At 37.1% G+C, this 69,010-nt stretch overlaps 7 protein-coding genes, 1 long non-coding RNA gene and 1 pseudogene across 21 annotated transcripts; 5 read left to right on the plus strand and 4 right to left on the minus strand.

Moving 5' to 3' along the window:
- The first annotated feature begins 1,146 nt into the window (after window positions 1-1,146).
- LOC137738300 (INCREASED PETAL GROWTH ANISOTROPY 1-like protein 2) lies at window positions 1,147-8,247 on the plus strand. Of its 2 annotated transcripts, XM_088683162.1 has the most exons (8): window positions 1,147-1,309; window positions 4,115-4,998; window positions 5,306-5,749; window positions 5,836-5,967; window positions 6,306-6,487; window positions 6,588-6,699; window positions 6,966-7,109; window positions 7,677-8,247. In XM_088683162.1, exons 2-8 carry the CDS (start codon window positions 4,462-4,464, stop codon window positions 7,788-7,790), a joined length of 1,665 nt encoding a protein of 554 aa, XP_088539288.1. In that variant the 5' UTR covers window positions 1,147-1,309; window positions 4,115-4,461; the 3' UTR covers window positions 7,791-8,247. The 2 variants fall into 2 exon arrangements, with proteins under 2 accessions (XP_088539288.1, XP_068334039.2); XM_068477938.2 differs by lacking the exon at window positions 1,147-1,309 and having other exon boundaries at window positions 3,982-4,998.
- Window positions 8,248-14,271: 6,024 nt separating this feature from the next.
- On the plus strand, window positions 14,272-16,140 carry LOC137736971 (diacylglycerol O-acyltransferase 3). The gene is made up of 2 exons (XM_068476300.2): window positions 14,272-14,838; window positions 15,164-16,140. Exons 1-2 carry the CDS (start codon window positions 14,464-14,466, stop codon window positions 15,929-15,931), a joined length of 1,143 nt encoding a protein of 380 aa, XP_068332401.2. The 5' UTR covers window positions 14,272-14,463; the 3' UTR covers window positions 15,932-16,140.
- Window positions 16,141-17,005: 865 nt separating this feature from the next.
- On the plus strand, window positions 17,006-22,329 carry LOC137736612 (proline--tRNA ligase, cytoplasmic). 2 transcript variants are annotated; one of them, XM_068475851.2, is made up of 13 exons: window positions 17,006-17,205; window positions 17,546-17,602; window positions 17,700-17,785; window positions 17,863-17,955; window positions 18,410-18,526; window positions 18,917-19,104; window positions 19,363-19,429; window positions 19,591-19,713; window positions 19,814-19,966; window positions 20,415-20,699; window positions 21,193-21,411; window positions 21,708-21,801; window positions 21,920-22,329. In XM_068475851.2, exons 2-13 carry the CDS (start codon window positions 17,563-17,565, stop codon window positions 21,982-21,984), a joined length of 1,530 nt encoding a protein of 509 aa, XP_068331952.1. In that variant the 5' UTR covers window positions 17,006-17,205; window positions 17,546-17,562; the 3' UTR covers window positions 21,985-22,329. The 2 variants fall into 2 exon arrangements, with proteins under 2 accessions (XP_068331952.1, XP_068331953.1); XM_068475852.2 differs by having other exon boundaries at window positions 17,006-17,200.
- A 33-nt stretch (window positions 22,330-22,362) lies between these two features.
- On the minus strand, window positions 22,363-30,224 carry LOC137736611 (uncharacterized). Of its 8 annotated transcripts, none has more exons than XM_088682421.1 (25): window positions 29,707-30,068; window positions 29,451-29,514; window positions 29,210-29,287; window positions 28,992-29,083; window positions 28,852-28,907; window positions 28,632-28,707; window positions 28,400-28,466; window positions 27,977-28,043; window positions 27,777-27,843; window positions 27,051-27,134; window positions 26,933-26,974; window positions 26,641-26,796; window positions 25,802-25,879; window positions 25,145-25,213; window positions 24,986-25,051; window positions 24,778-24,906; window positions 24,632-24,688; window positions 24,272-24,361; window positions 24,047-24,112; window positions 23,843-23,911; window positions 23,673-23,777; window positions 23,378-23,503; window positions 23,138-23,196; window positions 23,028-23,064; window positions 22,363-22,858 (listed from the first exon to the last, which is right to left on the minus strand). In XM_088682421.1, the coding sequence occupies exons 1-25, from the start codon at window positions 29,947-29,949 to the stop codon at window positions 22,664-22,666; spliced, it is 2,238 nt and encodes a 745-aa protein (XP_088538547.1). In that variant the 5' UTR covers window positions 29,950-30,068; the 3' UTR covers window positions 22,363-22,663. The 8 variants fall into 8 exon arrangements, with proteins under 8 accessions (XP_088538547.1, XP_088538548.1, XP_088538546.1 ...); XM_088682422.1 differs by having other exon boundaries at window positions 22,462-22,858; window positions 28,992-29,080; window positions 29,707-30,196; XM_088682420.1 differs by having other exon boundaries at window positions 22,462-22,858; window positions 24,047-24,172; window positions 28,992-29,080; window positions 29,707-30,106.
- A 1,327-nt stretch (window positions 30,225-31,551) lies between these two features.
- Window positions 31,552-35,429, plus strand: LOC137737684 (cyprosin). Its single transcript, XM_068477227.2, has 14 exons — window positions 31,552-31,834; window positions 32,428-32,772; window positions 32,859-32,919; window positions 32,998-33,092; window positions 33,198-33,310; window positions 33,464-33,632; window positions 33,727-33,766; window positions 33,885-33,949; window positions 34,057-34,170; window positions 34,275-34,339; window positions 34,430-34,586; window positions 34,707-34,826; window positions 34,911-34,999; window positions 35,158-35,429. Exons 2-14 carry the CDS (start codon window positions 32,446-32,448, stop codon window positions 35,240-35,242), a joined length of 1,500 nt encoding a protein of 499 aa, XP_068333328.2. The 5' UTR covers window positions 31,552-31,834; window positions 32,428-32,445; the 3' UTR covers window positions 35,243-35,429.
- An 88-nt stretch (window positions 35,430-35,517) lies between these two features.
- Window positions 35,518-36,686, minus strand: LOC137738042 (guanosine deaminase-like; annotated as a pseudogene). Its single transcript, XR_015955262.1, has 4 exons — window positions 36,671-36,686; window positions 36,192-36,445; window positions 35,923-36,027; window positions 35,518-35,834 (listed from the first exon to the last, which is right to left on the minus strand). The product of XR_015955262.1 is annotated as a guanosine deaminase-like (transcript).
- Window positions 36,687-39,080: 2,394 nt separating this feature from the next.
- On the plus strand, window positions 39,081-40,096 carry LOC148691962 (uncharacterized). The gene is made up of 3 exons (XR_015954607.1): window positions 39,081-39,483; window positions 39,559-39,647; window positions 39,963-40,096. It is a non-coding gene; the product is annotated as an uncharacterized LOC148691962 (long non-coding RNA).
- A 693-nt stretch (window positions 40,097-40,789) lies between these two features.
- Window positions 40,790-42,035, minus strand: LOC137738041 (1,4-dihydroxy-2-naphthoyl-CoA thioesterase 1-like). The gene is made up of 3 exons (XM_068477646.2): window positions 41,707-42,035; window positions 41,381-41,572; window positions 40,790-41,064 (listed from the first exon to the last, which is right to left on the minus strand). Exons 1-3 carry the CDS (start codon window positions 41,866-41,868, stop codon window positions 40,912-40,914), a joined length of 507 nt encoding a protein of 168 aa, XP_068333747.2. The 5' UTR covers window positions 41,869-42,035; the 3' UTR covers window positions 40,790-40,911.
- An 8,222-nt stretch (window positions 42,036-50,257) lies between these two features.
- Window positions 50,258-51,950, minus strand: LOC137738156 (1,4-dihydroxy-2-naphthoyl-CoA thioesterase 1). Of its 4 annotated transcripts, XM_088682297.1 has the most exons (4): window positions 51,598-51,946; window positions 51,276-51,467; window positions 50,830-50,966; window positions 50,258-50,429 (listed from the first exon to the last, which is right to left on the minus strand). In XM_088682297.1, the coding sequence occupies exons 1-4, from the start codon at window positions 51,757-51,759 to the stop codon at window positions 50,381-50,383; spliced, it is 540 nt and encodes a 179-aa protein (XP_088538423.1). In that variant the 5' UTR covers window positions 51,760-51,946; the 3' UTR covers window positions 50,258-50,380. The 4 variants fall into 4 exon arrangements, with proteins under 4 accessions (XP_088538423.1, XP_088538424.1, XP_068333886.1 ...); XM_088682298.1 differs by lacking the exon at window positions 50,830-50,966 and having other exon boundaries at window positions 51,598-51,950; XM_068477785.2 differs by having other exon boundaries at window positions 50,258-50,966; window positions 51,598-51,943.
- Between the last annotated feature and the right edge of the window lie 17,060 nt (window positions 51,951-69,010).

Consider the following 69,010-nt stretch of genomic DNA (forward strand, 5'->3'; position numbering starts at 1 on the left):
CATCCCGGCCCGGGGGGCACCACTTCCTAGGCCCGCTCCACCACCGTAGCACGATATTGTCCGCTTTGGGCCCCAACCACGCCCTCACGGTTTTGTTTCTGGGAACTCACACGAGAACTTCCCGATGGGTCACCCATCCTGGGAATGCTCTCGCACGCTACTCGCTTAACTTCGGAGTTCCCATGGAACTCGAAGCCAGTGAGCTCCCAAAAGGCCTCGTGCTAGGGAGGGATGGGAATATACATTTTTAAGGATCACCCCTTGGGCGATGTGGGATGTCATAGGTCGGGCCGAAGAACTGGGCCTAAGAGTCGGGCCTAAATGATCCCATGGGTTGGCATATGGCCTAAAATGCAAGGCCCAGGCCCTACCTATTTAAATTCGGCGGGATGAAATCCGAACCTAAGACCAAACCCAACCCATCCAATCCATGCTAAATATGTGGGCTAAAAGCTAAAAGTCAAACAAAAGCCAAATCCCCCCCCCCCTCTCAGGATTTAGCCCAGAAAATAGTATGGACACCACCAGCGGGACCCCACCCACATGGGCATATCTCCCAGGACTTAATGAATCCAACGGTTGAGATCGAATAAAATCAAATCTAACGGTAAAAAAAGATCTAATGGCCCAAATTTAAATTCAACGACTAAAATAATTTAAAAAAAATTATTTAACTCAAAATTCACCCAAATTTAGTGATTTTTTAATATTTATTAGAATTTAAATATTTTTTAAGTAAAAATGTTCATAAAATTAAATTATGATAGTGTGCATAATTTTTTTTTTAAATTACTTTAAAAGAAGAAATTAGCTTAAATTTATTCTTTAATAATCTCAGGCTAAAAAATTTAAGCCAAAAGGACTGAAACAGAAAAGCTGTTTCTGGGTTAAAAATTTTAAATTTTAACCCAAAAATCCCAAAAATCGGAGATAATTTAAGATTAAGTGGGGCCATCCCACAATCCAAAAAATGGATCGGGGCTCGGGCCGGCCCATTGAGCCTCGGTCCTTTTTACAGGCATATTATCATCACATGGATTCACATTGGAACTTGAAACTACTTTTTGTCATATATGCATACACATGAATCGCGGTGATTCTTGGTGATTCAGAAGAATCATATGATGAACATATCATGCATGCCCCAAACTGAAAGTGCTTTTCATTTCATTCAGCTACAGGGCCGGCATAAACAGATCGTTTCATAATTCACATGCAGATGCAGGCCACTTTTCGTTTATGCATGATGGAAAAGCACAAAGAGAAAGAGTAGAAGTTTGATTTGCATTTGATTTGAGGGTTAATTAAGGTATGGTGCTTATGACTTTTAAATCCTGCAATCAACATGTGCTTATGCTTTAATTTTGGAAAATTTTAACGAAAAGCTCCCGGTACTGTTCACTTTAACGAAAAACCAAATTTGTACACTAAAAAATCAATCATAGTATCATTCACTTTACCATATATTTTGTCTTTATCGTTAAAACTCAAAGTTTTCAAGTCCTTTTAATTAGTTTTCCTTTAATTTTGTGTATTTTCATGTACTATATGTTTTCTAATTAGTCCATAGCTTCATCTTAGCCTATAGGCTACAGCTATATATGGTGGGATTTAGTTGGAAGTTGGAACCATGCTCTTTGGATTTGCATGTTGCTTTGAGAATAATTAACAATAATCTTAGATGTTCCTAGCTTAATTTTTGGGTTTGGATTTGCATGTTGCTTTGAGAATAATTAATAATAATCCTAGATGTTCCTAGCTTAATTTTTGGTCTGGAATATTTACCCTAGCCCAGTTTTTAATTATTCAGAAATTACCTAGGGATTAATTTTGGAAGTTGAATGCTCTCCAAATTATACATTCTCCTACCATATTGTGTTTTAAAAAACTTCGTCAAGTTGTATTTACATGCACTTTTCTTCCTATGCTAAAGTATGAATAATGATAAAGAGTGCTGAAAGTAGTGGTGACTCCCATTTTACGCTCAACATTATAATAAAAAATCAAGATTCGATGCAAGTAACTTATAATTGGTGCCTCAAACTTATTTGATAAATAATCCTTTGATCAAATCATAATGCTCGTGTAGTTTTGCCAATACTACAATATCTAATTTACAATTTTAAGTTTCGTTTCCACTCAAATCCCAGCCACAAATAATCTAAATCCCACTCATCTTTTCTTATCTTTCGTTTTTGTGAACTATTTTTTCTCATCTTTTTATCCTCGATAGTACTGCAGGTTTTAGCTAGTCTATGTCCAAAAGTCGAAGGTGTCGTTTGGAAATGTTTTTAAAATGCTTATAAGTGTTTTTAGAAGAAAAAAAATGTTTTTGGATTCTAAAGTACTTCCTGCAAGAATGTGCTTCTTTCATGAAGCACTTAAGTGTTTTGTCAAGGTTCACTTGCATTTTTGCTAAGAATTGGTATCAAAAACATTTTCATCGAAAAACACTTTCAGCTATTTTAAAAGCATTTTCAAACGAACCCCAAACATTTCATCTAGTAAATATATTCTTTGATTTCCTTGGGAGATAAGACAGAGCATGTACTAATTTAAGCCGTCCCCAATATTGATTTGGACATTGAGGAATAAAAGGAATATGGACCCCAATAAAAATTACATTTTCTTCTACATTTCCTTTTCTTGCACAAACAAATGGAAATATGACTATATAAAGACAATACTGGTCTCTGTTCAACTCCCTTGAGAGGCCAAACACATCTTAAATGGTATACTCTAACCATTACTACAAAGAGGACTTACCCAACTCATTTGAAAAGCTATATGCATGAAGGCCAACGTAAAGAAAAATAGTGTGTAATTTGCAGACAATTCACAGTTTGACATTTTGCATAAAAGATTTCTGTTGTGTTTCCAGTAAGTCACTTTAGCCAAAAAAAAAATGTCCGTCCACAATTTGCAACTATGTGTTTATATCATGGGGGAAGATTTTTTATAAGCTACACACTAGGTTAGTCATAATAAATTGGTATTGAAACTCGTGATCAACGGGAAACAAACTTAAAACCTTCTACTTACAAGGTGAATAGAAATGTCAATAAATCATAATATTAAATAGCTCTAAAATCAAATTTAGAAAGGCAAACATGCACCAAACCCTAATATTATAACTTTCTTAATCCAATGGGATTAATTTGTGTGTGAAGACAATCCAATATATGGCCCATAATTGTGACTTTGCAACCAACAAACAATATCTAGAGGGGAGCAGTTTGAGCTTAGAAGATAACTCGAATGATGAATCAAAATCTTCCATTTTGTAGTGCACTATGATTGGTCCTTAAGCATAAAAAATTCACCGTTAGATTCCTCTACGTTACTATTATCCTCCACTGATCCTCATCAATCCAATCATTTTCTCACGACGACCTGCACCATGATGGGCACATCATGATTTCCAAAGGTAACGATGGAAATATTATAAGATGCTAATTCACGTTTCTGCATATAGAAATTAAATGCAGAGAAAATTGCAACAAAAAAAAAAAAAAAAAAAAAAAAGAAGAGGCCGGGGCACTTTCAAAGTTTCTTTTCTTTGGCCGAATCTTCTGTTGTACTTGAGAGGAAATAAGTTGCATTCCCTTTACCCTTACTTGAGTTTGTAGCATTTTTCGGTGAGAATTTATAGTTTTTATTGATATTGTTTAGTATAAGCGAAAAGTTTAATATTAATTTTCTCTTTCTGTAATTCTCTGTTAAACGATTTAGTAATTTTAACGTTAATATAAATTAAGAAAAAAAAATAAGACACTGAATTGATAAAAACAAGAGTTATACTACGTACAACGGACAAAAATCTGCATGCATTAATTGATAAAAGGAAAATATCACTAACTTGTAGCTATTAAAAATTTAAAAGAGAGTATTTATAGGGTGGTGGAAATGACTATATTCCTATCAAATTAATTTTATGAATAATTAAATCCCTCCTAATACCCAAAACTACGTTTCTTCCTCACAAATTCAAGAGTCTAAAATTTTATTTAATTCGTGAATAAATGTGTTAGGTGAGGAGTCTAGAATTTAGATAATTTTATGACCAAGAATTAAAATATGACGATTCTAACTGAACATTTATTTATATGCACAGAAACTGAGAAAACACAGTACCACCAAAGCAAGCACAAATGGAATGTTTGAGTTCTCAGCATCTCAGAATTCTCCATACCCTCCACTCAAACTCGAAGGTTGCCTGCAGATTTGCTTGAGACTCAGAATTTGAGTGGTAGCCAAGAAAATGTGGTTTCCATGTGCCGCTGATCAATTGAGATTCAGCCATGCGTACCTTCGATTCATAATTTGATTACGAGTGCCATTGAGGAAAAGAAAAGGATGGGTTTTTAGTAGTTAAAAAGTCAAACTGCCCCATAAGTATCCATGCACCAACATTGCAGTACAAAAAATTCCAACTTGTTGCAGTCGCAGGTTGCTTGAAACATGTCTCACCAGACGACGCCGTCTTATCTCAGAGCTTCGGCTGCTTCCAGAGCAAAGGAGTCGCCGACTGCTGCAAGACCGGCAAGAGCAATGTCGGTGTCCCCAGATGTGAATTCAGAGAGTTTGAGGAGTACCATGAAGGCTCTCCTGCTCACCAGCAAGCCGGAATCTGGGGAGTTTGTGTTGGCATCTCAGAAAAGCAAGGAACTTGAGGAGAATAAGGTTGTGGGTCGGATTGGAAACCGCCAGGCCGCCGAGCAGTCCTCGAGGCCGCGGCGGCTGAGGGCGGTGGAACCCAATTCCAAGAGAAATGATTCGAATGAAGACGACCCACATGGGAAAAACAGAGAATTGCAGGAAAAGCTTGAGATGAGTGAGAGTTTGATCGCCCGTTTGCGGGCTGAGGTGGCGGCGCTGAAGGCGGAGCTGGATAAGACTCAGGGTTTTAACGCGGAGCTGCAGTCGCAGAACAAAAACCTCTCTCGGAATCTCGCCGCCGCTGAAGCAAAAATTGCAGCTTTTGCCACTCCTGAACAGGTAAAGCCTCTAACTTTCATGAATCTAAACTATTATAAATTACCGGAGTTGAATGGTCAACTCTCGGTGCACAGAGAGTGCTTCTGCTCTGGCCAATGTAGTAGATTCACATCTGCTCATACGTCTGTAATTATTTTCCATGAAAAAAGTCTTGATTGTGTTCTTCCATCATGTTAATATTTGAATGTGGATTTTTTTTTTCTTTTAAAACTAATATTGATTGTGTTATTTGACAAAAAATTCGATTTCGTTGTTGGAAATTGTGTCCTTAGTATCTGTAATTTAAATTTCGTCTTCTTGTTTGTAGAGGGAGAAAAATGGAGAGCACCAGAGCCCAAAATTCAAAGACCTCCAGAAACTGATTGCCAACAAATTAAAACGGTCAGTAGTCAAGAAAGAGGCAGTCAATGAAACAAGTCCTCCTATTAAAGCACCACCTACTCCACCACCAAAATGGGCAGTTCTTAGAGTCTCCGCCATCCAATCCGGGCCACCACCACCACCTCCGCTACCACCATCACTTCGGTCCCCACACCCACCCCCGCCCCCACCCCCGCCCCAGTCCTCAGTGAAAACAACTGCCAGTACCACTCAGAAGGCTCCAGCACTTGTAGAATTATTTCACTCATTGAGGAAGCAAGAGGTGAAGAGGGATTCACTGGAGTCTCGAAACCATCATAAACCGGTGGCTACTAGTGCACATAATAGCATTGTCGGAGAAATTCAAAACCGTTCAGCACATCTCTTAGCTGTAAGATTTTGATGTCTAATTTCTTATTTTGTTCCTCGGCTCAAAGTTTGAATCGTTATCCAATGACAAATTATTTCTTTTTCCAGATAAAAGCAGATGTTCAAACAAAAGGAGAGTTCATCAATGACCTTATCCAGAAAGTGCTGGCTGCAGTATATACGGATGTAGAAGATGTCCTAAAATTTGTCGATTGGCTTGATGTTGAACTCTCATCTTTGGTAAGTTCTAATGCCGACAAAAACCTTATTTACCGCACCATCCATGAGCAGAAGTTGAAAACTTCTCGAATCAGTTGAAAACTTCTCGAATCAGTTGCAACTTATGTTTAAGATGGGAGACTGGTAGGCTTTTATCGTGATTCAGCTCATCTGGCATTATTTTTTCTTTTTAAGAGGGGTTAACATGCGATAATCTTGCATCACCTTGACTTCGGAAGATTTTGAAACTGCGTACCCCTACTAGGTTGTTTACTTGTTTCGGCGGATGCTTAATTTGTTCAGTGATTAAGATACATAAATGGGTGGATAAACCTAACATTCTCGTGCCTTCTATACAGGCTGATGAACGGGCTGTCTTAAAGCATTTCAAATGGCCTGAGAGGAAAGCTGATGCCATGCGAGAAGCTGCAATTGAATATCGTGAACTTAAACTGCTGGAAAGTGAGATCTATTGTTATAAGGATGACACTGACATTCCATGTGCAGCTGCCTTGAAGAAGATGGCTGCCTTATTGGACAAGTAAGAACTATGTAATGTGTTTATTAAAAGCAAACCGCTTTGTAGGCGCAGAATGTTAACATTACTCTCTCTCTCTCTCTCTCTCATCTCATTGTCTAAGGTCGGAGCGAAGCATACAAAGGTTAATTAAGTTAAGAAGTTCTGTTATGCGTTCTTATCAGGAATTGAAAATCCCAACTGATTGGATGCTCGATTCTGGGATTGTCAGTAAGGTATGCTCCTTGTTTGTGCATTTTATCATATCATTGGGGTTATAAAGAAATCCTGTAGTTTAATTTGAGAAGTAGAAATATCAGCATAGCATAAACCTTTTAAGTGTCTTTGTTTTTTCGATAAATCAAATTTACTGCAGAGCCATATCAGCATATATCTCTGCTGTTCCTAGTGACTAACTATGCTGTTCTTAGTCATTGATTACGGAATATGCTTTTATTTACGTTGTATTTGAGGTGAATTGATGTCATCCCAAATTGTGCAGATAAAGCGGGCTTCCATGAATCTGGCTAATATTTACATGAAGAGAGTGACGTTGGAGCTTGAATCCATTCGAAATTCAGATAGACAATCAAGTCAAGAATCTCTTCTGCTTCAGGGCATGCATTTCGCATATAGGGCTCACCAGGTAATTCTTGAGCAGTTTCTATGTTGTAAGTAGATACTGTGTGGGAAATTTGGACCCCATATGGACAGGAGCTACTATATAATCACCTAACAAGGAACCTAATGTATTCACTGGATCAAAAGTAACGGTAAACAGGTCGGATTGCATTGAATGTGCATCTGTTTCAATTTGGGAGTAGTAGATGTATAGCTCAATACTTTCAACCCCTTTATCATGAGAAATAGTACCTCGAGTATGATGAAATCCCAAAATTCCTGTATTTTGATAAAGATCTCTATTTATTAACATATGATGCATTTCGGGGACTATTATCATCACGTGTGGCATTTCTCTAGGTGGTTTGAAACTTTGGATGAAATTGTTTGGTTCCCGCCCAATGGTGTTCCTGTTTGACTAGTTAGCTAATGCTATGTCTTGGGGCCCCTTTTATAACCACTTCATTTATGTTTTTTGGTTTTCTGTTCAAGGCCCGAGGTCTTAAGAGAAGCTGATCATGTCAACTTTGTTCTTGATCTTTTCTGAGATGTCTCTTTTTCTCATCATGTTTCCATGTATGAATGTCTGCAGTTTGCTGGAGGTCTCGACTCCGAAACATTATGTGCTTTCGAAGAAATAAGGCAGCGAGTACCCGGACACTTAGGAGGTTCCCGAGAGCTATTGGCAGGCATAGCATCTTCCTAACAAGCTACAACGAAAGATTTCTTGCTGCCACTTACAGGTTCTTAAGAAAGTTAAGGATTAAGTATTCTATCCTTCTGTCCCCATGGATTCTTTTGAAGTTTGCAAGAACCTCATCTCCCAGCTGCAAACAGAAACCGAATAATCCGACTTGACAAGGTTTACAATCAAATTTTGTGAAGCGTTGACAAGTGAACGAAATCTCCGCCAAGAACATTGAATGACTCGGGATGCCCCTAAAACCAGCTTTTACTACTATCGACGATTGTGATAACAGATACCTTAAAAGCTGTATACTAATTATATATTTTCAGTCTGCTTTTTGTGTATAAACATCAAACAATCTTGACATATTTAATCTGTCTTTTTTTCGTAATAAGACATCAATCGATTGTGATGAGTTTAATCTGAAGAGATATATAAATGCAGCACACGTATGAGGTGTGTTTGAACTTTGAAACATGGTTGTACTCGTACATTGCCGAAGCTGAATCATTGTTGCTGATGAGAATGTTGGTTGGTTGCAGATTGGCATTGCCCCACGTATTTTGTCTTGTTATCACCCTTTAACTACTGTACGAGTGTACCGCGTACGTTTACTAGCATACGAATAACCTTAAAATAAGTTATGTCATACCTAAACAACGAGTATCATTCTCGTTAGGATTTGGATCCTTGCCGGATCCCCTCCCTGGGGATCCTAGAGATCAACAAACATGGATCGTTAATCAAAAATCGTGCGGCCATAATTTTTTCCTTTTTATATTTTTCATTTAAAACGATGGTGCTTTACTTTTAAAAATATAAAAAGCATTTAATTGGGACCGCACGATTTGTTATCAATGGTCCATGTTCATTGATCCCTAGGATCCCCAGGGAGGGGATCCAGCGAGGATCCAAATCCTTCTCGTTATACGAAGTGTTCATGTTACATAGCCAAAAAAAAGTTGTTTAGCATATACCTATTACAAAAGGGAATGACAATCGACTCTTTTTTTTTAAGTACTCTCGTTTAACCATATTTGTTGTTTTTATTTTATATATCTATCTATTATATATAAAGCCAATGGAAAAGTAAATAGTGATTTTGGTGTCACCAAGCTTTAACAAAAATATTTGGACAGAAATGACCCCAAGACAAAAAACTTGAAAGGCTGCCAAAATAATGAATCAAATAAGGCAAGGGCATTTTTGTCATTTTAACAGTGTTTTTTTTCAAAATTAACTTTTTGGTACAATTTTTTTTCTTTTTTATAATTAGTACCTCACAATATGACATACCCCGACCTAAATCGAGGCATGTTAGACGTCACGTGATGGTGATGTAGCCATGTGCGCAATACGGAAGTGATAGTAATATGAAGATGTGAGAAATCAAAAACCAATTAACTAATGCACACAAGACAAGTAAATAAGTGTGGGAAGAAGTGTTAGAGTGTAGATACACATAATCAGAGCGTAGGTGCCAAGGTATAGTCCAGCAGGCTAAATACTAATTATATAGGTATGAAAGAAAACCCTACATTGATGGATGTCTGTCAGAACCGCCATAGAGTCCTTGTGAGCCACCCCCACCAACACGCACTTTTATCTAGAACCTGTAGGGGTGTAAAACAGAAAACGTGAGTGGGCAAAAACAAAGCTTTTTAAAACCATTTCTCTTTCCAAAAGTAATAACCCCTTACCGTAAAACCCGTATAGTTTCCCAGAAAATAAAATACATATGTATATAAAAATCACGCTCGAGAGTAGTGAAAATCAAAAATATGTCATGTCAAGTGTCCCAGTATGGAAATAAGTAGCTAGATGAAATAAATCAATGTAAAATAATATGTTAGCTGAAGTCACCTAACGTGACCTGTACGGCTGAACCTATAACTCATCAAATATGCATGCACACGAGTTAGAACTACCTATTATAGTCTGTACGACAAGGCTGGGTGCAAATAAGTACGCTCAAGTGCTATGATCATGTGAAGGCTGTACGAATAATCGCGGGTCACCTATGAGTCGGAACCACCTAATGTGGTTTGTACGACAGGGCTATGCACCAAACTTGGATCCAAGGTGAGTGTGCGGTGCGGGAGGTGAACATCACGTGAAGGACTGTGCCCTAGCTACGTGCGGGAGCACTAGCATCGGGGTGCAGGATAATGAGCTTTAAATGCATCTACATATAACCACAAACAATGCATCCACTATCAACAATATATACTTACCTGAAGCTTACCTGGGCGTCCGCATCAAGCAACAATATGCATATCTATACTAATGCCTACTCTAAAGCATAATGCAATTGACATGTCATTTAAAATCGTGACTCCATTTAAAACAAATTTATGGGAAAACATGAAGTATATATACGTATATATAGAAAACCAAAAGCCTACTCACTGGTATGTAGCTGGATTGTAACCCACGAGTCTCACCTGACTGCGCTCGTCCTCCGAAAACGTCTCACCTATATGTGACACCATTATTTTAACGTTAATTTTAAGTACATAACCAAAACAGTGTAATAACTTCTCATACGTTGCTCAATTGGGGTGTTTGAATATACCATCGTGGTTTACTCAACACCACGAGTGTCCCCATATTTTTAGAACAATTTTCCGATGTCCCATGCACCCTCACAAGCCTGCCACGCACAGGCACGTGCCTGGCACTCAGACAGAATTTTTAACGTCGTTAGGGAATATTCCGCTAAATAATAGAATATTCCGTTAACTTTACCTGAAGCCGTTAGTATATTCTGTCAAAGTTGACGGAAAATTCCCCTTCCTTCTCCAGCGGTTCATCGGATTTCGGCGCCGATCGCCGCTGCATCGTCGGAAACTAGAAAATTTTCAAATTTAAATATCTCACTCAAATCTCAACCAAATTTCACAAACTTTACATGGATTTGAAGCCCTGAACAAGTAGAACATGTTCTTACCACTTTGAAGTCCTAAAACAGATGGGAAATAGTCGGAAAATCCTTCGATATTCCGGTCAAAATTGCAACTCGAGGAACTGACCTATCTTGACGTCCAAAACTTCTCTATGATCTATGTGAAGTTGTTTTAAGACTCCCTTAAGCCTTGAAACGTCCATGATCACGATGGAGTAACAGAGCACCTCGCTGGAGCTCGCGAGTTTCTGGGTTTCCGAGGTCCTTTCACAAAACTAAGGGTATGATTAGGTTCCTGACCTTGCAAGGAACTCGAAAGTGACCTCCACTAGTTCGATCATGTGCAAGATGAAGATGGTTGGGTGTGTGTGTGTACGGACTATACGGACGAATGAAAGATCGAGAGAAAGGGTGAGGGTATGTACGTGTGTGTGAGTGTGTGCGTGTGGTCCGGATTAGGCATAGTTAAAAAGGATCTTAAGCCCTAATTGGGCTGCATGTTTAGGGCTAACAATTGACCCCAAAACAAACCTAAAATTCTAATTGGACCCAAGAAAGTAGGGGGTGTGGTGATTGGTCTATTTTCTTAGCCCAATTACACAATCGTTTATTCGTAACATTTTCGTTACGAACCCAACTCGGCCCTAAATCGGGTCAACACCCTCATGACATCAAGTATGATTTAATTGCATCAATGGGAAACTAATTTAAAACCATATACATACATTCACGTCACTACGACTCGAGGGTATAATCGTCATTTTCACACATTCGAGGATAAAATATATATTAATTCGAGATGGGTCGTCACACAATAGACTAGCAATAAAGTGATTCAATTTCTCTATTTTTAAGCACGTTCAAAACATCTTAAAAGGTGTGTAATACCAGTTATAAGAAAGGTCTTTTGCACGCAGATAATAATATGATTAAATAAGTTGTCAATGTTGTAGGCCTATTTGATTGAACGATCTAGGATTTAGAAAGAGAGGGCCAGCTATGGTTAGAGAGATGAGAGAGTGATTTTATTATGAGGTGTGTTTGATTCACCCTATTGTGCCTTTATTTATAGTAGTAGAATAGGTAAAAACCTTTCCCTTTAGGATTACAATATTTAATAGGTAATCTACTCCTAATAGGAATATAAGATACATTCTCATATCTAATAGGATTTACACAATCACATTTCTATTCTAAATATGACAGCAACTGTCATATCCCGACCCGAGGCCCACCACATCCCGGGCCCACTCCACCATCGTCGCACAATATTATCCGCTTTGGACCCTGACTACGCACTCACAGTTTTGTTTATGGGAACTCACACGAGAACTTCCCGGTGGGTCACCCATCATGGGAGTGCTCTTGCACACTACTCGCTTAACTTCGAAGTTCCCATAGAACCCGAAACCAGTGAGCTCTCAAAATGTCTCGTGTTAGGTAGGGATGAGAATATACATATAAGGATCACTTCCATGGGCGATGTGGGATCTAACAATCCACCCCCTTTAGGAGCCTGACGTCTTCATCGGTACACCACGGCCAAGTTTAGGCTCTGATACCAAATTGTCACATCCTGACTCGGGGTTCACCATATCCCGGGCCTACTCCACCACCGTAGCACGATATTGTCCGCTTTGGGCCCTGACTACGCCCTCACGGTTTTGTTTCTAGGAACTTACACGAGAACTTCCCAGTGGATCACCCATCATAGGAATGCTCTCGCACTCTACTCGCTTGCTTAACTTCGGAGTTCCTACGGAATCCGAAGCCAGTGAGCTCCCAAAAGGTCTCATGCTAGGTAAGGATGAGAATATACATATAAGGATCACTCCCCTGGGCGGTGTGGGATCTAACAGCAACATTTTCCCTTGTGTGTGTAAATATTCAACAAACCATCGCATCAGATCTTCAGCAAATAAGGTAGAATAGTTGATGAAGTCATCGACATAATGGATGATCACGAGTCTCAAATTTATTTGAAGTATGCATTTGTAGTAAAACTCACAAAATCTTGCTATGGTAAAACACAAGGCATTTGGAAAACTCATAGACTAAAGAGAAAAGTGAGAAGTATGCATAATGTCTAACACAAATGTCAAATTGGACAAAGGTAATGAATTCAAAGGAGTATGATCATCCCAGGATGGGTGCCTCATTTTAACAAACGATATTATCTACACTAAGGGGGAGGGGTGGGCTTGGCCTGACAATGTGTTAGTAACAATGTGATTCAACTAGTTGTTTATTAAATATTATTTTCTCTATTTTTAAACACGTTCAAAACATCTTAAGAAGCGTGTAATGCCGGTTATAAAAAAGATTTTTCGCACATGGATAATAATGTGATTAAATTAATTATCAAATGACTTTGTTTTTTTTTTTTAAACAAACGATATTATCTATACTAAGGGGGAGGAGGTGGACTTAGCCTCACAATGGGCTAGCAATAATGTAATTCAATCAATAGTATATTAAATATTATTTTTTTCTATTCTAAATGTAAATTCTATAGAGACCGATTTTATTATGTGAATTCAGCTGCTTTAATTGGTTTATGAGGAGTTTCTTCTAGCATGATCTAACATTACTCATTTACTTCAAATATTTAACTTTCATTTTGTCAATTTACTCATATAAATACATTTAAAACATGTAAGTTATACGTTGCACGCTGTGATTTAAAAAATATCCTCTGTACGCGTGTAAGCACGTGGATAAAGGCTAGTTCATATTAACGTGTTGTTTTATATCCAATTCAACGGTGAAAAGTCAAAGATATGTACAATAAAAAATTGTATACTGTTATCATTTTAAAATCTAAAGAAAAAAAAAAAAACGTGCTTAGCTATCCCTTTTTGAAAAATCTATAATAAAAATAGTGCGCAAAATTTGACACAGTAGTCAAAGCATGCTAAACCTTCTAAATTCTAGAAAGAACGATAATAGTATTTTGGATTATTATGTCAAAAGGTAATGTTAGTGAGATTTTTGAGTGTACAAAAAACATATTTACTATACTAAATATTATAATATAAGTGGCTGGATAGTTAAAGAAATACTTCAACTACTTATATTTTGACATTTGATACACCAGACCGTGTTCCTAGCACCTTGAAAAATTATATAATGTTAAGAAAACTAACTATTTAGATCAAATTTTATAAATCATATGTCATGATTATTGAGGATTAGATTATTATTTATATTTTGATTAACGTGGTGACACATCTTATTGTAAATTTGATCCAAGAATTTGGGTTTACATAATATTACTCGGTATTAAATGTGGGCTTGTATAATTAAATTGAGTTAAAAAAGGTATTTGTTTTTTAAAAAGTGGTATTTTCTATTTTATAGCGCAAAAGTTGAGAAAGGCAGAAATGCTTACTTGGCAGCACATGTAGCACCGGTTGGCTTCATCTCCACCCTCGGATCCATCGAAAGGTGAAGACTTAAACCTATTCGTGTGGACAACCGAAAACGGCCACAAGCTTCCAGATGCCCAGCACCCGCCAATCCACGTCATCACCCGCCAATTAAAAACATCCACGTGGCCCTAACAGTTAAAACCAAAGCCTTCTACGTCACCTCGTCTCTCTCTTCCTCCGTCCTTCCGTCCCTCCCTCTCGAGGAAGCTACGCAGACGCAAGCTCTGATCTTTACGATTTAAAACGACGATCTCTTAATCGATTTCACCTGCAACGCTGCAACTGTTAATTCTGTTATACGGTTCGTTTTGTGGGTCAACGGTTTCCAAATTTTCAGCATCTTGTTTAAAGAGCCATGGAGGTCTCCGGCGTCGTTTCCCGCCAAGTTCAGTGCTTTTCCGCCGCTAAAATCGACACCACCTCCCGTTCTTGTACAGCGTCGTTTAACTGCGAGCTTCGCGTTCTGGGTCGTCGAGATTTTGGAGTTTCACTGAGAACCAGAAGGCCTCGCCGGCATTTGAATTCCGGGTTTAGCGACGACGGACATTTACAGTATTATCAGGCGGGTCCCATGTGCGGTGGTATGAAGGAGAAGGAGAAGGAGATCAAGAAGAAGGTGAAGTTGCTCAAAGGGTTGTCGAAGGACTTGGCGGCGTATTCTCAGATGGGTTTTGGACTGTTGGGTTCTCAAGAGGGTTTGGTCGCTCAACTTCAGGGGAAGCTGATCTCGGTATGTTTCTGTTCATTTGAATTTTATCTCTGTAATTTTATTTGCATTGGGATTTTCGTTTTTTTTCTTTCTTCGGATTTTCATGGTAAAAATTCAATCTTTCTGCTGTGAATTATGCAATTTTACATTTTAAAGGTAGTTTTTTGTTTTTTGTTTTTTAAATTTTATTTAGTTAACATAGCCTTGATCGCATTTAAATCTATAAGAGTTTGAATCTTTGTGGGAAGAATGAATCAGACGTGTTTTAAATTTTGCGAAATCGGGTTTTGTTACTAATGATTTATTGAGCTGGAGTGATTAAATGTGTAAATTTCCATAAATGCAGGAAGGTGCTGAGGAATTATTGCTAAAACAATTGGAACAGTTAAGAGCAGAGGAGAAGGAATTGAAGAAGAAGAGGAAAGAAGAGAAGGCAAGGCTTAAAGCCGAGCGGATGAAAACCATGGTTGACACTGAATCAACATCGTCTTCATCGTCTGAATCAAGTGACAGTGAGCGCGGGGAGGTGGTAGACATGAAGCGCCTGCAAAGTGAAGTCCCGACGCAACCAATTGTAGATAATTTGCAGCCATTTGCTCATCAAGAAGGGGGATTGTTGACCATACTAAGCTCGCTAGCTACTCATCAAGGGAACACAACTGTGGAAAATGGCATTGATTTTGGAAGTTCACAGATAGATCAGAAAGCAGAATGCTGTAATGGAACTATTACTAGTTGTGGCAGTAGCGGTAGTATTGGCATTAATGAGTCTTTAAGTAGCGCAGTTGTCGGAGTTTCAGCGAAGAAGATTGAGGTGTGCATGGGAAACAAGTGCAAGAAATCAGGAGGCGGAGCATTGTTGGAAGAATTCGAGAGGCAGATGGGCGGTGAAGGAGCTGTTGTAGGGTGCAAGTGTATGGGAAAATGCAAAAACGGACCTAATGTGAGGGTTTCAACCGCTGTTGGCGGGATTCAATCCGAAGGAATGGATGACTCCGTCAGAAGTCCGATGAATCCTTTGTACATTGGAGTTGGCCTGGAAGATGTGAGTCTCATTGTGGCTAATTTAATTGGGGAGGAAAACAAGGATCTGGACCTTGTTTCTGCCGCTTAAATTTAGCTATTTACTATCTGCATAGAAGGGATTTGGCAATAGAATTGGTTTGTTTTTGGTGTATAATTTATGTCTTATGACTAGTAAGTTTGCATTTTTACTGTCATGTCCACAGGTACTGGTTTTTTTATAACTTTTTATCTTTCTACAAGTGTAAATGTAAATAGATAGATGGTGCATCCGCAGTCACTACTTACAAGTTGATCACACACCTTTCTTTTTTTGCTGTATTCTACCATCAAATTGAATAAATCGAACGAAAATAACAAACGAGACCATATTGAATGAATAAAACGAAAATAACAAACGAGACCAAGCTCGAGCAAGCAAGGGGAGCAAAATGGTGTGCGGTGGTTACAAGTCCCATGTGGTTTTCAACTATTGCTCTGGAAACAAGTAATGGATGGATCGTATTTTACTAATTCCCTTATCCGTTTGGTAGTGTTGAACAAGTAATGATACTTGCTAGACACCAACCAAGAAGTACGTGGGATTAGGTCTCGCTTTAACACGGATATTAGTTGTTTTGACTATAGAAAATTTGGCTCCATTTGTCCGGCTTATATCTTTCTTTTTTTATACTCAAGAATTTGAACTCGGGACCTAACATTGAGATCAACTTTAAAAATAAAAAAAAATAAAAAAAAAAGATTCAAACCTTTTGGTCCTTGAGACTAGAAAATAATATTTAGTCTTTGTCCAAAAAATAAGATAATGATTTCCATGGACTAAACTATAAAACTAAGCATATGCTTTTTGTACATACCTAAACCTTGGTTAATTGAGTTTCTTGGGTCTCAAGCTTCTCCATAAAAAAAGGAATCTAAACCAAAAAAAAAAAAGACCTAAAGCCTTAATGCCTAAATATAAAGTCCTATCCAAGAGTTGTAACTCCATCATTACTAATCAAACTAGAAAGAAGATTTCGCAAGGTACACATTATATTTCGTGTTTTCTTATTCTAAAGGCCTAATTTAATTATAATTTAATTATTTATGATATTTTTAATTTAATTTGACGCTTACCAATCTTTCTAAACTCAATATGATAGCTTTGGGGCCAAGCTTATTGCTTGTTTGGGCCGAAGCCCAAAAGCATCTCTCAGACAAAAGGAATTTCTAAGAGGCGAATTAGGGCAACGGTACAGTGATAGCACAATTTCTTCGATTCTGCTGTCTTCTCTCTTTCTTTATTATCAGAAGAGGAAGTAGGGGAAGGAGCGAGAAGAGCAGCAAAGCTCCGAGCCGCAAACGCAACCAACCAGATTCAGTTGGGTACTAAAAGCTCAGCTTTCCCAGATTTTTTTTCTCTCGTCTTTTGGGGGTCAATTTTGTTTCTCCTTCCGTTTTTCTACTATTTTTTTTTCTGCATTTTTCTTCGTTTCATCCTCGAGTTGTTCAAAAATGGAATCTGGGTTTTTCCTGTACGCTTTTGTTCTCTTCTGGGTCTGCTTTAGTTTTACATTTTGTGGTATTGTTTAGCAAAAAGAACTGAGCTTTGAGCTTAATTGTGCTATCCAGATATGTGAAATGGTTAAAGTTTGTAGATTTATGGTTTTCTAGCACTGCCCATTGTTGTAATAATCTTGTATGTGGTGCGTGTGGTCTGATATAGGTTAGAGATATCGAAGCATGGCGGACCAGGGTGCTAAGAAGCCCAATGCCAAGGGTGGTGAGCTTCGCTTTTCTGCTTCTCAATTATTGGGTTGTTCTTTGATTTCTGTGTTTCTGTTGGCTTAGCTTTGGTATTAATATTTCCTGATTTTTAGGAGGGAAAAAGAAGGAGGTGAAGAAAGAAACCGGTCTTGGTCTTTCCAAGAAGAAGGAAGAGAATTTCGGAGAGTGGTATTCTGAGGTATCTGTCTTAATCTTGTCTGGGGTTATTCAACAATTAAGTAAGTAATGAATTGACCCATGTTTTGTTGCGTGTAGGTCGTTGTTAATAGTGAGATGATCGAATACTACGATATCTCTGGTTGTTATATTTTGAGGCCATGGACGATTGCAATATGGGAGACTATGCAAGTAAGCACATTTTTCGTATTGAATCCATTTCATTTTGTAAATGATTTTTTTGCTTTTAGAACCAGTAACAATCACCCGGTCACAGCATTTGATAATACATTCCTTGTATAGTTCTGAAGGACTCAATTTAAATTTGATATCGTATCATGGTATTGGTATCAATTGATGTCATCTCACCCCATCAGTTGATAACTATTTTGCCTGAATTCTTTTCGACAATTTCAACCTGATGCTACCATTTCATTTTCCCTTGTTGTCTGAGTTTACTTTAGATAATCCCATTTTGCACTTATGTGATTAAGTATCGGTGGCTATCTTGTGATATATACATCCCTAATGTCAAAGTTATGAACTTTATCTACCAGTTTTTTTACGTTTGTAGATTTCTAGTCCTTTAGAAAATTTCTATGTAACTCCATCTCAATTATTCACTTCAAACGCTGTTACTTTGCAGGCATTCTTTGATGCAGAAATAAAGAAAATGAAGATAAAGAATTGCTATTTCCCTTTATTTGTCTCCCCTGGTGTTCTGGAACGAGAGAAGGATCATATAGAGGGTTTTGCTCCAGAGGTGAGATATGTCATTTGTGTGACATAGTTTACTGTGTTAAATGTAAACAAGCACATACACATGCTCAGTTGGTTGTTGATTATAATTTCTTATTCTAGTTTTCTTTCCCTGTTTCTCTCCTTTGCATGTCCCCTATTTTAGTGTTTAGCATGCAACCTTCCCTTTTATGTGTTTGCCTTGGTTTTTTTTTTTTTTTTTTTAAATCAGATTGTTGTATAATGATAAATTTGTAATTTGCTTGTCACTTTGCGAAAATTTAAGCCTGTCTTGTTATTCCCCAATCACCACCACTGTGTTACTGTTTGTGTTTGTTTATTTATTTATTTTTTTTGAGAAGATCTTATTTGTTTAATACTACCTCTCTTTTCATGCTTTAATTTTGATAAATAGGTTGCGTGGGTTACAAAGTCTGGAAAGTCTGACTTGGAAGTGCCAATAGCAATTCGTCCAACAAGTGAGACTGTTATGTATCCTTATTTTGCTAAGTGGATCAGAGGACACCGTGATTTGCCATTGAAGCTAAATCAGTGGTGCAATGTTGTCCGGTGGGAGTTCAGCAATCCTACACCATTTATCAGGTATTACAATGTGTCATGGTTTTGGTGTGCTTATAATACTGTCTGTAGTGTTTTTGTGGTATTGACAATAGTGCGATGAGTCAAAACCTTTTTGTTCGTTCCGTTTTGTTCTCATATATTTCAAATTCAGTTCTTGCTTAGTGTTTGCTTGCATATTAAGTCAGGGTTTTTAATTATCCTCTATGTCAGAGGATCATTTTCTTTGAACTCTCTCTTTTGTAAGTTTGTTCAATTTGGTTTTTCGTCATATGATCTCAGGAGTCGGGAGTTTCTTTGGCAAGAAGGCCATACAGCTTTTGCAACAAAGGCAGAGGCAGCTGAAGAGGTAAGGAGTCACTTAAATTGCTGTTTCCCCTTTCTGTGCCTATTATGTTGCTAATCACACTTATAGGATAAGAGTTGCATTTTTACTGTGCTGAGTTTGATTCTCAACCATTCTCACCTTTCCTTGGAAGATTATTTTTTTATTATATATCCTGATTTTAGGTCCTTGAGATATTGGAACTCTACCGGAGGATATACGAGGAGTATTTGGCAGTTCCAGTTGTGAAGGGAAAAAAGAGTGAGAATGAGAAATTTGCTGGTGGTCTTTATACTACTAGTGTGGAGGTACTTGATATGTTCTTTATGTATATGTATATGCATAATTTGATCTTACTTCTTATGCCTCTTCTATGGTGAGCTTGAGGATATTAATTCATGCATGCAGGCTTTTATTCCAAATACCGGCCGTGGTGTACAAGGTGCCACCTCACATTGTTTGGGTCAAAATTTTGCCAAAATGTTTGAGATTAATTTTGAAAATGAAAACAGAGAAAAGGGCATGGTTTGGCAGAACTCTTGGGCATATAGCACTCGAACGGTAGCTTTGCTTTCTTCTCTCTTCTGTGTTAAAGTTTGATTCAAAGTCCATTCTATACAAGAACGATTTTTCTTTTTTCTTGAAATCAATTATGCATACCATGCATCAAGAACGTTTTTGGTCATACTATATCAATATCTATATTTTATGCGATTTATTTTTATGTTGAAGCAAGTCTGAGACTATTGAACATTCCATATAGGTAGGTGCATTGTCCATGTTATATTGTTCAGTACCTTAGGCTGTGTTTCTCTTTCTAGTGCATAGGGTAATATGTTTTTACTGGTGCATACGGTTTAACTTAGGGACAATGCAAAATGTTTACTACTTCCACCACAAAATGCCAATTTTTTTTTTCCTATGATGTCACCCCATTGTTGCTTTTGCCATCCACATAATCTTTTTTGTTTTTTACTAGTGTTCTTATCATTATTGGTATTTTGTTTAGATTGGAGTGATGGTGATGGTCCACGGAGATGACAAGGGCTTGGTATTACCACCTAAAGTAGCAGCTATTCAGGCTATTGTGGTTCCAGTGCCTTACAAGAATACTCCTATGGAAGAGATATATGATGCCTGCTCGAAAACTGTGGATACCTTGACTAAAGCTGGTATTCGTGCTGAGGCAGATATAAGTGACAACCAAACTCCTGGTTGGAAGTATTCACATTGGGAAATGAAAGGTGTTCCTCTAAGGATTGAAATCGGACCAAAGGATCTGGAAAAAAATCAAGTGAGGCTGTTCTTCCATTTAATTCGATTTTCTATCTAGTTGCTCATATTTGCTTCTGGTCTTTTTGTCCTGTTGAGTAAGCTTGTCATTAGGCCCAGGGACCTGTTTAGCACAGATCTCATGGTTTTATTTCTGGCCCTCATTATGAAATGTAAGCTGCTAAAAGGCAGGTTGGGTAAAATACTTGGCATATCAGGTCTTGGGCAAGTCTTGTATATTCAAGTATGACATGTTAAGTAAAGATGCATCTTTTCCTGGTAATATTAGGGCCTGGACCTGTCTTGTGTGTGGACAAGCAAACATTAGTTAGCCTGTTCCTTACCTTCAAGGATTAAAATGGGAGCCAATGTATGAAATGTTAGCCTGTTCCTTACCTTTATTAATTGGCAATTATTAAGATGCTTGTGTTAAAACTGTCGTTTGTAATCCTGTTTTCCTGTCAAAATCATTGGTGATTCTCTTGAAGGATTGAATAATGTTTGCTTGGTTTTAGGTACGCGTTGTCCGCCGTGACAATTCAGCAAAAGAGGACATTCCTGTGAGCAACTTGGTTGAGCAAGTACAAGACATCTTGGTGAAAATTCACGAAAATCTGTTCAATGTTGCAAAGGAAAAACGAGATGCTTCTATCAAGGTTGCAAAGACATGGGAAGAATTTATGGAAGCTCTAAACCAAAAGAAAATGATCTTGGCTCCTTGGTGTGATGAACAGGTACTGTAATCGCTGTCACTTGTAGTATGATCTAGCATCAGGCACTTAATCACTGTCACTTAATCACTGTCACTTAATCACCGTCACTTACGATTTTGTGTTTTTATTACATGACGGGTATCAATCTCTCATATTAAGTTCTTGCCTGGTTGGGTTCTTAGATCAGCACTAAGTTTTGTTGTATGTTAAATAATTATGTTGTGATTGTGTTTGGTACTATTTATGTTTCTTTTTTACAAAACTTTTAGTTTTTCTGTGATTGTCTTTCCTTTCACCGTTTCCTTCATACTTACCAGGCAGTAGAAGAGGATGTGAAAAAACGAACAAAGGGTGAAATCGGAGCAGCCAAGTCGCTGTGCACCCCATTTGAGCAGCCCGAACTTCCTGAAGGTACATTTTTAATTTGCATATGAAACTTCACAGCATGTTTAATTTATGGCCGGCAGGTGCATTCGTTACAAAGTAGTGCCTCAAGTGTTTGGAATTTGAAAATGCAACTTCTGTGCAGGGACACTTTGTTTTGCCTCTGGAAAACCAGCGAAGAAGTGGACCTACTGGGGCAGGAGTTACTAGACAACCTTTTTTTTTTTCAAATTATGCTGTTTAATTACCCCCACAGTGTTGGGCTAATACTTTTACATTCCTATTTGCCTTGAGGAATGAATTTTAAATTACTCAAAAATTGTTTTGTTCGACGGCGTACCGTCTCCACCTGTAGTTAATACGATACTTGCAGTATACAGTTAGAATGTGGGCATGAGTTTCTTCTCGTTCTTTTTCGAACAATGGTGCCTTTTAGGCGTCTCAGATGTAGCCATTGCCAAACTGAATAACCTTCCACTGAATGCTTCTTCTTTCCTGAAAAAAGCCACCCTTACCTAGGGTGATGTGACTTACGAGCACTTTCCCTTGGGTGCACATGCTTGAATTTTACTTTAAGAGGACCCGATCTCCGAAAATTCTAGTATGTTACAGTATATGGCATGCACCGAATGAATGGAGAGTACACTGGCGTATTCTATAAAAACGCTCCTATTTTTAAGAAGAGTATTTGAGGGGGGCGATCCGATGGACCTCGATAGATTGCATGCGTGTCGAAACAATCTTGTATGCAACTCCGGCAACATCTACATAACTATACGGTTACATTAACCTCACACGGTAAGATCACCATTCACATCACTAGTTTAGCTTCAATATTGTGCTCTAAACGCATTTCAAACTGGCAAAATTACCATTTGGTAGTCTTCATTCAGTGCCCTTGGGTTTTTGAACTTGGGTTGATTTCGGGGTCTTCCCTGCTGTTACAACGCTTCATGTAAGAGTCGAGTGTTTTCTGCTTTGAAGGGCTGCTTCCCGGCTGGCTGAATGCAAGTTTTTGCTTTGCAGGGCTACTTCGTGGCTGGCTGGCTGCAACTTCCATGGTATTCTCATGGCCATCGAGCATCTGATTGTCCAAAAACCAGAGTTCAGTTTACTATAATAAAAAACAAAGTTTCTTTTCCTTTTTGCCCCCAAGAAGGAATACAGAAGATGAATTAGAGCTCAGTAATGTGTGCATGTATGTGCAACGAATACTATATTTAAGACGCTCCCCAAGAAGTGATCGAAATTACCTGTCCGAGATTTTCCAACTTGCTCTGAACAACATCCCTGAAGATAAAGTGTTAAGAGATACAAAAATCATCAAACTATTTGGAAGGTAGACAATTGCGAAAAATCTTACCATATAATGTCATCAACTGTGTCGTTTGCTAGAAGGTAATATATATTGACCGAAGACACCTAAAAACATGAACAAAACACATCAAGGAAATGCATCAACGTTTGCTGTTTGTGTATTAACAAATTAAGAATAACAATAGGCTTAAGGTCAGCCCAACACCAATAAGCGTTGGAAACATGAACTGTCGAAGAGAACATTTTTAAATTATTGCAAAGAGTTATTCAGAATCACGAACTTTACCTGGCCAATTCTATGAGCACGATCTTCAGCTTGAATTAGGTCGCCAGGAGTCCATGACAGTTCTGCGAAAATAACAGTGCTTGCAGCTGTCAAAGTTAACCCAACGCCTCCAGCTTTGATAGAGAGCTGCACAATGATATTTAATGACAAACATTAGACGCAAATCACAGAACAACCTGAGTTGTAGCACTCCAAAAATTTCAGTATTTTGTTTTTTAACAATTTTCGAACTACAACAGAACTCAGTAAGGCTACACAGTAAAACAAAGTAAATAAATGAAGCAAACTGCCATACCACTGCTGCCTTGATAGAATCTTTTTCTTGAAATTCTGTAACATAAGCTTGCCTCGCCACAGTAGGGATACTTCCATCAATTCGAATGCAACCCACTTTCTTTTTCTGGAAAATTGGAAGTTCTTATAAGAAATTGGTCAATCCTAGAGGAAAAATTCATGTGGCCTTACCAGAAGAAACTGATATATCGAATCAATCATGGACTGATGGTGTGCAAATACAAGAAACTTGCAGCCTGCCTGCAAGAACCATTATAGAACGTTTAAAACTCTGAAAAGGAAAACATGCAGACTAAACTAACGATAAGGAAACACAAGCACCTTAGAGAAATAAAACTAAAGAAAGAGAGAAGAATATAACATAGGGTGAAGTACCTCAACAACAGTTCCCAGGTAATCCAAAACAGCTGGGATCTTAGCCTCAGCAGAATCAGTATATACCTGGAGCACAAATGAGGTAGTTAAAGGGTTCAAAGTGGCTATCCAATTGTAAAAGAAAAACTACAATAAGAAATGGGGTGACCATTCAGCATTTTCGGTATAAGAAAGGAACTATTTTGGCCCCATTTGCCCTGTACTGCGAGCGTAATGCATGAATACCTTATTAATAAGATTCTTCTCAGTAAACTTAAGTGAATCAACCTCTTCTTTGGATTGGCAGGCCTTAATTTTCCCTTTTACCACTTCCAACTACAAAAAAGGAGATAAACAGCAGCTAAGCTCTATTATGATTTTCCTTATATCAATTAAACTTTATAAGACATAAATAATGTGAATAAACACGGTGCCACAGCAAAGAAATCATAGAACTAATAAAAGATGGGGAAAAAGGAAATTAAAAGGCTTCATATAACATAACAGCACAATTGAACATGAATAAACTTCAGCTAGTTGGAACTCCAAGAGGACAATAGCTACTTATTCTCAACTTATCAACTTCATTGAAGAGAGTTAGATTACCTCCCGGAATAAAGCATTGATTTGTTTCATGTCCTTTTCAGCCAAATCCAAAAAGACCTGAGATCAGCAAGGGCGGGGAAGGAAAGATAAAGATCACTAATTGTAACAGGACTACTAAGGCCCTCCCACAAGTCACAGACACTGACCTGTTGCCTACGCTTCACAGGAAGCTCAGAAAGAACATCATTTTTTAGTCTGCGAATCATCACTGTTGCCTTCATCAAATTATGCAATTCTTCATGGTTACATGCACCTTGATACAATCCAAATGTTCCCTGAAATTGCAAACGAGTAAGGAATAAAATCTCTTATGACCTGACAGAACATCTTCAGGATAAAGAAATAGTGACTTACACCCTTGCAATATCGATTACCATATTCATGAACACTTTTGTATACATCAGGATACAAGGCTTCAAGCTGTTAAATTTGAAGAAATTAATAAACAAATGAATACATTCTAGATAAAAATACTTACATATATGCAGTTTCTTAACTAGAGTTTTGAAATACCTGCTTAAATAGTTCAATCGGTCGGGACAAAGCAGGAGTTCCACTCAGCAATATTGCGTACTGAGCCCTCTGAAATTGTTGAAAACGAGAGAGAGAGAGAGAGAGATTGAGATCAATACTTTCAATAACCCTATTGCATTATTGACCAAAATGGGCATAAATTCAAAGAGAAAAAAGTCAATGCTTTCAATAAGTAGTTTTTTGAGCTTTTACTCCTTTCTATATATCTACCAGAAAAGGCCTTAAAAATCAGACTTTAGTTGATGACTTGATGCAAATTTAAATTGATAAATGTTGAAATTGTTTCCAGTATTTTCATCAACTTCAATCACTGAACCCGCCTATGAGGTTCTCACAATTGATAATACTGGAAACAATTTTTTCCAGTATTTCCAGTATTATCAACTTCATTTCTTCTTAACCATGCAATTGATAATAAAAGTAGTGAACCTGAGACAATTGTGCATGGTTAAGAAGAAATGACAATGGTACATCAGTGTTACTGGTCAAGGTAGGAGGCACCAGAAAAATATCTTACTAACGTACACCTCAAAATACTTATATACAAACGGTCACTCAGAGGCAGGTTCTAGAAGAATGGAATGAGAAAAGGTTAGCAGTTGCAAAGCTAGTCATCAGTTCACAATAGAGAAAGACCTTTATGACAGGAAGGGAGGCACTTGTCCTCTTTGCTTGAGCATTTTTCAAAAAGTGTGACTCATCTGCAATCACAACCTGAACAAAAAATTAAGAACATATCAAAGGAAGCAGCATCTGAAAGAAGCGGGAAACAGAAAGAAAAAAAAAAAAAAAAAGAGAGAAGACCAGCAGGACACTATTTATCAATTTAAAAGAGGCTCAAACTGTTTCTAAAGAAAATTTTATGTAAGTGTTAAAGTCCAACATGAAAACTAGAGTGTATACCTTGATCCTAATTCCTAACATAAATATCTAAATTCCTTATAAAAAGTATCCAAGGAAAACGCCAAACTCTTCTATCATTAGGTCTGTTAGAAATGTGAAGGACAAAGAACCATTGGAGAGAAAAAGGAAATAGTTTAAGATTTTCATTCACATCCTACCTTTACAAGTGTAGCACATGGTTCCATGTAATCAAGTGTACCGCAAAGACTTGTGTTTTAGCTAACCTAGAGTTGAACGGTAAATAACAAACATCTCTAAAAACTAATCAATCTATAATTATGAACTCTTTGAAAAATATCTAAAGAAATGAAAGACGTATCAAAGTGTAGTAGTGCACTCATTCTTTCACATGTTCTCCAGCTTTAGAGCTTTTCACACCAAACCATTTTTGGCCTAATAGGCATCATCATTTATAATACTTAAATGCTTTAAAACCATCCAAAAAACAGAGGTGGAGGATGTGTAGGGCAACATACTCTGTGTTCTGACACAGCTGATGATCAAAGATATAAGATTGTGTTATTGAATACAGAAAGTAAAATGAACATTACACTGATTGTTTTAGTCCTCACCTTAAACTCAGATGCCATCAGTAGATTCTGAATTTTAGGGACTACATCATAGGAGATGATGTTAAATAGGCCATCAAGATGAATGGTCCCTTTGGCGTTTGAGGATACAATTGTAAACCCGCTTTTGTTTGAACCACTGCATTGAGACAAAACAACCTAATGGAAAAAGAATTCAAATACAAAGTTTATAATAACTAACAAGGCATAAGACCACAGACAAATCTGTTCAATATTCAAGCTGCATAAACAAAAAGTGACCAGAATATTTAGACAAGAATAGCAAACAACATACAAGTATATCTGATGAAGGGATGTTCATCCATTGTTGAATCATCTGCAAGAAAGAAAAAGGGTACATTACATTTGGCAAGATCAACCTTCTTACTAACAGAATTCAATACCGCACTTACAGAGGCCCATTGTAAACGCAAGGAAGATGGTGTGATTATAAGAACAGGCCAAGAGTCACGAACACAAGATGCAACAGCAATAGCCTGAAAACAAAATGTATAAGGTATCAATCTGAGGCTGAAATTGGGAATGGTTTTGCAAAGAATTTCCAATCCTATGGAAGCATAACAAATCACCCTACAACTGAACTCCACCATATTGGCACCATATTATACTAACAATTCTGGAATTGGATTTAATGAATGAATTCAACCCAAAGTTCTTCTAGTTACTCAAAAATCTGGCATCTGCAACTCACCATGAGACAGCACGTAATTTGCGATGCCCTCCAAAGATCCCACTGATATTTCTATCTAAACTTTCTCCCCTAGCTTCTACTCACCTTTTTTCTTCTATATCTCTCTGTTTCCTTGAACCTATAGCAAGATTAAATATTCTTCATTTGTCCTCCAAACTTCTGATTACCAAAGTGTCTGACATTTACAGGTTCTAACCCATATAGTCATAGGAACTTAGGAAGCGCCCACCTATGTTATCCTATTTTAGCATTCTAAATACATAAAGTTCTACAAAGTTAAAATCCATAAGATTAAGAGCTGCTTGTCAAAGGAAAACGACCAGGAAAACTTGTAATAAGTGCAAAGAACTTTCAAATGCAGGATTGGTTGTATGGGACTGTTTTATCATTGAAGGTACAGAAAGAGTAAGCATGAAGAATTTATTGCCTGTAAAGTCTTTCCCAATCCCATTTCATCTGCAAGGAGAGCACGCCCCCCATGCTGCAAGATAAACCTGGAAAAAACAATACTGATAAAGTTTAAAATGATAACTAAGAAAACGACAATATTTTATGGGAACAAAACTATTATACATATCCACAACATTATCAGAAAACATATGGTGAATCTTCAGATTTACAATATACCTAACACCTTCTCGCTGAAATTGCAAGAGCCTTGATTCAATACAACTAGGTATCCTATCATATTGGTCTGGACAGGGAAGAGACCAAAAAAAAAAAAACAATTAAAAATATGAGGCAAATGTTATAAAGAAAAAAAATGAAAGATGTATAGAACCTGTCACTCTAAAACAAAGCGAGACATAGAATACCACAATTTAGACCAGTATTTACTCTTACAAGGAGCTTACCCTCAAACATATAGGAAACATATTTGTCAACTAGCTTTTTTTTTTCCTTCTAATTTACATGTTACAGATCTTATTCAATCAACCAGAGAATTAAGTAAAAGCAGAAAACTGTCTGGAAAAGAAAAAGACAACTCGTACCAACATATCAATTATGCACAAACTGAACTTCGCTAATATGAGCATAATCACCCTTTACCTCGAAGGTCTGGAACAACAGAGGTAGCAGCAATAGCGCGGTGAACTAAGGGATCTAAGTTCTCTACCTGAAACAAGTTGCAACAAAGTATCAAAAAATGAAATGAAAAAACAATCCAGATTTGGTGAACTTCAAACACAAATGGTAACAATGTATACATCAAAATGTTCCAATTTAAGCTGAACCATCATGTAACACCTAAGTAAAACTGGAAAAGGGCAAAAGTTATCACCTCAATGTTAACACCAGATGTCTCATGAAGAACTTTCTCAGCAGAAGACAAAGAAGGTATAGGGAACATCCATAACCTGCAGATTCAAAACTATTACATCTGGCTGGGGCTCCATCCCATAACATGCCCATGTTTTTAAAAAATCCATACAAGATATGAAGAACAAGCATAAAGCATTTTGCAAGTGGCTTTGGGTAGGAAGGAAAGTTGGGTTGGATACCTTTCTTTACCGTACCATGTGGCTTTGGGGATCTTGCGAACAGCACCTACTACTGCCTGGTGTAACATGGAATCTAATTGATAAGAAAACAAAGAATTTGACAAGTGTTGTGAAGGAACATACTTTACCTAAAGGAATACCTGGTCATAAGGAAATTTTGCGGCAATGTTTCCACTAGCATGAAGAAAAAATTTAACAGTGATCTTAGGTAGCTCCTTTAGACGTTCACCTTCTTGCAAAAAGGCAACGAGATAGAGGTACGTGCCCAGAGTTAGACAGAATATAACAATGCAACCAGCGAGTAATATAATCAGTTGAGTGCAAAAGGTTCAAACTGGTATGGAATTGGAAGACTAACCATTGGCCATTGTCAAGATGGGACATTTAATTCCTGATTCGTTTTCGACATTCAAAGTGATAACTCCTTTTAAGACCACTATTCATGCTCGATAGAAGTAGCATATGTGACGAAGAAGTCAAAATAAGGTTTCATGCTACTTTTTCTTGGAAATAGTTGATTTTTAACACTTCAGTAAAAGAGAAGAGTTCAAAACTTCAAAGTACTTGTCTAATAGAAATGGGTAAGGAGGGAAAATTACCAAGGTTTACTTTACATGGGACTGATGTAGGTAATACTCTAGTCCCGGCAGACAAAGGTGCTACCTGCATTGTTGCAAAACAAACATGTAAACAGATAAAGGTGTTAAATTTCTAATTTTTACTAAAAAAAATCCAAGAAAAACATGGTAATAATTCAAAATTCAGAAATAAAGAAAGAACACTTCTAATTAATTAGGCATCCGAAACCCTGGAAAATAAAAGAAGGAACCATTGACGGGAAAAAACGAATTTCACCTTGTTCGGAAGAGAATTCGAAATGGGTTTCGCAAGGGAACTCTGGAAACTACATTTGCTGTTGTAATTGTTGGGAAAAGATTGGGGCACCTGGAGGAGATCATATGAAGGATACGAAGAGGAAGAAGAAGAACACGTGGAAGCGGAGTTGACGCGTTGCTGAGCGAGTTTCTGGAACGCGTCTCTTTCCAGAGAGTCGAATTCTTCGGCGCTCAAATCCCAGTCGTTGTCGTCCAACGCCATTGTTGGACAGAAAACTGAGAGAGTTGCAGAGTGCCGAGAGAGTATTTGAATTTTTGGGGTTTCGGATTTTTTTTTTTATTTTTTATTTTTTTTTATAGTTGTCGTGCTTTTTGCGACATGAACGTCTCTCAAGCGCCAAAATGAAGAAAGTAACGATGAAAAACGTGCCGCCGTTACACGCCTGATTTGGGCGCTAACCTCTTTCCGTTTGACCCCTAAACTATTATCCTAATTTAATTTGATCTCTGAACTATTTTTTTGATAAAGTTAACCTTGAACCATCTAAACTCAGCTACTTATCTCTTTACTATCATATTCGATGAAATTTCATCCGTATTGTCATCAACTACTTGACGAATTTATCCTTAGTGAATCACGTGTTAAATTATGTGCTAATATTTGACAACAAAATGAATGAAATTTTATCGAGTCTGATGAAGTTCTAATTAGTTAGTTTCAAATAGTTCACATAATTAATTTACCTATAAAATGTCAACTTCAACTAAGATAATAGTTCAAGAATCGAACAGCAATTACCCCTTACTTTATGATATGTAAGTAACCCAACCCAACCATCAACCTTTGGGCTCTCTATTTGGGCCCATCACGAGGATGGCTCACTAGGCCCAAACTTCTTCTTTTTGATAATATTTTGTTGGGTAAAGTTTGGATGAGCGTTTTAGAAAACCCAAATGATGTTAAGTTATGAAAAATGGATCATAAACGTAACATTGATGAAATTAGAGAAACCCTTCACACATGCTTTCGTAATGCTCAATCGCTCATGGAGGGTTTCTCTAATCTTATCCATGTTATATTTTATGGTCCATTTTTTTCGTAATTTAACATCAATCTCTTGAGTCTCCTAAAACCCTCATCCAAACATACCTTTCGGGATTTTCTTTTAATCGAGATTTTCAATTTGATTTAAGGAGAAAGAATACCACCACAATCAAGGTGCATACCAATTCTCAAGTGGAACATGAATGATCAAGTCAGGTAGGGCTTTAGGTAGTTGAGATGATACGAAGAGAATCACTCTCAAAATCACCCGTTCTTGAGCAACTAAGGCCTGAACGAGTTAGGGAAGAATACATTTTTAAACCGTCAAAAGTAAACCTACAACAAATCACCCAAAACTTAAGAAAACAAATAGCAAAGTGTCATAAATCATTTATTAAATAGGTGGGAAGAATTTACTTATCACATTGTTGATGTCATCTTAAAGCCCCGGTTCTACATAGTTAGGATCCATGTAAGTCAACTGAGGTATCAATAATGTGATCAAAATATTACAAAACATAACCGATTACAAACTTTAATTAAAAAAATAATAATAATAAAAATAAAAATAAAACTCGAAGACCGCTGAATTAATACAAATGCGGGTATATAAACACGTTCTAGAATCCTCTATTATTTTTTACTTTACATTTGTTCCAATTTTTAGTAAAAGTTTGTAACCAGCACACTTCTTATCACTTATCAGTATGTCAGTATGTGCCAACTAGCACTTGCAATTGTGGGCATTCAATAATTCATGAAGAAATTTCCCAACTCAACTCCAACATTATATTAGCAAATCCTTAGCAGTTAGCAGCTGAGCAATCTCTGCAAGTAAGATATCAGCTGAGCAATCTCTGCAAGCAAGATATGTGTCACTCTCCCAATATTCTTCGGTCAATTCCTAACCCCTACGGATCTGGAAACTGCCTTGCGGTTTCCCAAACTCTCCATCTCTCTCTCCCTATAAATCGTGGACGAAAAAAGTGCTGCCCAGTAAAGCTACTTTTACACTAAGAAGCATAAAAACGGCAACTGGTGCCACTCTCACAATTCTCCACGTAAAGCCATGCCACTCATTCCCACCTGAAACTGCTTCCAGGTATGAAGTATGAACACTATCAAGTTTCTAAATTCTTATTACCACTCATCATTAATATATCATTACTAACTCAATATTCCACATCTTCATACTTGTTAATTGTTATCATGTGAATTAAACATACGGGATAACTTTATCTTGTCGAGCATATACTTATGTTGTCAGACTCTGAATATGAACATGATTTGGTAAGAAGATAGAGCTTAATCATGGAATATTCCACTCATATGATGTAGTCATCTAAGGCTGAGGCTTAATTGCAAATTTTCATTCATACCCGATAACTTCTTAGGCAAGTTCAAATCTTTGCAATATGATGATTTTATATGAAGTTTTTCAAGTTGTATATCAAGGCGGTGTAACTAGGTTGATTAGGGTAGTGTTGTGTCTTTTGTGCGCTTAAGTTCGAATTTTTTCCGTAGTTTAAACTTGTATAAAAAAAAAAATAAAAAAAAAAAAGTTCTAAAGTTTGGTGGTGAAAATTTGTCGTATACACATTAATGAAATTGAATGGATGATTAGTTCTGAGGTTGGGGTCTAGGGATGTGAAATTCAGTCTGCTAAAATTGTATTTTAATATTATTCCATGGCAGCCTGATAAACTCTGAAAAATGGGGTTTAAGGTACTTCTGGTTGCAATTTGCCTGTGGGTTTGGTCAGGCTCTTTGTCTAGTGCTACAAAATCCAGTGATGGGCTGCTGAGAATTGGTCTAAAGAAGCAGCCCTTGGACCTCACCAGATTAAATGATGCAAGACTCACCAGGTCACAAGCTCTTCAACCCAATGATCTTAAATCCAACATTGTGTATCTGAAAAATTATCTGGACACCCAGTTTTATGGAGAGATTGCTATTGGCACCCCACCACAGTACTTGGGTGTTGTCTTTGACACTGGCAGCTCCAATCTGTGGGTCCCATCTTCAAGATGCATCTTTTCTGTAAGTGTAATTTGCAGTGAATTTTTTCAAGTGTTTTGTTGTTCCTGGAGTCTTTGAGCAGTTTGTAAAGTAATGGATGTCTGCAGATTTCTTGCTATTTTCATTCTAAATACAGGGCAAGCCTTTCAAGCACTTACTCCAAAATTGGTAAATTTTTTTAACCCTTACGTTTGATCAATTCTTGATAGAATTAAACTGAAAATTGATGTGTGTGTTGTTATTTAGGAATACCCTGCAAAATTCCTTATGGGTCTGGTTCGATTTCCGGCTACTTCAGCAGAGATAATTCGAAAATTGGGAATGTTATCATCAAAGATCAAGTGGGTTGCTCTCTTTTTCCATTTTGGTTTATCTGAAGTTTTTGTTTAAATGTGTTCCTTTTCCAAGTTGTTGATGGTATTGCAATATCTGTTCCCATCCTATAGGAATTTGTTGAGATTACAAGGGAAGGATTCCTAACATTCTTAACGGCGAAGTTTGATGGAGTCCTTGGACTTGGATTTCAGGATATCTCTGTTGGTGAAGCCACACCAGTGTGGTATGGTTCTGGCATAAACTGTTTAACACTGATATATCATTAACTGGCTTTTAGTTTAGCGGTATTTCATTTCTCTTCTTGTTGGAATTTGATGCTTTTAGAAATAAGAAGAGTTTTTATGGTTAAAAGCTTGCATTAGTTATCCGGGTACAGGTTTAACATGGTGCAACAAGGTCATATGAGCCAGGAAATTTTCTCCATTTGGCTAAATCATGATTCAACATCGAAGTTGGGAGGTGAGATCGTCTTTGGTGGATTTGATTGGAGGCACTTTATTGGTGATCACACCTATGTCCCAATTTCACAGAAGGGTTACTGGCAGGTTTATTGTAGTGATAAAAAGTTGATGTTCCTCTCTAATATGTTCTTCTTGCCTAATGAAATGACATTTGATTTGGTTTCATTGATCTCTATAGATTGAGGTTGGAGATGTTATCGTTGCAGACAATTCTACAGGTTTTACCACATTTCCACTCCTATGTTTTTTTAACTATCTTTATTCCATCTTCAAAGATTAAATTTGCTCGGCAAGTCTAGGAATTCATGGCATAAAATCAAGATTTGAAATTGTCAGGACTGTGCTGGGGCGGTTGTGGTGCCATTATAGACTCAGGGACATCCTTCCTCGCTGGTCCAACTGTATCAACTCGTGCCTAATACTTCACTCGAATTAATTTACCTTCTTTTGTGATTTCTTTCTGCTGTAACAACCTGTATTCCATCATTGATTAGCTCTTCCTTTTCAGACTATTGTGGCTCAGATCAACCATGCCATTGGAGCAGACGGGCTTGCGAGCTTGGAATGTAAAAATGTCATTGCCACTTACGGAAATTTGATATGGGAATATTTAATATCTGGGGTTTGTATTTTCTTTCCTTTTCACCTCCTCAAAACTTCATTTGAAATTCCTCTCAAGAAATGGATTACTGCATTAATTTATAATTTACCCCACATTGTCCGCAGGTACGGCCTGATGTAGTGTGTGTGGACATGGGTCTATGTTTATACGACGGTTCTCAGAATATAAAGTTGAGACTTTTCTTTTTCTTACAATTGTTATCAGTTTTTACAACTTCATCAAAATAACCATAACATGAGGAAAAACTTTACTTCTGCAGCAATAACATTGAGTCAGTGATTGAGAGCAAAACCGGGAGGGAGTCATCAGTCGATGAAACTCCTTTATGTACCTTGTGTGAAATGGTAGTCTACTGGGTTCAACTACAGCTTAAAAAACAAATAGCAAAGGAAAAAATATTTAGCTATGTGAATGAGGTAATTGTTCTTCAAGTCTGAGGCTGCATGACTGATAATATGCATATAGATTATTGACCAATTTCTAGGAGTTCTTTTAATTCTTTTCTTTCGTTGCAAATGTTTTTATGAATTATAAAGTTGTGCGAGAAGCTTCCAAATCCGGTAAAAAAGTCGTTTGTCAACTGTGATAACATTGCGTTCATGCCAGACATTTCATTCACAATTGGAAACAAATCCTTCACCCTCTCTCCAGAACAGGTATACTTAATGCTTCAAGTCTCACTTCATTCCTGAAGATTTTTTCCTTGAAATTTATTTACACCGTTCGGACTTCATGTTCAGTACATACTTAAAGTTGAAGAAAAATGCTCCACTGTCTGTCTTAGTGGGTTTACTGCTTTGGATGTGCCTCCTCCACAAGGTCCTCTATGGTAAGTCACTATGAACCCTCTATGTTCAACTTAACGAATTTCTGTGATTATGCTAAAACTCTGAGGGGAGAGACTACGCCCCTGATTATCCATGAGACATGACATGTCCGATTATTAAGTTCTGTACAAGAATGTAATGACGTTACTACATTGTGCAGGGTTCTTGGAGCTCTGTTCTTGGGAGCATACCACACGGTGTTTGACTTCGGTAATCTCAGGGTAGGATTCGCAAAAGCTACGTAGTGCATAGACTTGATTTCCCACTTTATACGTAAAAGATTTATGCTAATACTAAACGATTATCATAGAAAATAAGATATTATGGATCAGTAAATGTCCCATTGGGTTATGTATTTAAGTATCCAATGCGATGCATTAGGGCCTCTTATAACTTATATAAATAAAACGCGGGCTGTTTGCTTGGTATGAATTGCAATAAGATGCAACAATTGCCAAATTTTTTATTCTGTTGTAAATTATGTGCTGCCATCTAAGGCTAGAAGTATTTGCTTGACTGGATTCGGCAGTAGAGCTTAACATAACGATCAAAATGCTTTGCATTTCGCTATAGAGGATTGAATAAGCACGGCAATTACTGTTGTAATAATTTATTCGACATGTCAAGCTTGATGGAGTAGAAGCCATTTGGAAGCACATCAACAAAGTTCAGTACGTTTGGAACTTTGTTTCCTCAAAGACCTGTTCTGCAACTATCTGCTCTTTTGATCTCCAGTTGTGCCTTTTGGTAGAAGCCGGTACCTCTCAATGCGTCGGCACTAAAATCATCAAAACCGACATCAATGGCTGCTTCTGCCTTGGCTCCATAGACCAGCCTCTGTCAGACATTCGTGTACAAATTACGCGTTATAGATTAAACCGGAAATTAAGGAAGAAACCTGGGAAGATTTTTGAGCCAGTTCAACCTTGATCCTTGAGAGATGGATGGCACCAAAGCACATGGGGCAAGGCTCGCAAGATGCATACATTTCGCAGTCTGAAAGCTCAGTCTGCTTCAGCTTCTTACAGGCCTTGCAAAGCAAAAAACATTAAGAAAAGAGAAGAATTCATATGAGATAGGTCTAAACTTCCGAGAAAAACTTCCTTGCAATCGGGACGTTAAGGTGACGGTATTCTAAGCTTTAGGATACCGCCACCTTGGCCTCCCGGTTGCATCTAAGTTCCTTCGTCTAACCTCTCGTATTGCTGTGACCTCAGCATGCGCAGTTGGATCTGTGTTCTTCAAGACCATGTTGTGACAGCTCACAACAACTTGATCATTTTGTACAACAACAGCACCAAAAGGGCCTCCATCTCCACATTCAACACCTTCATATGCTTCTTCAACCGCCTTTCTTAAAAACTTGTAATCTCTATCCTGCACATCTGTATGAGAAACCCATGAAAGCATAAAAGTTAGAGAAACAAAGTGATCACGAGCATCCAGAGTTTACTAGGTCGCGGGGTTTTCTTCGTCACCAAGCAAACACATAAGTTTCAAGAAAGAGACTAATCCGTCAATACCAATAAGTGCATGAAAGAAAGAAGATGGCGGCCGTTCGGGCAAGGCCGATGGCATCATCTTGGTACTAGTAACATTTTGGGTTAAGCTGTTGCGTTTGTTAGTAGAAATACATTGTGCTAAGTTGAAGTGAGAGGTTCTAACACACTTACCGTCGGCTCCCTCCATTGCGACGTTAGGTCGATTTCGACGTTGATGGAGGTATATGATGAAGCACCGGTTCAATATATATATATATATATATATATATATATATATATATATATATATATGCAGCATAAATTTTGATACTTTGTACAGAATTAAAGAACAGTACGTGACTGGACTGAAAGATAATAGATGCCAAATGTGAGTTGTTATTCTTCTGCCACCTTGATATGATTCTTCTTCAATCTTCATATGTTTCCACGCAAATCAGATCATAAATCAGTAGAGGAAAAAGCACACATATAAGTTATTAACTCATATAACTTCTCTCTATATCAAGCTTACTCTTTACACCCATATTGTTTTTAATTAAACTATCAATATCTCTTTAAACCCAAAAGGTTTAGGGTTTAGGGTTTGAGGTCTCAAAGCCCCAATTCAATATGTAAATTCATCTTTACACACATTTGAAAAAATAAAAAACCAAAATCAAAGCATTGCCTCCTCTGATGTTCTCTCCTTCCAACAGTTGTTTTCATAGAGTCTTCATCAACCTCTACAACCTTGCTCTCTATAAATCCCAAATTACTTTGCGTGACCATGTCAAACAAGCCGTCCCCTCTAAACTACCTTCTTGCATTTATTTTGGCTTCTTTAGCACACTCATTGGTGTGTGCAATATTTGCACCTATAAGACCATCTCCAACCCTTGGTCTAAAACCTAAAATTTTTAGTCTAGAAAATTTAGGTTTTAACCCAAAAATAGTTTTTCTGCTCCAACCCTTATGGCCTAAAATTTTAGTCCCAGATTATTAAAAAATGAAATTAGACTAATTTTTTTGGGGTGTGATATCCACACACCCCATTTTACTTCTCACACACCCTTCTAATTTTCGGCCGTCAGATCGGATGGATTGAAGAAGATCAACGGACAGAAATGAACAAGGGGTGTGTGGATAGCACACCCCATTTTTTCTTTAAGTAACTTTTTAATAAAAAAAATTATGTAGACTATCCTAATTTAATTTTATGAACATTTTAACCTAAAAATATTTATATTCTGACAAATACTAAAAAATCACTAACCGACACCATGAAACTCGTTAAACACTATGAAAAATGTGAAACAAATGAAAGATTTTTTTTAATTACTTTAGCTGTTAGATTTAAATTTGAACCGTTAAATTATTTTTTTACCGTTGAATTTCATCAAATTAGATCTTAACCGTTAGATTCAATGTATTTATAAATATAAAACTAAATAAAATATACATATATGGTGGACCAACCTCACTAATCCTGGGCTAAATTTGGCTTCCATTTGAGTTTTAGGTTTTAGGCCACATTTTAGCATTGGGTTGGGTTGAGTTTTGGGAGGGGAATAGAAATGGAAATTTGAGTTTTAGCCTAGGGTTGGAGAAGGTCCAAGCAATTCAAATGAAGAGAAAAAAAAAAGCCACTTGAGAGCATCTCCATTTGGTGAGCCTGTTCATTTGTACTGAGTACTGTCATTTTTTGTATAAGAGAAAGAAGCATGAACATAAACATAAAAATTGTATTGTTGATCACTATTTTAATAACATGATTTTTACGCATGCTACTAACTTACCACAAATTGAAAAAGAAAGAAACCAAATTCCTAAAGTAAAAGTTTTTAACACTCAACAATAGGACATTGACTGAAGCAAGTGCAAGCGAGCTTCGTAGACATCAGCAGGATTTTTTTTTTTTTTTTGGGTTCATAAAATAATTGAAATCAAACCAAAAAAAAAAACTTGCATAAATTGATTTATACCTTAGTTGAAGGATTCAAAATTTCAAAATCACAATTCATCTGTCAAAAAGAGCTTGTTTTTCTTTATGAGAGTGTCTTCGGGTGTTTGCCAAACTAGAACGTAGGAGAAATATTATGTGATGGTTAGGGCTTGATTATTAGGTATGAGTTTATTGACAAATCATATTTTTATTATTAATTTATCTTGTATTTGATGATAATTATGCAATAAGATAATAAAAACGTTTCACACTTAAAGTTTGAGTTGGGTGTAGAAAAAAACTACATAGATATTGACACAAATATAGATGAATTTGGAAAAATAAAATACCAAATAAAAAGTAATTGCACGTATTCAAAACTTATTAGGTCGTAGAGTATTTTTGTTAAAAAAAAAAAAAGAGAAAAGAGAATTGATCATAGAATCAATACCAAAAGAATTAATAGCCAATCTGAGCTGAAAAATGAGTATTTTTCAAAAGAGAGAAGAGCTATTGGCAAAGTGATATGTATTTGTTTGAAGGATAAAAGTAAGATTAAATTCGAGTTTCATAAGACATATTAAAAAATAAAGGCAAAAATAAAAGTTTGGAATATTTTTTTGTCACATAAAAGGGTAAGCACAACGGCATGCCGTTTGGAGATGGACATAGAACAAACAGATTAACGAAGCACGACGTCGTTCCATTTTTTGTTTTTGACGACAGCCCGCAGAGTTCCACGGTCGAGAGATGTGGGTTCAGCCCCTTACAGTGGTCATGACGGTGAAGCCGTGGAGCTCTCCTCACGGCGGCAGCCGCACAACCGCCTTTCTTGTTTCCCAAAATCCCAATATTCCATCTGCATCGACGCAGCAACTGCCGATACTCCTAAAACCCACTTTCAATTCAAGGACTCCATCCTCCCAAGTCCCAAACGCAACCGCTGCTATCTTCTTCTTCTTCCTCCTCTCCTATTACTCCCGTCCGCACAAACCGTCAAGCTCAGCGAATTCGATCCACGGCCGAGTTGGGCCTTCTCTCTCCCCTCTTCGTCCTCTCCACGGTAAAACCCGTTCGCCCATTTTACTACTTAACCAGTAATTGCTGCTTATTGAGTTAATGGCACTCTGACCTGCAGGATTCTGCGGCGGTCTATGAAGCATGAATACGGATACGGCAGTATGATACGACACGACAATACGGAAAATCTATAAAAATTAAGATATGGTACGCAATGGATACGGAAAATATATATATAGCAACAAAAATATACATTTTAAAACATAATTTATTATTCAAATTCAAGTACATATGAGTTGTTAGAGAAGAAAATTTCGAAATCTAATCCTCTTTGCATCCGTGCATCATAGGCGGCGGTTTTCTCCGTCGCTATACTTTGCATTCTAACAATAAACGTAAGCCACTCACTCGCTCACTCACATCCCCTGGAATTTTTTTTTATTTTTTTTTTTGTGCTTTGAATTTTGAGCAATGGAATCATTTTATCAATTTGTGAGCGAATGAAGCTTATTCGGATTTCAGGTTATGAGAAGATTGGCAGCTGCAGTGGACCAACTATCCAATGTGGTGTCCCGGGAGGTGCCCGGAATGCTTTCTTCTCTCAAACTCTCCGGCGTTGAGATCAACGACTTGGCCAAGCAGCTTGCCGCTCTCAGGTAATTATTTGCCGCTCTCAGGTAATTATTTGCATTTTCTTCCTTCCCCAATTCTCTTACATTGCTTATCGATTTCCGCAACTCGGTTTGACAAGAATTCACAATTTCTTGTTGAATCAAATTATGTACATGTAGTCTTGTAGATTTTCCCATTTAATCTCAACTTGGTGTGTGTATGTATGTATACTCTTGAATCGAGTATTTGCAAATTTAATCAAATTTTCAATTTATAGGAACAATGTTAAGTTGTATGATTTATTAAGGTTTATTATATTAACACACACATATTGTTGAATAAACCCCACATACTTAACACACCTCACATACTTAACACACCTCACATTTGTTTTTTTTCAATTAAAAATTATCTTACTACAACACCCTACATACTTTCCTAAAATATCCTCACACCCCACATTCCTAATATACACCTTACATTTTCTACACACCCCCACATTCTTCAAATCTTATAATACTCATTTTTAATTTTTATAAATTAAATTGACTTTGGAGTAAAACTCTAACATCCCGTGTGATTGATGTGGAGAAAAGAATAGTCACTTGAGAGGCACCAATTGAACGGAATGAGTTATATTGCAGAAATTAATCATTGAATGGAATGAGTTATGTTGCAGTAATTCACCATTGAAAATAATGAGAACTTCCTAAGAGAGAAGCCTTTAGATAATCGGGTTTTCTGGGAATTGTAAATAAATATTAAGCTTAAATCAATCAATAATAGGCTTGGGTAGTATAGTTTCCTGGAAAATCACAAGCATATATGTGGGACTAATCTCCTTTGAAATCAACAAAGTTTATAATTTGGCATACTTCTTGAGCGTTTCACCGGCGCCTTTCGCGTGCTCCGGCACAGGCATGTTGCTTAAAAGAGTAACTCTTGATGACGATACGATGGATTTGATGTCTGAGTTCGAAGGATCAATCTTCCATAGTTTCACATCCCAAACCTGCCCAAAAATAGCCAAACCCGAAAACAATCCTTGAATTATGTAATCCGCTTATCAATATTCGTTACAGAAAAGGAAATGATAAAATGATGAAAGATGAAAAACCAATGTGGATAATTGGGTATTGGCATTCACATTTCTTTAGTATAAATCTCTTTCAGTAGGAAGTTATCTGGAAATAGCATGTTGGGAAGAATGAGATTGAGAAATGAAGTCCATAGATTGAGCCTATGCAGAGATATTGTTGTTGATAATGATATAACTGTTGTGTTTTAATTGGAAATGACAGTTGCTGATGAAGACTTGAGAGGATTACCTGAATGGTCCTGCCGACATTGACCGGGCAGGCTTCAGCAAAGATATGGTCGTCGAGCTTGGCGGGCTTCAAATGGCTGATGCTGAGGTGAATCCCGGCCACCCTTTGGAAACCAGAGGCCAGGCGAGCTCCCATGCTGGCCAGGGCTTCAGAAATGAGCGCTGATATCCCTCCATGTAGCACCTTGAATGGCTGGTCTCAGCAGGAAAGAATGGTAAGTAGTTAGTCATATATGTTTTGTTTTGCTTCTGTAATTAACTTCTTTCAGAAATTTGAGCAGGAAAAGATTCATGACACGAAAAGAGAAAGAAGATGATGATGATGACCTGGACGCAGTTTTCGGTGACATGGAGGCGACCAGAGACCTTGTTGGGGCTTATCTCTTCAAGCTCGAACCCGAGCGCACCTAGTGGAGCATCCAGAGTCGACGTCGTCGATGGCGGCAATAACGACGGCGCTGATGGCTGAGATTGGGACTGTGAAGCCATATCTGTACCAAAAATGACTGCGAATATATTTAACTGACATACATATATATTGTGTGTATATATATATGTCTGTCGCTGGATTTGGTTTGTGTATTGTTTTTAGACGATGAAACCAAAGCAATCCAAATTGCCCTTCGATTATTTAGTGGTTGGTAAGACTTTTCCACTGTGTTGAATTATCATATTAGGATCTAGAACACTATTTAATACACATTTTGATATTATGTAGGTCCATTTTGTAACAACGATCCAAACAATCTATATTTTAGTAGATCAATAAACATAAAACTCAATCCAACGGTCACATTGTTTTGAATTTAGGTGATTTTTAATAAATATAATCTTTTTGATGTAAGCCGCAAAAGATAGACGAACGCGTATGCGTTCAAATCCTAACCCATGTCGAACTGTACTGAAGCGTGCTCATGCCTATCCATATGTACTATGATCGATTTGAATATAAACAGTACATGGTAAAAATTAACCGCACGATGCACGATAAACGAATGTGATTGGAAGATCCTGAGATCCCCAGAAAGAGAATCCGATAAAGATCCTCTCTTGGTGGTGACCTATCGTTTGCTAATTTTTGGAGGGAATTAACTTAGTTGATGAACATTTCAGCAGTCACTCCTGCTTATATCTAATCCCGTGTGGACATGTATCCAAGTTTTAATTAAAAAAATTAAAACTTGGACACATGTCCATCCGGGATTGGATGTAAGCAGGAGTGGCTGCTAAAAATTCAGCAACCAAGTCTTGTTATTTCTGGAGGATCCACTGGTTGCCAAGATCCCCAGGGAAGGAGGAAGGAAGGGTAGTTTGGTCCATTCACACATCCCATTGGTGGTGAGGATGGAGAGATTTTTTAGTGTGACCGTCACACGGAATGGTACACTACGTACTGCTATATAAATGTGGTATATGTGTGTTAAATAATTAATAACTTAAAAAATAAAATTTCTCATTACTTACATAAAAACACGTGATGTATCACTCGTATTTTCATCATAACTAAAACTTTCTCGTGAGGGTGGGGAGAGGTCGGCGGGGGCACTGGTGATGCATCTCACGCAAGAAGAGGAGAAGTTGATTAGGACTAGGTGCCTGGTCTTAGCCACCTGTCAAGTTTGGCTCCTCATTTCAGCCGCCACCTTTTTCTTCGGCCATCAAATTTCCAGGGTAAATGCCAGAATATTTTTTATTTTTATTTTCTCCAGTAGATTAATTAGCACGTCGCTTAAATACTATTTTTCTGTTTTGGAATAAACACTATTATTTATATTAAGGTAGTAAGAGAGTGTCTTAAGTCATACAATGAGTTAGTCATAATAATGTGGTTTGAATTTACTTTTGATAAAAATCGAACTTAAAAAACTATAGTACTAAGTGGCGAGTTACTTAAATACTTAAATGTGTTTTTTTTAATTAATAATTTTCATTTAGTGGTACATAACGTTAACTGTTATAAAAAATGAATGGTTTGAAAATGGAAGACTTAATAATTGTAAAATATAAATTTAACAAGGTGCATCATCTACGGCTTTCTTGCAACGCCATATTGAGTGCGATCTTTATGGACACGAAAAAACATGGAGGCAGTTGGGCCAGCTGAAGACTGTTCAGAGAGAATGACCCGGATGAGATGAAGTTCAATATCAACAAGATTTGCTGCTAAATTTTCAGCAATCATTTCTGCTTACACCCTAATTTTGGATAGACAAATGTTCAAGTATTAATTCTTTTAATCAAAATTTAGACACTTGTCCACACGAAATTTGATGTAAGTAGGAGTGGCTGCTGAAATGTTGAGCAGCCAAGTTAATTCCGTCCAATGTTGTCGATGTACCATATCATGAAGAGGTGGATGTTGGTAATAAAATCTTAAAGCTATTAGATCAAGACTAAAGCACTATGAGCATTAGAATCGTCGAAAAACAATTTCAAGTGACTGAAGTTGAAGAATTCATGAACCAAAATATATAGCTTTCGTTAATTGTTTTTAGCAGATAGTGGTTTGGTCTCGTTTTTGTTTTACTTTGTTTTTATTTTAATAATAAAAAGTAGTAAAAGTGGGACGGGCGGGGAGTTTCTCGGTGTAACAATCATTTCTCCTTCGGACGAGTTGGTGCCTTGCACTTGAGTGTTGACGAAAAACCAATCTCGCACCATCAATCTCTAAAAATTTTACAAAAAATTAAAAAAATAAAATTTAACGCCAAAAAAAAAACTGTAGCACATAGTACGGAAGTCACATCTCAACATTATTATATAAGTTTTATCCTTTTTTTTGGTCATATTTTTTATAAGTTTTATCATATTAATAGATTGTATCTTTTGACTTTTGTACACAATAAAGTAATTATATTATTATTTAATTTTAAGGTTGCATTGCATGTATAAACTCCTCGCAACTCAATTCATGGTGAAAACACTTTATTATCAGACTTTAAATGTAATCAAGTTGATTATTACTATACTTTACATGTAAGTAACCTCAGTCAATAGATTTTTTTTTTCTTCTTATAGTTTGATTCTTTAAGCGTAGCCGTTATAGGTGAACTAGTTACATAAATACTACTAATATAATGTTTGACCATACCATTATTTTTAGGGAACAATTTTGATTGCATCTTAATCTGCATAATTTTGGTCAGGCCCGATCACAACATAACATTTTTTTTGTTTATATCAACATACAAACATTTCCTTAGTCAATGTGTTTTTATTTTATTTTTTTAATATAAAAATTAATTCAAATTTGCAACACAAAATATTCGACAAACATACACAGCCAGGTCTAACGCCGGACCAAACGTTGGAAAACTCATACATTGAATTCAAATCCAGTCCCATCCAGTGTCGTGAAGGAGCCTCTTTGAATGTTTCCCACGACTAATATTTTCTATTGGTTATGACATATAACAAATTCCGACACGAGGTCTTTGAATGTTTCCCACGGTTTTTTTTTCTTGATCAACTTCATAGGAACTCCGAAGTTAAGCGAGTTCGCGCGGGAGCAATCCCAAGATAGGTGATTCACTGGAAAGTTCTCGTCTGAGTTCCTAGAAACAAAACCGTGAGGGCATGATGGAGGCCCAAAACGGACAATATTGTGTTGCGGTGGAGTTGAGCCCGGGATGCGACAGATACCTTCGTGCTTATTCTTTGTAGTCATAACACGAATTTCTTGTTATTCATTCTCTCGTTTTTTATGTTATCTTGATTTTTTAGATATCTTGTTATTCACACTCTTGGTAATATCATTAATAAGTGCAGACAGTTTAAAAGAGGTATTGGGGATTGTGAATTGATTCATGTGTATAGGGAGAAAAACATAATTGCGAATGGTTTTAAGACTCTGATGATATGATGGGGGCCTTATGACTCACCTTTCATGTAATAATATCTCTTTAAGCTAGTTTCAGGGTGTTTCACTTTCACCCTGTTTATTACCCCCAAAAAAAAAAAAACATGGGAAAGACGATCACTATTTTCTACCGAGTAGTAGAATTGGGGGAAAACAAAGAGTTATAAAAACGAAAATGTTTTCTCGTCGTTTCCCAATATTTTAATTTGCAAGAATCTAATTACATTTTGCTATAAGGGATGTTGATTCGTTGGTTGAAGTGAGAAATTATATGAGGAAATAATGGAAAATAAAAGCATAAAATGAAAAATGTTTTTTTCGCTGACGGGAGTCGAACCCGATACATTTGCATGCAAGAGTCCAATTAAAGTTCAAATCCATTAAAATCGTGGGCCGTGTATCATTTGAGTGACTCGGCCGTAGTCCAAGTTGAAGCCAAGCCCAAGCCAACTCTTAACTCCAAAGTCCAACAAACCAAATCTTCAAGGCAGGTAAATGTGAAGTTACTTAAAAAATCTTTGCCTCATGTGCTACAACAAGTTGACACGAGTCATAGTAAATGTTTATGTTTCTTACTAGCACTACAAAAATCTAATTTTTTATTCCCAACAATTTATATTCAAAAAGAAAATTACTATTTTTTGATTATTGAATAAGATGTTTATTAAATATCATAAGATACTACATCGGATAGCAGAGAATTTATCTAAAATTCAAATGTGAATAGGGGTGTGCTATCCACACACCTCATTTTACTTCTCACACATCCCTTGATAATTTATGTCCGTTGATCTTCTTCAATTCATCCGATCCGACGGCCAAAAATTCAAAAGGTGTGTGGATATCACATCCCATGTGAATATCAGGAACTAAAACTATGTCTTTGTTAAAAGGCACGTTGCCTGATTGATCATCACAAGGCATAAAATAAAAAAAGTCTCACAAATACGAATACTAAAATTTCACTTTGCTTAATTACAGCTGTGGTGTCCAGTGGCGGAGCTAGGATTTCATGTTAAGAGGGGCCTCTCACAAATATTAAAAAAAAAAAATTAAATCAATAGTAGTTACAAAACTGTTAATCAAAACATCATAGTATATATATGAAAAGTAACAATTCAAAATAACATAGCATTGATAATATTACATATCCCCAATAATTAAAATAATTGTCCTCCACGAGTTTTCATATTTTGAAACCATTGCATAGTATATGTATGTTAATTTTACAAACTAAAACAAATTAGGCAATGGTTAAGAGAAATTGCAAGACATCAATTTAATCATAATTTATAAACAATAAATTGTAAGAGAAATTTAGAGTAAAATACATACTTTGGGTTGTTGACCAATTAACTAAATTTCAACGTCTTTTCTTTGATGGAATGATGGAATAATGTAACTCTTTAATCTACAAAAAAAAAAAATTATTTGTTAAATTAATTTACAATTGTAGATGACAACATATATGAATTAGCAAATTGCAAAAAAAATTGAAAATGACAACTTTGGAGATTCGAAGTTCATACCCTTGAGGATCATGAAAATTAAGACTGATCGAAAATCAATACACATATATCAACCCTAACCCAGATTGGCAGACTGCAATCCGCTAGAAACTTGGAGAATAATAAAATACTAATTTTTAGTATTGGAAAAAGGAATAAAGTGTTGGAAGTTGGAATAGGTAGGCTTTAGGGTTAGACTAGATTACATAAATATCCTTAAAATATTTAAAGAGGCCGGATCTTTTGTCTAGGAAATTGGAATGGTTTAAGTGAAAAAGTCATGGAAAAATGATAAAAAAAAAAAAAAGTAGTACTAATTTTTTTTTGGTGATGTCTAGTTTTCACTTTGATAGAAAGATATTGAGTTTAAAATTTCAAGGACAACAGTTGTTGAGTAAGGTTTTGATCAGTCATGTGCATTTTATTTAGTTGTAGTTGTGTAGAGGAATGTTTTTTAGATTATATATATGTAGTGATTGTCATTCTACCACGTGGCCAAATTTGGGATATGATCGTACTAAGTATATCATCCCCTTGTTCCTAATTATATATCATATACACAAGAGGGCATAAAGTTTAAGACATAAACATCCCAGATATGAATACAACAAGAAAAGCATATAATGCTGAATTAGTGACTAATGAAGCAAACTAAAGGCAACAGGAAGAGATCTTGTGTCCTAAATTTTGAATAGAAAAGCCTGAAAAAGAAGATGTGCATACCAAACTCTGGCTCCAGTGCAGGACTCCTTTGAGATCCTTCAGAAGTTATAGACAGCTTGAATGCACTGCTTGTAGCTGTTAACGGGTTTGTGGGGGCTTTCCTAAACCCTTAACAACCAATGCTTATCCCAAAATTCAACCAAGAAAAAGTTGATTAAAGAGAAAAGCACTGCACATTCAAAAGCTGCTTTTGAACTTTTGCTTCCATCTTTGATCTCATCTTCCTAAACTCATTCCTCTAGGTATTTCTTAGCTAGGTACAAAGTATTTGGTGGAACTTTATCTAGCTACCAAATATTTAATGGCAACCAATTATGCTCTTTCAGCAATTTGATTAACTGCATGCTGCAGTCATTTTCAACCTTTGCGCTCGATAATCCTAAAGTCTCAGCAAAGTTCAATATTTTTGTGAGAAAACTGGTCTTAGCTCTCAGTTTTAATTTATGTTTGACTTGGAAGCAAAATGTACATCTATGGTGCTATAAGTTCTTTGTACAGGATGTTAGTTTTTGTAAATGTTATCGTCGTTAATGTATTAGTAACATGTACGTTAATTATTTACATGTTATTGACGTTTTACCAATACCATATCGACAATCTGTTCTTTAAGAAAGGAAATATGCTCCATATAAGAGAACATTTAAGATAAAACAAGATAAGATCAGACATTGTTTTGGTTTCTTGGGTCTATCATCTATTGCATGTTCTTCTGATATTATTTTTTTCACTTCATAGAAGCACTTCATTGGCTTTAAATTCCATGGGTTTGCTTTCTAAGAGATGCAATAAATTGAGAGAAGTACCCTCCAAAATCTTAGGGTCTACTTGGTATCCTATTTGAAATTTTTTTATCATTTTTTAAAACATTTCTTGAAAACAATTTTCTTTAAGACTCAAAAACTTGATTGGTTTGTGATTTAAAAATTTTAAATCTTACGACTTAAACTAGACAAAGAGATTTAAAAAGAGGGGGTTATATGAGAGGGAGAAAGATGAGAGAGGAAGAAAGAAAGTAAGAGATGATTGAATGAAAAAGAAAGAAGAGAGATGATCGAAAGAGATAGAGAGGAAGATGAGTGAGAGAAAGAATTGAGAGAATGAAGAGAGCGGATTGGAGGAGAAACGAAAAAGGTAAAAAAAAAAAAAGAGGAGAGAAACAAGAAAAGAGAGAGATAGATTTGGAGTGAGAGGGGATCACAGAGATAAAAGAAATGGATGAGTTTTGGTTTAAAAACTTTAAAAACTCATTTTTTATGTTTTTAGATAACAGACTATATTTTTGAGTTAGTCTTGAGTTTAGTTTTTGAAAATAGTCATATCAAACAAGTTTTTTAAGATCTAAAATTTGAAAATTATTTTTGAGTTTAAAAAGTTGAATTCAAATAAAGTACCAAACATGTCTTTAGTTTTATGTAGGCATTATTTTAAAAACAGTTAGAGGCATCTTTTTGGAGGGCAAAAAGAAGAGAGAGTAGGAAGAAAAGCCATTGATATTTTCATACTATTGCAACAACATCTACCAGGGGTAGAGGGACTATAGGACTACAGTAGTCCTAGGCCCATCCTACTTTTGTTTATAAAAAAAAATTAGTACTACTTATTTTTTTTATTATTTTTATCATTTTTTCATGATTTTTTCACTTAAACTATTCCAATTTCCTAGACAAAAGATCCGGCCCTCTTTAAATATTTGAAGGATATTTATGTAATCTAGTTTAACCCTAAAGCCTACCTATTTCAACTTCCAACACTTCTACTCATTTTTTCAATACTAAAAATTAGTATTTTATTATTCTCCAAGTTTCTAGCCGTTTTGCGGTCTGACAGTTTGGGATAGGGTTGATATCTGTGTATCTCTTTTCGATCCGTCTTTAATTTCCATGATCCTCAAGGGTATGAACTTCGAACTCCAAAGTTGTCATTTTCAATTTTTTTTTTTTTGCAATTTGCTAATTGATATATGTTGTCATCTACAATTGTAAATTAATTTAACAAATAATATTTTTTTTGTAGATTAAAGAACTCCATTATTCCATCATTCCATTAAAGAAAAGACGTTGAAGTTTAGTTAATTGGTCAACAACCCAAAGTATGTATTTTACTCTAAATTTCTCTTACAATTTTTTGTTTATAAATTATGATTAAATTGATGTCTTGCAATTTCTCTTAACTATTGCCTAATTTGTTTTAGTTTGTAAAATTAACATACATATACTATGCAATGGTTTCAAAATATGAAAACTCGTCGAGGACAATTATTTTAATTATTGGGGATATGTAATATTATCAATGTTATGTTATTTTGAATTTTGGTTACTTTTCATATATATACTATGATGTTTTGGTTAACAGTTTTGTAACTACTATTGGTTTAATTTTTTTTTTAATATTTGTGAGAGACCCCTCTTAACCCGAAATCTTGACTCCGCCACTGACATACACAAAATCTTGCTTATTAAGAAAACAAGAGAGAGAAAAAACCAAGCAGAAGATGGGAAATCAATCTTCACCCTTCTGTTTCTGCAACATATTCAAGGCCTGCTTTCGAGCGGCAGTAGAGACGATACATATTACTCTGATGATGGCAGTGTTTATGTTGGACGGAGAATATGTCCCGGTGATGAGGACAGAGGAGGCTGGACGGCCGAGCCTGGCACGAGAGGCCAATGCTTTCATCGGTACAATGTATCTCATTCCTTGTACTATGTCGATGCCAAAGCTAGGTTTTACTTTGACAATCTCATCTAGAGTGTGACATAGTTGTTTGAATTATACTGCTAAATCAAAATGTCGATGCCAAAGCAAGTCTTTAATTATAATCCATATGATTACAAATTAAAGGTTTTAAAAACAAACAATTTCCTACACTAATACCAGTACTTTTTGTTAACCGCAAGATAGATCATAAGCTTCAAGTCAGCTCCTCGATCTTTCTCCTTGTTGGCTTCTTGTGCTTCAAACTTTTTGTATACGAAAAGTTTAGCAGCAAATACATAAACGCATTATAACCATTAAAAATATTATAAATTTTACATATATTAAATTAAATGGGTAAATGAATACCTATTATAACTGCGAGCAATATCCATAACCGATGGATACCCGTTATAATTGCGGGTAATACCCATAACCGCCAATTTAAATTTCACGGATAAACGGTTATACTCATAACTGTAACCGTGAACTTTAAATTGGCGGGTAACTGCGGTTACCCAAATCCATGAGTATTTTGCCATCCCTAATCTTTTTTTTTTTTTTTTTTTGGTAAAAGCCCATCCCTAGTCTTTAATTTCTCTGTTAGTTCAATAACAAGAAGAGTTGAACATGAATAGGGTACAACAAAGTTATAATTTGGCATACTTCCTGAGCGCTTCACCAGCGTCTTTCGCGTGCTCTGGCACAGGCATGTTGCTTAAAAGAGTAACTCTTGATGATGATACGATGGATTTGATGTCTGAGTTTGAAGGGTCAATCTTCCATAGTCTCACCTCCCAAACCTGCCCAAAAATAGCCAAACCCGAAAACAATCCTTGAATGATGTATTCCGTTGATCAATATTCGTTACAGGAAAGGAAATGATGAACTGATGAAAGATGAAAAACCAATGTGGATAATTGGGTAATGGCATTCACATTTCTTTAGTAGAATTCTATTTCAGTAGGAAGTCATCTGGAAATAGAATGTTGGGAAGAATGAGTGGAGAATTTATACGTTGAGCCTACGCAGATAACGTTGTCGATAATGTTATAACTGTTGTGTTTTAATTGGAAATGATATAGTTGATGATGAAGACCTGAGAGGATTACCTGAATGGTTCTGCCGACGTAGACCGGGGAGGCTTCAGCAAAGATACGGTCGCCGAGCTGGGCGGGCTTCAAATGGCTGATGCTGAGGTGAATCCCGGCCACCCTTTGGAAACCAGAGGCCATGTGAGCTCCCATGCTAGCCAGGGCCTCAGAGATGAGTGCTGATATCCCCCCATGTAGCACCTTGAACGGCTGGTCTCAGCAGGAAAGAATGGTAAGTAGTTAGTCATATATGTTTTGTTTTGCTTCTGCAATTAACATCTTTCAGAAATTTGAGCAGGAAAAGATTCATGATATGAAGAGAGAAGAAGATGATGCTGACCTGGACGCACTTTTCGGTGACATGGAGGTGACCAGAGACCTTTTTGGGGGTTATCTCTTCAACCTCGAACCCGAGTTCCCCTAGTGGAGCATCCAGAACCGACGTCGTCGAGGGCGGCAATAGCGACGGCGCCGGTGGCTGAGATTGGGGCCGAGAAGCCATATCTCTACCAAATATGAATCTGAGATTGGTCTGTATATTATTATTAGACGATGCAACCAAAGCAATTCAAATTTCCCCTTCGATTATTGAGTGGATGGTAGGACTTTTCTACCCTGTTGAATTGTTGGTGCATCTTGAGGGCAAAATATCATATGAGGTTTCAGGAACACAATTTTGACACGCATTTTGATATTTTGTAAGTTCCACCACGTAATCTATTTAAACGATCTAGATAGTTTATATTTTAGTAGATCATTCATAGATTATTTTTGTAAAAAATTAGTCAAATCCAAAACCATTGATGTTTGTTTGTAGTGAAGAAAATTAACGAATATGGTTCTACAAAGAAACATAAAATTTAATCTAATAGTCACCTTGTTTCAGATTTGAATGATTTTTATAGATATAATATAAAATATAGACAGTTTAATCGTTAAAATATAATTCATAGTCAACTCTACAAAAAAATATGTCAAAAGTGTGAGCTAGGATGAGGATCTCTCTTTATGAGGATTTGAAGGATCAATTCATCGTGTATATTCATCGTACATCGCATTGATGAGGATGGGAGAGGTAGGCGGGGTATGGGTGAGGATGTGAGAGGTAGGTGGGGTATGGGTGACTTGCTTAAATAATGTTGTTTGGACCCAAAATTACACAATCGGCCCGAACGATCGAGGCTATTGAGTGAATGAAGTTCTAAGCCATTAGGTGTCTGAGTCAGGATAATTTTAGTTATTGTTAAGGAATAATGTTGTGATTTTTATCATAATAATTATCTCTTAATAATATATTGAATTATCTAGAGCACAGTTGGGTGATAAAGTCATGGTGATCTGATACGATGCCGTGTGAATTAATACTAGTGCAATCTCGTGGATAGATGGCATGATTATCATGAATGAAGTTAGGAGTATGGCAGACTATCTTCCATGCATTTATACAAATACAATGGAGATAAAGATGAGATCGTATTATCATTGGAATTTGATCAAAGTTAGCTGGCTTAGATAAAGATGATCTGATAACCATTGTTGGTTGGTCAACAAGGTGGAGGAAATTGGGTTACTCATCCAGCACGGGGTAACTTGCCTAGATAATTAGCCAATAAAGATGTTGTTTATTTTATGAACCCATGCACGTGGAAATATGGGATAAAAGATGGCATATGCCATTTTATCCCATTGTGATTTCACCTGATGGCGCGGTAATTGAGATTGGGATAAAAGATGGTTGTGATTGGCTGGGATTCTACAACACGTCTAAGAGTTTAAGTTGCAATTGAATTCTACAAATACCATCAAGTTGTGAGCAGAGACTTCACTATAAATACAAGAGGTCATGCAACATGGAAGGGACTTCCAATTCAATACACAACTGCCCTGCGCAAAACCTCTCAAACATCTTGAGATTTTTTTTCTTTTTTCTGCCGACACATCTTCAGTTTGGATAAACAGCACTGTGAATGCAACCGGTGAACATCTTCAGTTTGGATAAATAGCACTGTTGTCGTAGAATTAGCCGTTCCCAAAGCACCTTTAGTTTGGATAAACAACACTGCGTCGAGGCCGACTGCTTATCTATCCAAGTCTCGGTCGAGAAGGATTTTCAAATCTTTATTGGCAGAGGTCATCTCATTAGCCTTCTCGGCGAAGTGAGGTGTTACCAGGTTACTACATTCGGCACCTTGAGAGCCGAATTTAATATTGAACTTCGTAGAACTAGCAGCCTTGTCTTCAGGCTCGAGAATCCAAGGGCCGAGATTTGTTCATTCTTCGGCCGCAGTCGCAAGATAAAGAAGTCAGCAATGCGCTAAACACAACATCAACAAATTTTACTCCTCGGCCAAGCTCGGCTGACCAGTTGGCACACCCCGCATTTAACCGAAGGACGTAGTTAACTTATTAGTTATTCAACCTGCGCGCTACGTAGGCTTTGTAATTTTTAGGGTCAACAAATATACAATAGGGTTATTATACAAAATGGTCGCTGAGATTTGCATAATCAATAAAAATGGTCTCTGAGGTTGAAAATCAATAGAAATGGTCCCTAAGATTTTCCACCATTCATGATTTTGATCATTCCGTTTTTTGGGCAATTTTCAAAGCTTTGTAACTCAATCGTTTCTTAACCAAATTCGACCTATAATATATCAAAATGAAGATAGGAAAGTGTAGACCTATTTGGAAGCCCAATGGTTGCCGGAGATGGCCAGAAAATAGCCCGAAAAGTGCTTGGTCCGTAGGAAAACTGGAAAATTCACTAGAAACTGGGTAAACTGTAAATGTTCATAACTTCTTCAATACTCAACCAAATCGAGTGATTCAAAAAAAAAAAAAAAAAAAAAAAACTTCTTGACAAGACGAAGAGAATGGTACCTTTTTCGAATGCTAACTCGCCGTGGTTTGGTCGTACAATGGTTCGAAAGTGGCTAACCATTTTCGAGCATTTTTCCAGCCAAACCACGGTGAATTAGCAGTAAACAAAGATACCATTCTCTTTGTCTCGTCGAGAAGTATGATTTTTGTTTTTAAATCACTTGATTTTGTTGAGTATTGAAGAAGTTATGAACGTTTAAAATTTACCCAGTTTCCAACGAGTTTTCCAGTTTTCCCTCGGACAAGTCACCTTTCAGGCTATTTTCCGGCCATCTCCGGCAATCAATGGGCTTCCAAATATGTATAATCTTGTTCTACACTTTCGTATCTTCATTTTGATATATTATAGGTCGAATTTGGTTAAGAATCGATTGAGTTATGAAGCTTTGAAAATTGCCCAAAGAGTTTTTAAAATCATAGATGGTGGACAATCTCAGGGATCATTTCTATTGATTTTCAATCTCAGGGACCATCTCTATTAATCATGCAAATCTCAAGGACCATTTTGTATAATAACCCTATACAATATTCCACAGTGGGAAGGGTAGGCGAGGTATGAGTGACTTCAAGGGCGGAGGGACCATAGGACCACAGTAGTCCTAGGCTCACCCTGCTTTTGTTTATAAAAAAAAAAATTAGTACTACTTATTTTTTTTATCATTTTTCCATGACTTTTTCACTTAAACCATTCCAACTTCCTAGACAAAAGATCCGGCCCTCTTTAAATATTTTAAGGATATTTATGTAATCTAGTCTAACCCTAAAGCCTACCTATTCCAATTTCCAACACTTCTACTCATTTTTCCAATACTAAAAATTAGTATTTTATTATTCTCCAAGTTTCTAGCTGATTGCAGTTTGCCAGTCTGGATTAGGGTTGATATTTGTGCATTGTTTTTTGATTAGTCTTTAATTTACATGATCCTCAAGGGTATGAACTTCAAATCTCCAAAGTAACTTCGAATCTCTAAAGTTGTCATTTTCAATTTTCTTTTGCAATTTGCTAATTCATATATGTTGTCATCTACAATTGAAAATTAATTTAACAAATAATATTTTTTTTGCAGATTAAAGAATTCCATTATTTCATCATTCCATCAAAGAAAAGACGTTCAAGTTTAGTTAATTGTTCAACAACCCAAAGTATGTATTTTACTCTAAATTTCTCTTACAATTTTTTGTTTATAAATTATGATTAAATTGATGTCATGCAATTTCTCTTAACTATTGCCTAATTTGTTTTAGTTTGTAAAATTAACATACATATACTATGCAATGGTTTCAAAATATGAAAACTCGTCGAAGACAATTATTTTAATTATTGGAGATATGTACTATTATCAATGCTATGTTATTTTGAATTTTGGTTACTTTTCATATATATACTATGATGTTTTGGTTAACAGTTTTGTAACTACTATTGATTTAACTTTTTTTTAATATTTGTGAGAGGTCCCTCTTAACCCAAAATCCTAGCTGCTCCACTGGATGGCTTGTTTAAATAATATACAATATTCCGGCCACAATATTTTTTTTTGGGTCAATTTTTTGGGTACGGGTCAATTTTGGCTCCGTATTTCCTCCGCCACCTCTGCTCTTTTTCTTCGGCCATCAAAATTCCACAGTAATGCCACAATATTTTTATTTTTATTTTCTTCAGTAGATTAATTAGCACGTAGTTTTGCTTAAATACTTATATGTGCAATAATTTTCTTTTATTATTACAAATTTTTGTTTAATTGTATAACTTTAAATGTGAAATATAGATGGTTTGTCTAAAAGAAATCCTGATCATGCTGCTTATGGAGGAGTTTTCCGGAATTACCATGGTTAGTTTCTTGGTAGTTTCTACCAAAGGATTGGCAAATATATGAAACATGTGTGTGTATATATATATACACACGCACATATATTGAAAAGTAATGCATAAAACGTGTATATACATATATACGTATGTGTGTGTGTGTGTATAATATTGAAAAGTAATGCATGAAACATGTGTGTGTGTGTGTATAATATTGAAGAGTAATGCATGAAACGTGTGTGTGTGTGTAATATTGAAAAGTAATGCATGAAACGTACGTGTGTATGTGTATAATATTGAAAAGTAATGCATGAAACGTGTGTGTGTGTGTGTGTGTAATATTGAAAAGTAATGCATGAAACGTACGTGTGTGTGTGTGTATAATATTGAAAAGTAATGCATGAAACGTGTGTGTGTGTATATTGACAAATATATGAAACATATACAATATATATATATCGGAAGGTAAATATAAATGTAGGAGGTTCATGCATCATAGGAAATGTTTTCATGCTTCATGGTCGTTTCAAATATCTTCCTTTATTTTAAGTGTACCTGATTGACAGAAAACTACAAAAAACCTTTGAATTTGTATAAGATCCTTCTCAGAAAGCCGGAATTGCATCTCCAATGCATTGTATCACATTCAACACATAAAAATTATATTGAATCAATAGCATGTAGATCAATTCAAAATAATAAATTAATCATAAAAAGAATGATTAAAACGTAATACTCCCCTGATTGAAGATCAAACTTTCTTTAGCGCAGCGTCAAGAGCGTGTTGATAACGTGTTGGAGGCATAATTTACTGAACAATTATGGAGGCTAGAGAGAGAGGGGTGTAGCATAGAGAGAGAAGAGAGAGATGTGTAATTGTTAGGTGTGCAGTATCTTACCCCATTATGTCTTTATTTATTGTAGCAGGGAATGTTAATTCCTTACCCTAATAGGATTACAACTCTAATATGATAATATTTAGTCTAAGAGATATGGTAAAATCCCATAAGGATATCCTAGATATGTTAGGATTTACACAATCACGTTCCTAATCTAATAGGACTGTAACACCTCTCTTGAGTGTGTAAATACTCAACTAAATGGTGCATCAGGTCTTCAATGATGAAGTAAGTTTAGTTGATGAAGTCGTCGGCACAATGAATGAATTCGAGTCTCAAATCAACGAAAGAATACATAAAAGGTAAAACTCACAAAACCTCGCTATGATAAAACCCAAGATGGGAGAAAAACTCATAGACTAAAGAGAAAAGTGAAAAATTGTATTAAGTCAAAACTATACTTCTGGACGCAAGTAGAAGAGCTCACAAATGTATGATCAGCCCAGGATGGGTGCCTCGTCAAAACCTAGTTAGGTAGCAAAACCTAGTGGGAAAAATGTTCCTAATCGTAGAGAAAAAGAGTACATTAAGATCAAGTGAGTACTATTGGATACCCCCCCTGAGTTTGACAGAACTTCTAAATGAGAACTACAAGCATTTGTATATGAATAGTTAGGCATACCAATTCCTAGGACAAGCTTCTCGAAGGTTGACTTTGACAGTGAAGTCGTGTAGAGGTCGACAAAGTTGTTTGGAATCGGCTTGCATGACTTCAATCTTCTGATGCTTTGCTGATGTGGATATAGACGCAATATGTCTTGGTGTTTACTTCGTTGATGTATCATGTCTTGGTTGGGTCAATACATGCGATATAATCTTCATGGATCGTTGTCAGGACTTAACAATGGATGAAAACAGTGAGTACTTTGAATATACTTAATAAGAACTCCTAACCATATCTCACTTGTGGCGTAATGAAGTGAGGTGAGTCTTGGAACGTTTCGAAGATTTTACAACTAAGGTTATATTGTGGACCTCCAAGATATTGTTATATCCCTAATGGTAAAGACATAACCATTCGGGGATTTACCCTGTGCAGGTTTGATAAGTAACCAGCGTCAACATAACAACAAGGCAAACATCATTCCGAGGATTGGGGGGGTTGGATCAGCTCGAGATGCGTTGGGATTAGCCCAAATACGTAGTATCTTTCAGGGTAGCGGAAAAACGTTTTTAATACCAATTCAGTGGTTACGTGTAGGCATGGTGCTACATCTTTACCAATAGATCAACATAGAAGGAGATGCCCTATATAATATACTGAGCTAAGTATAACGAAGCGCAAACTTGAACTCAGATATGAAATTTCAGATTCCATAACCTCTTCAAGGGTCTCATTTGCATATAATGTATGGAATATCACAGGTATACTTAAAGGTAACACCTTCAGGGTGTAGTTCGACTAGTAGACCAAAGTACCGTCAGAACAATGCTTCAACTTCAGGTCAAGGCATAAACGAGTTTTCCCAAGATCTTTCATCCCAAATAACGTATTTAGGTGCGAGGCAGTTTTCTCAAGCTCTTCTAGAGTCTTAATGAGATTCATGTCAATGACATAAATTGTAACTCTAGCAATTTAGAATAAGACTTCATAGTTTAACATGCAAAGGCATAATTCATATCCATGACTGATCAAATAATTACTTACATGGGTATACCACATCCATCGGATGTCAATCCGTACGTGAATGCCTCAAATGAATTGCCATGGTTTGGAACTATTTGAGTCAGTCCATGTAATTCTTTAGGAACTTACATGTCAATCTCTGTATCAATATCCCCATAGAGAAAACACTAACCACATTTCATAATGGTGCAATCAATCACATGGCGTTTGAGAGAAACATTGCGTCGTAAGGCATGCATCATATTGGACTATTTCATTAATCTCATTATGCTTCATTTCCCACTTGTAACACAACATGGTTACCTTGGGCAGTGTAGAAGTCTAGAACACACTTTGGTAAGGAATTTAACCTGGATTGTGATTTTGGTTGTCCAATCAGTTCTACGTTGTCACTAATCTATGGAACATGATTCGATATCGTCATTTTTCATTTAAGTCTGTAGCTACCATATAAGGAAAATGTCATCAATGATAATCTCATTCCAATTTCATTATCTCATCTAAACTAATATACTAGACTAAGAACTTCAAGTCTCGAGAGTAATTCAGATTAATCTCATGAGATGGAAATGATTTGAGACAACGATCAAGTATATATTCATTGTGTGTCGTCTTTTTCTTCTTATAGGGAAATGAATCATATGAATTGAGTCATTTGTCATGCTTCAGGTTGAGACAGATTGATTTGCTATCCGCCGATGTACCAGATCGTCCAACAGGGGCGGCCAAACCGTTTAACAAAGGCGGCATACCCTTCAGGGATGTTGACTCAGCATCTATTAAGTATGTTTATCCTTGCAGGCATGTTTGCAGCTGATATATGATCTCGTCACTTTTGCTAGATCAGAGGAATGCATTTGAAGTAACATTCTGAAAGCTAAAATACATCGCACTTGCTTATCACGCTTGTGCAGTAAGGGGATCGAGATGAGACATAATAGGCTACGTCCATGCAAATTCATGTCGTTCTACAAGAACGTTAATGTTCTTATCTCCCCCTAATAGCAGGAAGACTATCTCATTGAAGTGACAATCCGCAAATGAGCGGTAAAGAGATCGCATGCAAAGGCTCTGAGAAAGCTAGTGTGAAGGAGAATCATAATTGACAAAGATTCACATCTTTCTTTTGAGGACCCATATTGGTACGTTGCGGCTGCATAACTTGGCACATGGAATGTACACCCAAAACGCATAAATATGAAGTGTCAGGTTCATACCCAATAACCAACTGTAACGTCGAATAGGTTGCGTGAAAATGGGCCTTAAGGCGGACCAACATAACTGCATACAAGATTGCATAGCCCTAGGCAGAAACCGAAAGCTTGGTGCATTCGCCAAGGTTCAGGTGATTATTGGAATTGCGCTTTATGATCACTCTGCGAGGCTATTTGGGATGAACATGGGAATTCAATGTTCAATTATAAACCCAAAAGACATGCAATATTTTATCGAAAACCTTCGATATAAACTTTCTAACATTATCCAGTCTCCCAGACTTTATGGGATAAGTAGGGTGGTGAACCCTTAAAATTGACCATGAGGTTTAGTAGCAATGTGTGTGGACAAACATGTGACTATTTTGTCGATTCAACAACCAAAATCATAAATATTTATATGGTTCACATTTTGGTTGGATTAGTTCACATATATTCTCTTGAATCCACTGTGAAAAAGGGTGATTTCGTATCTTTGCGAGGGATGATGTAGAAAATCAATTTCCCCAACGAGCAGGCTTGGTAAATTATGCTTGTAGGCATAAGGTCCTTACTTCGGGTAAAGAGAAGCGTTGTGGCATCATTTTTCGACCTAAGTGTCCCAAAAGGTCGTGCCAAAGCAAGTAAATTGCTCGAATCACCCAGCTTCAGGCCGACCATCGATGGAGTGTTCTCAGTCGGGAAACAGCCCATTGGCCCCAAAGCAAAGCTTCAAGCTCATTTTTGGAGGTGGTGCAAAGATATTTCACTTTATTTTCTTCAGTGGTTTCATTCATGATCATTGTTCCCTCGAATATCCTTAAAACTCAAAGACGTTTTTCCGGAACGGAGAGAATATAAGGTCTCTTAAATGGTAATTTAGTACCATTCATACAACGAGGAGCATGCCAATGCTCTTAATTAGGTTGGATAAACCTGAAGTCATTGCTAAAGATGTGATTGAGGTGTAAAGTTGGTGTGCGTAGTATCACATTCATCCAAACAACTAGCTTTCCCACATTCATACCTAATCGCGTGTTTAATTGAATTCGGTCACATGTTTTAAGAAACATGATTCAATTAACTCATATTCGAGGACAATGTCAATAAGATTATCCGTAACGAAAAACAAACACTAAGCTTGAATCCAAGAACATGAAAAAATGTTCATAAAGTAAATGGTTTACTGAGAGGATTCGGCCAACAAGGCCATCCATGTCAAAATTTTGCTCTTCCAATGATATTCGGTGGAGCAAAATTAGTTTCACATATCGACTACGAGAATGGTACTCCTCAACGACATTAGTAGAGGCACAAACAGGTGCATAACCAATTATCTATTTCATCAAGACAGAAGTAGATTCTGCAGGGTTAAGGTTTGGAAAATTATCCTTTATTCTTGAAGTTTTAGGTCTTAGGTGCCAAGGATCACGCTTTGGGCATGATGCCACACCTTGGTAGTCCTTGATTTTACCATATGTTGTAAAAAAACAAACTCGAAATTGGATTGTGAGAAAGACAGACCCAGAATTGAGTTCGGTAAGCTCTAGTCGAAGCTAGATAGGTCTGTTCGGTAGGCCTTTGTCGAAGCAGGGCAATACCGTTCGACACATCCCTACTGAAGTAGGGCACCACCAATCGGTAGGCTTTGACAGATCTGGATTAAGCCATTCGGTAGACTTCAGCCAAACTAGGTCTATACCGTTCAGTAAACTCCAACCAAAATTGGGTCTATGCTTTCTTTCACATTTGTGGTAGTAATTAGATCCAAGAATTTGGTAAACTTTCGCTCTCAACACTGCTACTTCATGAGCAAGTTAGAAACATGGAATGACTAGAAAAATATTCTCCAGTCAAAATTCAATTGGATTTATAAACTTCAAAATCGTACTCATTCATGGACGTAATCATGGTGTGCTTCAAGCAATATCTCACAGCTTCAGACGGTACTTCCGCATGATCGCATTCCAAAGAGCCATGGAATCCTCGTTCGGGAAGTACTTCCGTTTGTAATGCTTAAGGCATAAGTCTTCGAATGAAGATCACAACGAAGGCTTATTTAACTCTTCCATGCCATTGTTGGCTTCAATGGTTTCTCAGCTTCTTGATAGTCAAGTAGAAATTCTGACACGCCCTGATCCCGATGTCCGTCGGATATCGAGATGGTTATGTGCTGGTCGACACCCGAGGATGACGAAAGCCATTTGGATGCAAAGGCTGAGAATAAATGACAACATGCATATAAAATTCATTCGAATACTAAAATAACAAGATAATATTCAACTGCCAACAATAAATTTATAATGAAACTGCATGGCATGTTCAAAGCATATTTTAGATCAGATTACAAGCGGAAGGTAAGATAGAGAGTGCTATTACAATAGAGGCCAAAGCAGAAATAATCTAGCATGATGTCATTGGTATGAGAATGCTTCGTACGTCGGATTGTAGTCCTCATTCCTATGTCTTGATGGGGGGCACAAAACAAATATGAGTGGACCAAGTTGATATATATATATATATAATTAAACAGTTATCAACATACTAACCCCTAAAGTTTTATGAAAACTAATAGTATAATATGTAATAAGTATTCCGAAAACCCTAGCATGCCATAAAACCTTTTATAAATCATATCTCATATATAGTGTGCTAACTAGTGGTATCATAATCGCCCAAAGGCAGAACATAGAACTCTTCCTTTAGAACACTTCCTTCACAAATATCAATCACCCGTAGGCTCCTACAACGCTCAATATAAGTATCATCGTCTGAAGGTTCCTACAACACCTAACCTGAAGGTCAATAATAGGGACCACTAGATGCGTACAAAACCACTGAACATAGTCTTTCTAAAATATAGGTACATGTATTTTAAAAGCATCTTCATAGTATAAAGTCATCCATCATCTATACTATAAAAGAGGGTGTGAAAACATATTCTAAATAGTATATCGTCATCCATCATATACCCCACAAGAACATGGGTTTTATAGAAAATATGGTATTCTAAAATAAGCTCAGTATAGCATGATAATCAATCTTATAAAACGTTTCATTAAATGTAATCCTTAAATCATGATTTTCATGTATGCATTTTTACTATTAAAAACATGCATTTTAGAAGGGGTCCACTCACAGATACTCTGTTGTAGTAGAGTCATACGAAATAGGAATAACGGGATCACCGCTAGTAATTGCACTTAAGCACATAAAGGTTACCATTATTAAAGCTATATTCAAACGATTGAATTTGGAAAATTGGATGTCAAAAACTGGTCCAGGATGTTGAAATTAGCCTAGGAGGAGTTCTGGACGAAACCAAAAAAGTCAAACGGAAAGTCAAAGTCAACGGTCAATGGATCAGGTCAAACTGGGTCAACCGGGCTGGGTTTGGATCCGGGTGAGGTCCTAGGGTTTAGGTTGGGCCGGTTAGGGGCCTATGGGTTTTGGGCTTTAGGGTTTAGTTAGGTTTGGGGTTGGCCTTAGGGAATTTAGGTGGGCTGGATGCCAAGGCCCGAAGGCCTAAGCCTAACCGGCCTTAAGGCCTGAGACCTAAAAGGGGTTTTAGGTTTCCAATTGGGCTGGGCATTTAGGCCTGGCCCAATTTTTTTTGGGTTTTAAACAAATAAATACAAATTAAATTAAAAAGGAAATGGGCTGGGCTATTAAGGGTAATGGGCCTAGGGCCCGGATTTGGCACGGCCCAAATGGCCTGGGTTTTTGGTATCTTGCTGAGGAAGAAGGCCGGATGCTTCCAAGCTCTGGTCACGTCTAACACTCATCCCTAGACTATGATATAGGTACCAAAATGAAGGGTAAGGTGAAGGGAATTGTTTTCTCACCTTTGATTCACCGTGGGAGGGCCGTAAGTGGCCAGGATCTGGGCTTGAAAGCCTTGGGGTGCCCTGGGATTTTTGAGTGAGCTCCGGGTGTTCCGTGCTTCATGGAGATGAGGGAGAGTGAGAGGGAAAGTCCGTGGTGGAGAAGGTGGTGGTTTTGTCGACGTCAGGGTGGTGGTGTTCCTCGGCGTGTATGTGTGTGTGTGTGTGTTTGCTCGGGAAAGGTAAAAGCGAGAGGGATAAAGGTAAGCTGAGAGGGAGAAGAATGAGATCAGGGAAAAATAGAGAGAGAGATAAATAGATAGATAGATAGATAGATAGATAGATAGATAGATAGATAGATAGAGATGAGTTAGGGGGCTGCCACGTGGTAGCGCAGGGGAGAAAGTGAATCCAGATAAAGGGTTTGGATTAAAATAGGATAAAAGACCAAAATGAAAGGATCAGTAAACCTTTGGGGAAAGTTTATGAATTAATTTTGGGGTGGGGTTTAACAAATTCACATCTTGTACCCCACATAAAGTGGTTTCTATTAGAATTGTCCAAATCAGGAAAATCAAACTTATGACGGGTCAACAATCCACTGAATTGAGGGAACAAGATTGTGAATAGTGTTATAGGAAATAAAATATCCATAAACATCAAAGTTAGAACGTTTGAGTTCTAAGACATGGTTTTCACGAAAAACGTCAGGTTTCCATAGGTATATTTGTTTTATGAAAACTTCGGGTTTCAAAGGTACTAACTTCGAAACTACAGGTTCGAGTTTAGTTATGAACTTCCGGTTCATAAAAAGAGGTACCTGTAGGAACACATAATACAATATACAACGAAGTGTAATAGACTTGGGTTGCTTCAGGAACTCAAGTATGAGTGCTTCAGAACTACGAAAGGGAGTCAGTGGTTCAAAGAAAAGAAATAAAATATTGAATCATTAATGTCCAAAAGTGGGCTTCATGCCAATAGTTATGGATGTCTTATTAGATTAGTGGACTGCTGATCACTTTAATTAATTCAATAGATCAGGACTATCCGGGGTTGATCGTGGAAGCAAAGAAATATAAAGATTTAGGCCTATGTACAAAAATCATGTTAGCTGTAGGCAAATAGGAGGCAGCCCAAAAAAATGGGCTTAAATCTACTATGGGCAACCCCAGCCTAAGCTGGGTTGCGGGCCAAACCAATTAGGGAAGCCCAATTGGGCTTAGTTCGCGAAAAAAAAAAAAAAAAGCAGTCCATGCTGTTGGTAGGCTGAGGCGGGCCAAATGAAAAAAGAAAAAGAAAATAGATAAGCCCAGTTGGGCTTAGGGCAGAATGACAACAGGCCCAAAAGGCTGCGGTTCCTGAGAGAAGGCCCAGTGATGTTGGGTGTTGGTTTCGACGGAGCAGCTCGATGACGGCGCCCAAATCTTGGTGGTTTCAGACTGGAAAACAAGCCGGGATTTGTCAGAAACACATGGATTCTTTGACGGATAACCTTCTTGTTGTCGGTGGTGTTTTCAAAAACTAGTGAGATTCGCGGAGAGTCTCCAAAATAACATCGAGATTTCGAAGTAAATCTCGATATTTTGAGGTCAAGGGCGACTTCCAATCGTCGTAGGTCACCTGAACTTTCTGGGAGATGCTAAAAATTGACTGCAAGCGAGATGACGTTAGGTGCGATGAAGAAGACGATGCCAAAAACGACGTCATATGTGTTCTGTATCTGGGTTTTGGATTCGGCTCAGAAAACTGAGCGGCTCAAGCACGACTTCAAGCCGTGGCTCCAACGTTTTTTTTTCTTTCAAGTTTCAGTTTTAGGGTTTTCAAAACCCAAAGGGAATCAAGGCTCGAAGCCCAGCAAAGAATGAAGGCCCAGCTAGTGGGCTTGGTTCTCACGCATGGAAAACCTAGAATGGCTGCTTGGTTCCCTTTTTTTCTCGGTTAGGGTTTGGAAAAAACCCAAAATTGCTTCTAATTTCTTTCGATTCTTTGACTCACATATTCCACATAGCAAAAAATTGCGTAATGCATGAAATGTGTGTGTGTGTGTGTGTGTGTGTGTATATATATTGACAAATATATGAAACATATACAATATATATATACATACATATATATATATATCAGAAGGTAAATATAAATGTAGGGGGTTCATGCATCATAGGGAATGTTTTCATGCTTCATGGTCATTTCAAATACCTTCCTTTATTTTAAACGTACCTGATTGGCAGAAAACTACAAAAACCTTTGAATTTGTAGAAGATCATTCTCGGAAAGCCGGAATTGCATCTCCAATGCGTTGTATCACGTTCAACACAGAAAAATTAAATTGAATCAATAACATGTAGATCAATTCAAAATAATAAATTAATCATAAAAAGAATGATTAAAACATAATACTTCCCTGATTGAAGATCAAACTCTAGTGCAGCGTCAAGAGCGTGCTGATAACGTGTTGGAGGCATAATTTACTGAACAATTATGAAAGCTAGAGAGAAAGAAGGGGTATAGCATAGAGAGAGAAGAGAGATATAACATCGCACATCGACCAACAGAGAGGGGGTGATGTGCCTTATATGTACATGCCCACCTCCATATAGCACGAGGCTTTTTGGGAACTCACTAGCTTCGGATTCCATCGGAACTCCAAAGTTAAGCGAGTTCAGACGAGTGCAATCCTAGGATGGGTGACCCACTGGGGAGTTCTCATTTGAGTTCCCAGAAACAAAATCGTGAGGGCGTGACCTGGGCCCAAAGTGGACAATATTGTGCTACGTCAGAGTCGAAATTAGGATATGACAGAATGGTATCAGAGCCACTCTGCCATGTGGTGCGAGTGTGCCGACAAGGACGTTGGGCCCCTAAAGGGGGTGGATTGTAACATCCCACATTGACCAACGGAGAGGGGGTGATGTGCCTTATATGTACATGCCTACCTGCATATAGCATGAGGCTTTTTGGGAACTCACTAGCTTCAGATTCCATTGAAACTCCAAAGTTAAGCGAGTTCGGATGAGTGCAATCCTAGGATAGGTGACCCACTAGAAAATTCTTGTCTGAGTTCCCAGAAATAAAACCGTGAGGGCGTGACCAGGGCCCAAATCGGACAATATCATGCTACGGCGGAGTCAAGACTGGCTACGCCACGTGCTAATAGGTCTTCACCGCTTTCTCAATACTTAATTCACTCTAACAGTGAGAAATTAACTCGTACTTCGATTTTATGGTCTGCCTGCGGAAGTGATCGAAAAGGTGGCCAGTCAAAGAAGTTCTGTTTATCTAGATAAGTGATAAGGTAAAAACAACTATGAGCTTACTGTCCTAATAAAAAGCTTGCTCCTAACTTTCCGAGATTTAGTTTCTTCGGCTCCAGCAGTCACAATGTTAATCAGTCTATCAGTCGCGCGTTAATTAACGTATTTATGACATTTTGATATTATTCGTTACCCTGAAACTGTGAACTGACATTCTGGTATAAAGGTATCACTCCTAGATACCAGCACCTGTGTCCGGTATCAAAAATCATACGGCTTGAATACTGGTTGACAGTTCTTGAATATCAGATAATATCGTTAATTAGTAACGCCACCATAGGATGATTATAGACTAGAGCCCGCTCGGGTGGGTGGTTTTTGGACGACTGATAAAGAATTGGTCATGTGAGGGGGTTCCATAATTGTAGGGGAAATACTCATTACTTCGAAGATTTTATACTAATCATAGGTATAACAACTCGTACTTTAGTGCCTATACTCATCGAAATGATGAGTACACCACCAAAAGAAATTTGGAAACTCGTATTGGTTAAGATGTCATAAAGCTGGAAAGAAGAATTTACTAATAATCTACTTTAGAACGGGCTTACATAGAAGTCGATCTTTCTCCTGAATATTCGAAATGATAACTAGTGCGTTTAAGAAGATTAGTGTTATCGGGAACCATAAGTAACTGTCCCTTAGATGTTTCTTTCGTCGAGTGCTACCACTTTAGCACCAAGTTGTCGCTCCAGACAAAATTTGGAATCTTGACGAAGTAACTTCGTAGGAATCCTAATAAATGATATACTAACGGGTACTGCTAAGGAATCAAAATCAGTTCTGGTTTCCTATCTCGAAAAGGTTGATTACGATGGTGTGAAAATAATGATTGGATTGATTTATAGATCCCTGGTGATACACCATTCGATACATTAGCCCTGCTTTAGGGCCATTAACTTGTCTCAAATTTACATCTTTCCTTGGCAAGGAAGTTCTTTGCTTTAAGTCTAAAAGTGTTTGCCAAAATGACCTTCTAAAATGTCGACAAGTCAACAAAACTGCCCAAAACTTAGGAAAAGCCAACATATTTTTTTGTATTCGACGAGGTGGCAAGATTCGAACATTAGGCTCAAGAATCGAGAATGCTTACATCACGCATGATGAACGTAATACTGCCCAACTTGTGCTCTGATACCAAACTGACACACCTAAACCTGGGATGTCCACTAGGACTTCGAATTAAGCTGTGTTGGTCGACACCTGAAAGGTGATGAAGCCATAAAGTGTATTGATGTGAAAGATGTGAATAAATTTAAACCTAAAAGTACCTAAGTACAAGAGTGCGTGGTGAACGGGTATGAACCCATTTCACACGTGATGACAGAGCATAAGTACAGTACAGTAAAATAAGGTGAGAATTATACTATCGATGGTAATCGTCTACCCCAAGATTTACCGATAATCCTCGTCGATACGAAAACTCTGCTACTAGAACCTGAGGTTCGCGCTACAACTCCCTAGCACAAATATCGAGGCGTCACAAATGATTGGCGCCTGTGGCCAAGTCCAATTTGGCTAGGAAAAGCTTCAAATCGCCACGAACTCGCCGGAACCCTATAATTTGGGTGTTTTTTATTTGTCATCAAATCAACTCTTACGCTTTAACCAATGATTGGGCATTGTTCCTGAGCTCAAGGGAAGGCTATTGGTGGCGACAATTGAAAGAAATCATTGCAGGAATGGCAGATTAGCCACCGTGCACCCCTTGGAGCCGACATGGGTGTTCTTGTGAAACTAAGGTAAAAAAAAACCTGTCAATCATGGGTGGAAATTGAAGAAGAAGGGTTGATGAGAAGTTCCCAGGTGGTGAATGGCTAAAATTTGGCGAAAAAATCGACAAAAAACCATCGGAATGGCTGCGGAACGGGTCGGGTCGACGGGGAGGAACCAGGTCAAGGGTGATGTAATGCTCCCTCATTCTCTCATTTTTCTTCCTTTCTACCCTTTCCCATTGGTCACTCACCCTACCCCCTATCTCCATTCATCCTCACCTCTCCCTCTATTCAATCTCAGCCACACACGTGGCTTTCCAAATTTAGCTTCAAAAATCTAGAGCTTTCTTGAAAATAATTAATTGACCATTTTGTCCTCGACTTCGTTCGTTAATAACTCCTTCGTTATAATTCCAAATTGCATTCTATTTGTGCCCACACATTCATAGCGATGAGTATTACGAGGATATACCAAGAAAATGAGTCTCACATGACAT

Source organism: Pyrus communis, chromosome 13 (assembly GCF_041283825.1).
Source record: "Pyrus communis isolate YQ-2024b chromosome 13, ASM4128382v1, whole genome shotgun sequence".
Taxonomy (NCBI): domain Eukaryota; kingdom Viridiplantae; phylum Streptophyta; class Magnoliopsida; order Rosales; family Rosaceae; genus Pyrus; species Pyrus communis.

Excerpts from the sequence above, each read along its gene's own strand:
- LOC137738300 (XM_088683162.1), top strand. The coding sequence starts at position 4,462 with ATGTCTCACCAGACGACGCCGTCTTATCTCAGAGCTTCGGCTGCTTCC. Across the intron at positions 4,999-5,305 it reads CTTTTGCCACTCCTGAACAG|AGGGAGAAAAATGGAGAGCA; the intron begins GTAAAGCCTCTA and ends TCTTGTTTGTAG. Across the intron at positions 6,700-6,965 it reads ATTCTGGGATTGTCAGTAAG|ATAAAGCGGGCTTCCATGAA; the intron begins GTATGCTCCTTG and ends CAAATTGTGCAG.
- LOC137736971 (XM_068476300.2), top strand. The coding sequence starts at position 14,464 with ATGGAGGTCTCCGGCGTCGTTTCCCGCCAAGTTCAGTGCTTTTCCGCC. Across the intron at positions 14,839-15,163 it reads TTCAGGGGAAGCTGATCTCG|GAAGGTGCTGAGGAATTATT; the intron begins GTATGTTTCTGT and ends CCATAAATGCAG.
- LOC137736612 (XM_068475851.2), top strand. The coding sequence starts at position 17,563 with ATGGCGGACCAGGGTGCTAAGAAGCCCAATGCCAAGGGTG. Across the intron at positions 17,956-18,409 it reads CAATATGGGAGACTATGCAA|GCATTCTTTGATGCAGAAAT; the intron begins GTAAGCACATTT and ends GTTACTTTGCAG. Across the intron at positions 21,802-21,919 it reads GCAGCCCGAACTTCCTGAAG|GGACACTTTGTTTTGCCTCT; the intron begins GTACATTTTTAA and ends ACTTCTGTGCAG.
- LOC137736611 (XM_088682419.1), bottom strand. The coding sequence starts at position 29,949 with ATGGCGTTGGACGACAACGACTGGGATTTGAGCGCCGAAGAATTCGAC. Across the intron at positions 29,515-29,706 it reads CGAATTCTCTTCCGAACAAG|GTAGCACCTTTGTCTGCCGG; the intron begins GTGAAATTCGTT and ends GCAACAATGCAG. Across the intron at positions 25,880-26,640 it reads TGATGGCATCTGAGTTTAAG|GTTGTGATTGCAGATGAGTC; the intron begins GTGAGGACTAAA and ends TTTTTTGTTCAG.
- LOC137737684 (XM_068477227.2), top strand. The coding sequence starts at position 32,446 with ATGGGGTTTAAGGTACTTCTGGTTGCAATTTGCCTGTGGGTTTGGTCA. Across the intron at positions 32,773-32,858 it reads CTTCAAGATGCATCTTTTCT|ATTTCTTGCTATTTTCATTC; the intron begins GTAAGTGTAATT and ends GGATGTCTGCAG. Across the intron at positions 34,340-34,429 it reads GACGGTTCTCAGAATATAAA|CAATAACATTGAGTCAGTGA; the intron begins GTTGAGACTTTT and ends TTACTTCTGCAG.
- LOC137738041 (XM_068477646.2), bottom strand. The coding sequence starts at position 41,868 with ATGGCTTCACAGTCCCAATCTCAGCCATCAGCGCCGTCGTTATTGCCG. Across the intron at positions 41,573-41,706 it reads TCACCGAAAACTGCGTCCAG|CCATTCAAGGTGCTACATGG; the intron begins GTCATCATCATC and ends TGCTGAGACCAG. Across the intron at positions 41,065-41,380 it reads ATGTCGGCAGGACCATTCAG|GTTTGGGATGTGAAACTATG; the intron begins GTAATCCTCTCA and ends ATTTTTGGGCAG.
- LOC137738156 (XM_088682297.1), bottom strand. The coding sequence starts at position 51,759 with ATGGCTTCTCGGCCCCAATCTCAGCCACCGGCGCCGTCGCTATTGCCG. Across the intron at positions 51,468-51,597 it reads TCACCGAAAAGTGCGTCCAG|CCGTTCAAGGTGCTACATGG; the intron begins GTCAGCATCATC and ends TGCTGAGACCAG. Across the intron at positions 50,430-50,829 it reads GCTGGTGAAGCGCTCAGGAA|TTTGAAGCACAAGAAGCCAA; the intron begins GTATGCCAAATT and ends GTATACAAAAAG.